The sequence below is a fragment of the Perca fluviatilis genome, chromosome 19 (genome assembly GCF_010015445.1).
Source record: "Perca fluviatilis chromosome 19, GENO_Pfluv_1.0, whole genome shotgun sequence".
Classification (NCBI taxonomy): Eukaryota; Metazoa; Chordata; class Actinopteri; order Perciformes; family Percidae; genus Perca; species Perca fluviatilis.
In genome coordinates this window covers 33,352,030-33,412,977 of record NC_053130.1, presented here as the reverse complement: position 1 = coordinate 33,412,977, position 60,948 = coordinate 33,352,030, and the positions used below count along the sequence as shown (strand labels likewise).

The 60,948-nt window shown below is 40.9% G+C and overlaps 3 protein-coding genes across 3 annotated transcripts in view; all 3 read right to left on the bottom strand.

Moving 5' to 3' along the window:
* Nucleotides 1-276: 276 nt before the first annotated feature.
* Nucleotides 277-17,546, bottom strand: LOC120547582 (hepatitis A virus cellular receptor 1 homolog). The gene is made up of 8 exons (XM_039783063.1): nucleotides 17,479-17,546; nucleotides 14,039-14,386; nucleotides 10,328-10,363; nucleotides 8,210-8,275; nucleotides 7,919-7,971; nucleotides 2,014-2,058; nucleotides 1,481-1,553; nucleotides 277-1,076 (listed from the first exon to the last, which is right to left on the bottom strand). Exons 1-8 carry the CDS (start codon nucleotides 17,510-17,512, stop codon nucleotides 802-804), a joined length of 930 nt encoding a protein of 309 aa, XP_039638997.1. The 5' UTR covers nucleotides 17,513-17,546; the 3' UTR covers nucleotides 277-801.
* A 3,164-nt stretch (nucleotides 17,547-20,710) lies between these two features.
* wbp1la (WW domain binding protein 1-like a) lies at nucleotides 20,711-31,316 on the bottom strand. The gene is made up of 4 exons (XM_039784394.1): nucleotides 31,121-31,316; nucleotides 27,948-28,050; nucleotides 24,282-24,443; nucleotides 20,711-22,448 (listed from the first exon to the last, which is right to left on the bottom strand). Exons 1-4 carry the CDS (start codon nucleotides 31,181-31,183, stop codon nucleotides 21,958-21,960), a joined length of 819 nt encoding a protein of 272 aa, XP_039640328.1. The 5' UTR covers nucleotides 31,184-31,316; the 3' UTR covers nucleotides 20,711-21,957.
* A 26,290-nt stretch (nucleotides 31,317-57,606) lies between these two features.
* Nucleotides 57,607-60,948, bottom strand: part of fbxw4 (F-box and WD repeat domain containing 4) — a 76,400-nt gene continuing 73,058 nt past the window's right edge. Inside the window, exons 8-9 of the mRNA XM_039784889.1 lie at nucleotides 57,986-58,127; nucleotides 57,607-57,820 (exon numbers count right to left, since the gene is read on the bottom strand). Of these exons, the coding sequence (XP_039640823.1) occupies nucleotides 57,686-57,820; nucleotides 57,986-58,127 (277 nt within the window). The 3' untranslated portion in view covers nucleotides 57,607-57,685. The remainder of the gene's footprint in view (nucleotides 57,821-57,985; nucleotides 58,128-60,948) is intronic.

The following is a 60,948-nucleotide window of genomic DNA, read 5'->3' as shown; positions in this document are numbered from 1 at the left end:
TGGAAAGGACAGACTTCATCTAGTCCTGGAGGAGGTGCGGGCAGGTCTCGAGGAGGTGAGGACCAGCAGGATGGTAAGCATGAGGCAGCAGGGGGCATGGACTAGGTGGGAAGGAGCGCTGGAGAGGAAGCTGACCTAGAATGAAATCTGACAGGCAGAACCACAGAGCATCCAGTTCATGGTCCATGCTGTCTACCACATGCTACCATTGGCTGATTGGCTGTTCAGCTTGAAAACGAGAGTGAGGAAAGCAAAGGAACGACTTTGAGAGGCACACACAAGGCTCCTTTTATTTTGTATCTCATCTGATCAATCCAATACACAAAAGAGCTGTCAAAACTGGTCAAAAATGGCTGAAATGGATTCTTTGCTGATTTTACTTTGCTGTGTCATAGTATCATTACTGTGTGTGCAGACTTCCTTCAGATATCAGTTCATTAGACCAGAAATATTCAACAGGGGGTCCGTAACCCCTAGGAGGTCCTCAGAGTTAGTTCAGGGGGGGCTGCCAAATTATGTCTATAAATTAATTTTTCATTCAATATAAATTTTCAACATCCTTTTTTTAAATACATTTTTGCCATACAGTTTCACCCATGCGGCCCAGTTTATTGCAACTTCATTTTATACAGTATGTGTAGTATGTCTCTCTTTTAGCTAAGGGGTCCTTGGCCTAAAAATGTTGAAGACCCCTGCGTTAGATTAACTCTTTTTTTCAGAAAGAGTAAAAGTTATTGTGCAAAAAAAGAGTTAGACATCATGGCCATTGTATACGGTTACTATACCATGGTTATGAACCAATCACACTGCTTGATTTGAGCTACACATCTTATAATAACATACAGTCCAGTATAGAGGAACAGGGTCTGTCTGTGGACTGCGGGAAGTGACTTGGTGCAGTGGGCGTAACTTGAAGTTGTTCCAATCAGAGTCCGAATAACGGGAGATGTCAAAACGAGATGTCAGCAAAGCTGGACCAGTCAGGATACAAGCATACAGAACCTCGACTCTGGAGGTGCAGAGTGGACGATGTCCAGCTGAACTGGACCAAACTGTTGACCTGCTGCTGCTGATGGCTGAAAGACAGAACAAATACATTTTTACTCATTGTTTTCAATCATTAGTTTTTTTTAGTATCACCATTTTCCTTTGATTTCATAATGGTCTTATTCTAAAATTTCATAATGATATAATAGGATGATTCCTGGAAAGAACTATATAACGTGGTACTTATTGTAGCCTGGGAACATTAGGACAATGTAAACATATAGTGAGTACAAACTTATAAGCCCACATGATTCAATTCAATTCAATTTGATTTATAGTATCAATTCATAACAAGAGTTATCTCGAGACACTTTACAGATAGAGTAGGTCTAGACCACATTCTATAATTTATAAAGACCCAACAATTCCAGTAATTCTTGAGCTCTTCCATTGTTATGTTGAGAATGAACATGAGAATGACTGTTGTACTTACCGATGACGAGTGATGACAAAGCTACCAACCCAAACAGAACACACAGCAGAACCTTGTACACACTGCTGCTCTCCTGTAGAAACACACAAACATTTTAACTCAACAACAATCTTAAAGTGAAATGTAAAGTCTAACAACAGTAAAAGAGGATACAACTGTTGTGGAAACAGCGTCTACAGTGATCAGTTGATAGCTGGGATCACTACAAAAAAGGGCGATATCTGGAATCTCTCTGTTTATCTTACAAACGTTGATACAAGGCGTTTTCCCCTTTACTTTAGCTATCAACCATTAGTGATTCAAGCTGCCTGCCCCTTTATCATATTCAATAATTGGAAGGAACCGTCGAGCTGTTAAGAAAGTAAAAGCTGTTAATTAGCACTCAAAGTTTTTTTTCTCATTTATTTATTTTTCTTTAAATTGTATCATTGATATTACTGAACATAAACTTGAGACTCTCCTGGATAATGTCATAATGTTTATATCATGACCACAAGTTTGCATTATTTACAATTTTTTTTTCTGAGAAATACCGTTTTGTCCATCAGTTTGGTGGGTCGGATGGGTCGTAATGCCTGCTGTTGCCATGGAGAAGAGTCAAGTCGAGTCAAGTCATACACAGTAGAACAAATCACCGTGACGTTGCGCCAACAACAACAATCACTTCTATGTGAACAACTGGCAGTTGATTTGAATTGCGGAGATATGTGAAAGCGGCAAACTTGTTTACTTCCAACCCGTTCTCACTTGTAAAAAAAAGTTGAACTCATAAAATACGGACGTTCGGGCATTGGCTGTCAGCATCAGATACAACGTAAAAAGTGCCCTTCAGCGTGTGTAGAACCCCCCGGGGAGAGCAGCAGCTACAGCGGGTTTGAAGATGACGTAGCACTAAGAGCGACTACGGTAGCAAGTAGTATGAAAGCCCGAAAATACGCATAGGGAGGTTGTTTATGGTGGTGGATGGGTCAAACAACACAGGATGTTTACCCAGGAGAACGGGGATCGTGCCACGTTTCCTAAACCCAACCGCCCCATTCTTCTTTTCCTAAACCCAGCCATCCCATTCTTCTTTTCCTAAACCCAACCATCCTGTTCTTCTTTTCCTAAACCCAACCTGTCACGAATCCACTAGTGGGGAAGTGACAAGCTGGGCTTCCCTGGAGCCTTCTCTCTCTCTCTCTCTCTCTCCCTCTCCTCTCTCACAGTGCAGTGTGTGTGACTGGCCACTCCCTGGATTACTCGCAGCTGCAGGCAATCTCCAATCACCCACCTGTTTTCCGTGGCTCATCAGCGCAGCTTCTTAAGCTGTGGCTGCTCTCTGTTCAGCGCTGGATAGTTAAGTCTAGTCATGTAGGGGAACCTCCAGTTTGATTCTGTCGCGGTACTTTTGTAACCTGCTGTTTTGTGCCTGCAAACCTGAATGCTGTTTTTGTGTTTGAAGGAGAACCACTCTGCTCTGCTCAGCCTGCCTGTTGACGCCACTCTCCACCTGCCTTCACCAGTTCTGCATGCTTCGTCTCCCTGCCTGTGTCCACAACCTGCTCTGTCGCCTGAGAGGATTTCCCACCTGTCCGTTCTGCTACCTGGTCTGCTTCAGCAATAAACTGTGTTAAACTTTGAACTGTCTCAGTCTGCTTCTGGGTTCACGTCACAAATCCTGACACAACCATCCCGTTGTTCTTTTCCTAAACCCAACCGTCCCGTTCTTGTCCCACGTTTCATGGAAATGTAAGCCCACCCACGACCTTGTCCTTAACCTAACCGCCTCAAAAGTGATGCCAATAGTCCCGACCAAACGCGTTTAGATCTGACGCTAAAGGAGACTTTTAGCGTCAATAACAACGCCAAAGGCACCTGACCAAGGGTCCATATTTTACGCGATGGGAGTGAGAATGTTGTTATTTCTGTTGTCATTTTTAGCTCTAAGTGTAACGTCTAAGGATATAAAAGGTAAACACGGAGGTCAGACCTATCGAAGTTTCTGCTGTGCTTACTTTATGTACTGTGTGGCTTTGCTCGCATCAAAACTAGCAGTCACCAGTCCTTTTCTTTAGTCTGTGGTCCAAAAGGTAAATTAGGTCTCCAAACTAACATGAGCATTGATATGAGCAGTTATTAATAAAATATGAAAGCATCAATCATGCATTTAGATAATTGAAATAACAATTGGAACATTAAATTGTACATGACGCAGTGATTTTCTACCCAGAAGTTATTGTAAATGACTTTTTGACTGGTTCTATAGAATCAAATGGTAACAGAAGTTATCTCAAGACATTTTTTTTATACAGAGCAGGTCTTGACCATACTCTTTAAAGAGGTGTGAATCAGAGTGGAAGCAAAAATCTAAACGATTCTTAAATAAAACGCCAGGGTTACTGAATTGGTCCAAAATTGACCAGGCTGTTGAAAGTAACTTGATTTCAGCTGCAGACTGTGTTCACAGTTTTCACCAGAGATGGGAAGTAACGAAGTACAAATACTTCGTTACTGTACTCAAGTAGATTTTTCAGATATTTTTACTTTACTATTTATTTTTGTGGCAACTTTTTACTTTTACTCCTTACATTTTAACACGAATATCGGTACTTTCTACTCCTTACATTTTAGAAAATTGGCTCGTTACTTTAGTTTTGTACAAAAGGTCGTCTATCAGGAGTGTTTGTGAGTGCACGTCGGAAAATAGCGCGGACACGCGCCTCACATCGCGAGCCACACGGAGAAAAAAGGATAATCAGTTGAGATTGTGTGTGCGTCCTTGAGAACTGTAAGTCGTAATTTATGTGGTCAGTTAATTTAAGCCTGTTTTGGTCTATAGTTCTTGCAAATTTAAAGTAAGTTAGCTAGTGATTTTGTTTGTGTTAACCTGTTAGCTAGATTGCAAGTTGCTTGATCTTAATAAAGCATCAAAAGAGAGAGGTTGGACACACCTGGGGCGAAGTTGGAAACCAGAATCCGTTTTAAATACAGTCCTAATCTAGTCCTCATTAACAAGTTTCAAATAATTTCACTGGAGTTACCGTTATTATTTTTCGCATCATCAATACCGAATTCAATCTAATTGGATGGGAATATACTGTACGTTGCTCTTGACGCACCACTACAAGAAGACTCAACAGATTCGGCCGCATTCATTTGCAGCAAATCATTGTGGCTTGATGGTGGTAACGTTAGCACTACTTAGTATGATGGCGACATGATTGAAAATGAAGAAAACGGAGATCCCAGAGATTCAGCAGACAAGCAGCAAGACATTCCCAATCATCCCTGGCCTTATCTGAGAGAGATGTTTACGCATCAAGAGTGACTCCTGGCGAATGTGCTGCGTAACTCATAAAGTATGGGGAACTTCTTAATTAATGTCTGTTTAGTAATTCATATTTAATCCTTTATTTTCTTTCCAGAAGCCATATTTAAGCACACACACATACATGTAGATTCCTTTAAATGTTAAGGGGAAGATTAAAAAAGAGAAACTGGATCTGTGAATTCTCACAGAATCACAACTAAATACATATATTGCTACTCAGTTAGAATCTTATTTACCTGGAGTTCCAGTCTCTGTCACATTAATCATATATGTGATGTTTTAGGCCTACTGGCAGACATCTATGAAGGTAAATATGGTGCAAAACGTGAGAGCTTGTAGAATACGATGTGAGAACTTGCAGAACAAAAAATCTGAACTTGTATGTTAAAATTTGCACTTGTAAAACTAAAATTTGCACTTGTAAAACATATTCACACACGTGGTCTGAAAAAATTTGCACTTGTAAAACTAAAATTTGCAATTGTAAAATAATAATAGTAATATTCACACACGTGATCTGAATTTGAAGTCACAAAAAGAAAAAAAACAGGAGAGCTTGTAAAAAAAATCTGAACTTGTAAATTGAAATTTGCACTTGTAGAAAATATTCACACACCTGTATTCTGAATGTGAAGTCGCAGAAAAAATATTCACAAATGTGTCGATTGATATTTGCATGAACACAATGACAGCTGCAAACTTGTAATGCAACATTTACTTGTGTACTTTTTTTTTTTACTCAGGTTCATTTTCCATCAGAATCACAACTCAGTGATTACAACCTCTCGAATCTGTCTCTGTAACTTCACATATGTGCTCTCTCACATCACAAAGTGGCCAATCTGCGCCTCGACTTTTGCAACACTTCTTGCGATACATTTGGTGCAAAACTAATGTGTACCTGTGGACTACGGCTGTGGAGCTCTGAGCCAACAGAACGGGGAAAGCAGGATTTCTATCGCCAGATGAGGGACAGCTCTGTCCGGCTTATTTATGTAGCATGGAAGCCTGGTGGAATAGCAAGCTAGCGTTAGCTAACTAACCAACCAGCCCGCTTCTAAATAAATACCTTTTAATTATCTTAACACTTTTTAACAGTCAAACTGAAACACTGGCGGTGAGCTCCAGGTCCTGCAGCCGCAGACGGACCGTCACCAGTGGGTATCGGCCAGCGGAGCAACATCGCTATTATTGCCAGAAAGCTTCGCTGCCGACCTCGACCTGCAGTCGGAGCTCCAGCGGGACACGGAGATCCCCACACCCGGTAGCAGCGGCGCATCCCCCGGCCATGACCACAGCTTGCTTTGCTGATGTTGTGCCCACATTTTGCATCACTGCCAAACATTGCACCCACTTGGGCAGCAACAATAATTTCTGCAGAATGAGTGTTCCTTAACTAACATATCTGCTGAGAATTACATCCACCTCGTGGGCAGCAGCAATCATTTCTGCCGAATAATGCGTCATTTCTTAAACCTCGTTGCTGGCCGAGAATAGCACCCAGGTAGCAAGGAAATGATAGAGTCTGATAAAACAATAACATTGATGTCTCTAAACGTATTTAAATTATAATCATCATTGATGAACATGACAAAGAAATGTATATAGCATAGCTTTTAAACAGTAGCTACTTTGCCTTATAAAATCATTATTTCCCCTTGTGGATGCAAGTCTCGGCAGGGATGCAGAACTTGCCACGTGCTACCCGCTGATGACGGTCCATCTGCGGCTGCAGGACCTGGAGCTCACCGCCAGTGTTTCAGTTTGACTGTTAAAAAGTGTTAAGATAACTAAAATGTATTTATTTAGAAGCGGGCTGGTTGGTTAGTTAGCTAACGCTAGCTTGCTATTCCACCAGGCTTCCATGCTACATAAATAAGCCGGACAGAGCTGTCCCTCATCTGGCGATAGAAATCCTGCTTTCCCCGTTCTGTTGGCTCAAAGCTCCACAGCCGTAGTCCACAATTTAGAGTTTTACACCAAATGTATCGCAGAAGTGTTTGCAAAGTCGAGGCGCAGATTGGCCACTTTGTGATGTGAGAGAGCACATATGTAACAGAGACAGATTCGAGAGGTTGTAATCACTGAGTTGTGATTCTGATGGAAAATGAACCCGAGTAAAAAAAGTACACAAGTAAATGTTGCATTACAAGTTTGCAGCTATCATTGTGTTCATGCAAATATAAATCTACACATTTGTGAATATTTTTTTATTATATTTTTTTCTGCATTCAGAATACAGGTGTGTGAATAATTTCTACAAATTTATTAAATACAATTTTTTCGTTTTTTTTTTTGTGACTTCAAATCAGATCCCGTGATAATTTTAAAGAAATTTTTGTTTTACTACTTTACTTTATACTTTAAAGTAGAAGGTTGATGACCGGCCAAGTTACGGTGAATGGGGCGTTGGCGTGGAGGTTAAGCTGAATAGCTAAGGTTGGACGGTGTTCTTAACTCCCAACTAATGCGATGATACAAGCGCTCCGTACATGGTTATGCACTCATAAAAGCGATGGATTGTAAAGTTTGTAAGTACACCAGAAGTTTATGAACACTTGCCTGCTCTCTTCTGCTCTCTGCCTCTGCTGCTGCTGTTACTACCGGGCGTAAAGTGCTTAGGGACTCTATAAATTACTACACAAAAGGATGCAACAAAATATTTATAATTTAAATTAAATAGGTAATGTTCCAAACTTACCTCAATTGTACTTGTTCCTGCTGGTTATACTACGCCTTTACTTTAAAAATAAGTTAAAAAATGACCTGGGAAAGCTTACCACAGACAACACAAAGAGAGAAAAATGACAATATGTAGAATAATTTGATAAGAATAATCATTAAGTTCACTAATAATAATGAACAGGTAAAAGCTTTGGATAAAGATAGGTGAAATCTCGAACCATCACTTAAGTAAATTTCAAATTGTACTTTTACTTGAGTAAAGAAGTTAAATCAGTACTTCTGCTTTTACCAGAGTATTTTTTAACACAAGTATCTGTACTTCTACTTGAGTACGAGAAGTGAGTACTTTTGCCATCTCTGGTTTTCACCTTTAGCTGTCTGAATTTATTTCTAAAGGTAACCACAACAATATTTTCACACAGGAAGTCTGTCAATCTCACCTCGGCCGCGATGCTGCTGGGGGAGGAGGTAGGGAGGAGCAAGTTTGTCGGACCTGCAGGACAAGGCAATGAAAGCAGATGTTTTCAGTGCAGCTGTGTCAGCAACACGAGTCATGATGAAGGTATGAAAATAGATCTATCCATGTTTATGGAGTTCTGATCTAGAGTTTAAAGCTCAATATGAACAGATTGGTCTTCACTAACAACACTTTTAACTAACAGGCAGAGTTCAAACTGTGAATGAATCCTCCTGCTCGACCATCATCCACTCTCTCTGTGTTTGTGTTGTACCTGCTGTAAATGTTGATCTGGTCGTCTGTGGAGCTGAAACAGAAACTAGTGTAGCATTGACATGTGCTACACCAGTAAAGATCATCAGTCTTCATCAGAAACAAATGTTACGCTGACCCAAAATATGCTGCAGACAGCTGTTTGACTACAGAGAGAACTGGAGGAGAAGCTGATTGAATGCATCTTTGGATTTCCTGGTGCTCTCCTTTCCAGTCCTGTCCAACTGTGACTCTTTATATTCCGATGCATAATCCCAGTAATCTGAAATCTTCAATACTAACTTCTAACTCTTATGATACAATTTGCCTATTTTGTTATAAACTAGAGCAGTGCCTGTTGAAAACATGCCTGTTCTCTGTTGCTCTGCGAATGTCACATCAGTCTGCATTCATCTCAGTTTCTAAGTTTCTGAAGAAAACCTACTGCAGACTGGAGACCATCTAGCTTTAACAGATCAGACTTTTCAGTAATATTCAGGTTTTAATTTGTATTAAACCCTGGGGGGGTTAGGCTGAGGTCAGATTTAGGTCCTATTCATGAGTCAATTAAGAATAGGGCCCTGTACAGGATGTACTAACATAGGTCTAGGACAAGCAAAGCATTTTTTAACTTGTGTAATAACACAAGCGTTGGGGAGCTTATTCCCTGGAGTCCTTATGTTTTCCCGCCCCGCAGTTTTCCTTGGATTAGGGTGGCACCTTGGTCCTGCTCAATGCTCTGCTATGCCCTGCTACACCCTGCAGTGCCCTTCCATACCCTGCAGTGCACTGCTACTCCCTGCTACACCATGCTATACCCTGCTACACCCTGCAGTGACCTGCTACGCCATGAACTACTATTTCTAGTCATAGTTCCATTCTCTCCATTGTGACTATAATTGTCACTGTAAATAGTACCCCCAACCGGCACCGTCAGACACCGCCTACTAGAGTGTCTGAGGTTTCTCCCTAATGCCAGGTTCAGAATACTAATATTGTCTTTCACGACGGTCACTATGTCACATGAGACAGACACATTGCCAAAAAATCTGTGTGACACCAACTGGCCCCCAGAGCAAGTTCATAGGTTGATGCTTTTGGTGGAGCAGCAGCCTCTCAAAAACACACACAATTCTTTTAGAGATTCAGCAACTGCATGGCTTATTTCTGGCTTAAAATGTTTTCAGAGATACACTTCAGTGAACTATTTCCATAAAATAAGAGATTGTATTCCGAACAAGGCACTGTTTGGAGCCCTACATGTAGTGTTTGTCCAAACAGATGCAGCCATTGTGGTTGTAGGAGGGCGGGCCTGTTTTCTTTGTTTGTCAGTGGTCAAAGTGAAGAGAAACAGATAACTGCTAGTGACTAGCCCACTAGCGTGCAATGCTGGGAAGCGGGGCGATCCCTGCCGTGAAAACAACGCCTATACGGGCACTGTGTGTATCTTTCCCCCACCAGACAGCAGCTGTAGCGTCTCTCCTTTTTCCGTCATGTTTACATATGCGCGCCAGAGTCAAGGAACACGTTGTAGTATTCGTCACACTAGGCGGAAAAAGACATGCTAGACTTTCTGCGTTGTCGTCGTGAAGCGTCCCAGACGTTGGGTCAAAATCGGGCTGAATTCGTGTAGTCTGATCCTGGCATAAAAGGACGGTTTCCTCACCATCGAGGTTTCTCCCTAAAATGAAGTGTTTCCTTACCACTGTCGCACTAAATGCTTGCTCTTGGGGTGATTACTGGAATTGTTGGGTCTTTGTAAATTATAGAGTGTGGCCTAGACCTACTCTATCTGTAAAGTGTCTTGAGATAAAATATGATTTGATACTATAAATAAAATTGAATTAAATTGAATATTGGGCATTTTTATATCTGTGTTACCGAGTCAACAGTTAAGATACGACTTAACGTAAACAAAAGGAGAGGAAGTTACTGCGGGAACAGAACTTTCTCACAAGCGCTCGATCTCTCAATGTGAACAAAAGTTAAAAATAATTTGTGTATCTGCCCCTGTGATTCAAGTCTGCTCCAAAATGCAATGGGTTGTTGCTTGGCCCATGCTTCACCCTTCCACCAAGTGTCATGAATGTAGTTTTTCTGTAATCCTGCTCACAGACAAACAAACAAATTTGTGTTGTACCTGCTGTACATGTTGCTGACGTGGTCGTCTGTGGAGCTGAAACAGAAACCAGTGGAAGATTAACCTGTGCAACACCAGAAAAGATCACTGCACAACATCGTCGTCATCAGAAACAAATGTTACTCTGACCCAAAATATGCTGCAGACATCTGTTTGACTACAGAGAGAACTGGAGGAGAAGCTGATTGAATGCATCTTTGGATTTCCTGGAGCTCTCCTTTCCAGTCCTGTCCAGCTGTGACTCTTTATATTCTGATGGAGAATCCAAGTTATCTAAATCCTTCAATACTAACTTCTAACTTTTCTGATACAATTCCCCTTTTTGTTATTAAAGGTCCAATGTGTGGGAATTTCTGTGAGATCATATATCGCAATCAACTCTCTCGCGCCACGCAGTTCAAAGTACGTATTACAGCTACGGTAGCCTTCACGCTTCATAAAGAAGGTCTTTTGCTTTTTTCAATATTCTTTTTATTTTTCTGGGCGAAGATCCTGAAACTCGGATTTTGAATACATGCATGAGGCGGAGTGGCAATCGGGAGAGTCGGGAATTTTCCCGGTAGGCCGGTAGTGTTTCGAGGCTGCTCAGGCTGGTCTGATTGCCCGCTCCGGCCGCTGCCCGGTCGGGGCGGTCTGATCGCCCGCTCCGGCCACCACCATCAATTCCATGGTGGTGGTAAATATTCATGAAAAAGGACACGTTTGTGAATGGGCAACACAGATTTTGATAATGAACAACTAAACACATTACAAACTGGACCTTTAAAGAGACCCTATTATACTTTTTGGGGTTTTCCTGTCTTTAAGTGTAGTAGTTATTTTATTTTTATTACATGGCTTGGTTGAATTCTAAGGCATTCTGCGGTCTGTTATTTTCTTGATAACACACCATTGCCATGGGTAGCAGAGCGTTGCCATGGACGCAGTTCTGTTCACTCTGGAGGACAGCAGCTATCAATCCGCTGAAAGAAGTTCAGATCATTTGTCAGCTGTGGCAAAAAGTGGGTAAACGTGGATCAAGTTCTGTCCTCCAATTCAAGCAATGACAGCAGATCTGGTGAGTGCCATCGCTACATCTTTATATACGGTCTATGATCGCTATGCAGTAACAGCCGTAGGGACAACAACGCTAATTAGTTAGCTTACATTGCAACATGTTTACGTTACAGGTGTGTCAACTGCAGCGGCTCTGCAAAAAGGAAACGAGATGAATGAGGACACAAACGTCAACATAAATATTCCCAAAGAAGCCATTCACTGTGTCTCACTTCACCGTCAACGGAAATGTTCAGTGAATTAGCCCGCTAGCTCACTACAACGCTTCAGCTAATGTTGTGTCAATTCCTGCAGTGATTAAAACAGCAGCTGGGTAGTTTGTCCACCTATAGCTAGCGATAGCACGGCAGCACCCTATAACAGCCCGACTCATAAAATATACGGGTACTACCACAGCCCGTAAGGGGGTAAAATGCGTGCCCGGACCGGTGGCTTTTCCCAGAAATGTATTCAATGCAGGAGGGGGAAATACTGTGGGGTTGTGAGTAATAGACGGGTAGGGTACAGCTACAGAGTTTACGTTGCTATGGACGCAGGATTCCAACCATAGAGACGTAACTGACTATTTTCTTTAGCGGAAGCAATACAATTGTATTTAAATCAATAAACTCCTTTTTAAATTTATATTTTGTGTCAAATTATTGATTTATTTGGTAAGTAGCCATGTAATAAGTGGGATAATGTAGAGCGAGGCAGTTGTTATAGAGAATACAACCCCTTCAGGCTGATTCGGGGTTGTATTCGCTATAACAACTGCCTCGCTCTACATTATCTCTTACATAAAGAACAAGTCCAAATGGAGCTTTCTCTCCCACAGACAGCACTTTATCTCAACTGCCTGAAACGCCTCGCTCACATTCCTGTTAGAAATTCCTCCATTAGTGATGTCACTGATTGAGAAAGCCAGTGCTGCCCATAGGTGCTGCCTGATCCGCCCAGTAGCTTGTTTGAATTTGGTTCAATTCAGAGTGGGCCAGCTGACCAATCAGAGCAGACTGGGCTTTTCAGGAAGATGAGCTGCAGCGATGGGCAGTATAAGGCCGGTTACACACTGGCTGCGTTGTGTGAGCGTGTCAGCTGCGTGGCGTGTCTGTTTATATTTCAGCTCCCACGTTAACAGCAGAGGTGTCAAGTAACGAAGTACAAATACTTTGTTACCTTACTTAAGTAGAAATTTTGGGTATCTATACTTTACTGGAGTAATTATTTTACAGCAGACTTTTTACTTCTACTCCTTACATTTTCACGCAATTATCTGTACTTTCTACTCCTTACATTTTAAAAATAGCCTCGTTACTGCTATTTCAGTTCGGCTTGTTTTCATTCCGGCTTGTCATCGTTCAAAAAAAAAACACAGACTCAGCCTGAAATAAGTTATTGTTATAAGTTATTTTTATTACATTTTTAATAAATCACTTAAATTTGACTGTGGGGCCTTAGCAATACACAAGCTGTTCTTTAAGGTCGCCTTGTGCTCCTTTTTTTTTAGATAAACTTTTTATTGTTTAATATTTTTGAACATACAGAACAGACAAATACAGTTGAACAAGGTGCTCCTTTTTTGTGGAGGTGGGGTAGTGCACTATAGCCCCCTGTGTGGGCTAAGCTTTTGTCCTTAATGGCATTTTTTCCCCTTACATTACTTTTACTTTTATACTTTAAGTAGTTTTGAAACCAGTACTTTTAGACTTTTACTTGAGTAAAAAGCTTGAGTTGATACTTCAACTTCTACAGAAGTCTTTTCAAACCCTAGTATCTATACTTGTACTTGAGAAATGAATGTGAATAATTTTGACACCTCTGGTTAACAGGTTAGAGCTTACGCTCTGCCTGCGTGACACACACTCAAGCAGCACCGAAAACACGTGCATGCTAGAAATAGAATGGACGCCTATTTTTCACGCGACACGCAAGCGTGTTGGAAGCGTTTCCAGGCAAAATAGAATAGGAAAAGATGTTTATATGTCATTTAGACACAAATACATATTAATAAATAAATAAATTTAAAAATGTCTAGGTTTTGATATAAATGTAGATATATAAATGTAATTAAAAAAAAATAATTCTAATTGCACCTGTCAATCCAGAAGGAAATATTCTGGAGCCTATTTTGTCAATCCTACTGACGTTGTCTTTGCTGTAATCAGATCAGTATATATTTATTCATTTATTAATTTTATCAATGAGATAACATCCATGTGTCCAGACAAGGCTAGCAGCAGCAGCACCGCGTCAGACATGTTTCTGGTGTGTAAAGACATAGGAAATACCACACAGCCGCCACGCAACACGCAAAAGACACGCCATGCTCACGCCACGCAGCCAGTGTGTAACCGGCCTAAAAATCATAATATGTTTTTTTTTGTGTGTGTGAAATTTTAGGCCTTTATTTGTATAAGACAGCTGAAGACATGAAAGGGGAGAGAGACGGGGAATGACATGCATCAAAGGGCCGCAGGTCGGAGTCGAACCCACGGCCGCTGCGTTGAGGAGTAAAAAGTCTGGTGTAAAATAATTACTTCAGTAAAGTATAGATACCCAAAATTTCTACTTAAGTAAGGTAACAAAGTATTTGTACTTCATTACTTGACTCCTCTGCAAATATGATGCTAAAAAGGAGTATAATAGGGGCTCTTTAAAATAATAATTTCTCACCTCTCTCAACAATCAAAATGAATTGATGATTGTCATCATTGAACCATCCGGGGATTTCCACTCTGCACCCGTAAAATCCAGCATCCGTCTCTGAGATGTTCAGTATGGTCAGAGAAACATCTCCATCGCCCAGTCGTCCCAGTAACTCATACCTACTGGAAACTCTGGTTTCTTCAATCACTTTATGTCCGTCTGTAGAGATGAGCTGGTTGTTGCAGCCTTCAATTGGTATTTGTCCTCGACCCCAACAAACTGACAGTGCTTTGTAGCGTTTGATGTCATACTTACAGGACAGAGTGACATCTTCACCTGTTCGACCAACAACTGTGCTGCTGTCACATTCACTAACTGTGAAGACACAAATAAATAGTGGTGTCAACAATAATCGATTCGGCAATGCATTGCAATGCGGGGCATGCACGATTCAGCATCGATGCGGCAAAGTGCCATAATCGATTATGTCACTGTTTATTTTCTGGCCTTGAGTGGACAATAAAGTTGTGAAGTTTCTGTCACTGTGGCTCTGTCTGCTGCATCAGCACACGTCATACAGAGCGGCACGAAGCGTGTGAATGTTAACATTTCACATTTTCACCTCAGGTAATTTATAACCAATTAATTTGGATACAAGCGTTGCATTTTGGATTCTGAACAGCGATTCTCGCGCTGCGCGCACACACACAGCAGGGCTGAGGTGTGTGCGTTTCACGCAGCACATGTAGCTGGAAACGTTACCGGGGATTATTTACCGACGATGGCGCAGATGAACTAACGCTACACTCGTTAGCCTACTGTAAGTAGCCTACAATAAACCCTCAATGATTACAGAGTCAATACTTATCAATACCCACCTACCTGTTGTACAGGCAGAAAGCGATATTTTAGTCTGCTCTGTCTGGCTGTCCACTCTCGTCCACCGCGCTGTGCAAACACAGCTCTACTCTGCAAATAGCGACTTTACAAACAAGCTAAAATGAAAGATGTAGTTTGTAGTCTAAGTGTTTATCTTAATTCGCAACCAATCTTGAACTTTGGACAAACTCTTGTCCGTAGCTGCTGTCTAACCATCCTCTGCTGGAGCGGTAAACCTATGGAGTGTATTTAAAGACCAAAACAAATACATGTGGCTACTTAATTTGCACGTGAAACGCCGCGTTCTTTATTCTTGATGGATGAGCCGGTTGTTATTATTTAGCAACAACATTGTCTTATTTCAAGTGAGGCATACAGGAGGAATGCTAGCCTGCTTCTCAGTCCATTCATCATCACAGCTGCTGTTTTCCACAACTTTTCACTTCAGACTCTTGACAGTGAGATGTTTCCCTGACAACAGGCCTTTCTTTCTGTAAGTATTTTCCACCAATCAGGACACGGATTACGTTTCAGTAATCAAGTCTTTAACCATCACTCCTCAGTGAATTGCCCCCTAATCTGAGATCATTTTCTAGTTAAGTAGCCTTCGTAGTTATCATTAACTGGGGGCCAGTAGGGATTTTTTTTTTTATGTTGAGACCTGCTCATGACTGATGAAAAATTTGCCTTGTGTGCAGTAGAATGTTGATGCATTGCAATGCATCGCAATGCATCGTAGAATCGAATTGAATCGAATCGTTACCTGGTGAATCGTAATCGAATCGAATTGTGAGGGCAGTGCCAATGCACACCCCTACAAATAAACATTGTAAATATTGTTGGGAATGTCCAAAATAAGTTCCTGAGGCCGGTCAAATCTGACTCCTATTAATTCCTGCGTCTTCTTTTATGGACTTATGTTCACTCTACAATCAGAGACGATGAGTTCAGTCAGCCAAGTCCAGCATAAGAGTTACAACACAGCTGTGGGTTCACAAAACAGAGACTATAGGTCATTTTATAGGTGTGTGTAAAATCGACCCCTCTGCGTCTACGCCGGACCCTACGCCGTAGCCTGACGTGCACCTTTAACTACACATCGCAGCGACGCACATCGCAGCGACGCACGCCCCTCGGCCGGTTGCATTTCCCCCGGCTCATTTCCTGGTTCTCCTTCTCCATAAACAACATGAGATCAAGGAGAGGGTTAACTTCTCCTGCTCCAGATCTCCCACCGTGGGCAGAAAGAACAGGGGAGACACTTTGGTTCTCTCACTAGGACTCTAGAGTCGCTACTCACTCTGAAGATAATCGCCGTCACTCTCTCACTTCTCCCTCGCTCCCCACACACACACATGCCAGCTCGATGCACACACCAGCGCACAAGTATAAACATCAGGCCACTTACGTAGGCTACGGCGAGAGTTCTGCGTGGAGCCTCCGCACAACTGTAAAACGGCCTTAAGTTTCCCTAGCAACAGACATAAAGTCAGGACTCGGTCCACCAAGATCTCGTCCCAAGTGAGCCCCGTCCTATCCTTACCCTAGTCTTTTAGTTTCTTCTTGCAGGGTGGTGTCTTCTTGTCTCTAGGCAGACTGTCATCTTTCACAACACATGCCAGGGTTCAGGCCATCTGTAGCTTCCTTTTTCTTATACACATTTTTTTTACCCAACTGTCTGGTTCATATGCTTTTGTACCATATAAGGCTTACTCTATTTTAAAGATTTAAGCTTAACCTTCTGTGCATCAGAGATCTTCTTTGTGCGGGGAATGCAAATGTGCCTCACCCGGAGTAATTTTAACCACTTCCTCAATGACTGCACACAATGAGCACAGTGTAACTTTAATCGTTAATATTCTGCAATATAAAGTCCCACTTTGTGTTAAAGCTAAAATCTAACTTCTGCTATTCTTACATGTTCTAATCTGCTTTCATTTGTTTTTACTGTTTTTTTGTTATAAACTCTAGTTACATCTTTGTCATCTGTTTTTCTGAGCTGAAAGTCACAATTTCCCACACGAGTCAATAACGACTGAACTGATCTGACAGAAATAGAAGTAAAAACCACAGCATGTTGGTTTTGTGCCCTTCATCAGACAGCTGGTATCTGGGTTTTTTTGAGCTGCAGCTCTTCAGATGTTACTTTTGTTTGTTTATTGAAACAGAAACCACTCTTATTGACTGACAAATAACTTTCCAAAATACATTAGTAATTATAAGTGATATTAAAAATGAGTCTCTTTCAAAAGTAAAAGTACAAAAACAAAGAAAGAAATGGGTTGGAGGACAACTCTGTTACAAATAAACAAGGAAGGAACTATTGGAGAAAATAGATAGACAAAAAAGAGTGAAGATAATTATGTAACTACTACTAATAATACTACTGCTAATAATAACTACTAATAATAATAAATGCACACGGTCACAAAATGCACATACAAAACACACCTACAGGCTGAAGTTTAGGTTAAGTTTAAAGTTGAGTTCAAACCTCGTCAAACGTAGTTTTTGCTCTTCTATTAATCAGTTTGATCACTTTGACCTGAAGTCACTGATAATGTGATTAATGAGTGAATGGAAGTTACCTGTGAGGAGAGCCAGGAGCAGAACGAGCTTCATCGTGAACACACTTACTGAAACACTGAGTCACCACAGCTGCAAGGTCTTACTGCGCACTGGAAAGATCTTCCAGTTTCGCTTCATATAGAAGAAAACACTATTTGGTTTGAGAAATGATCCAAACAAAACCAAATTAAGATGAAAGAAAGAAAGAAAGAAAGAAAGAAAGAAAGAAAGAAAGAAAGAAATACATTTATTAAACCTTGTGTTGTCTTCGGGTCAAATTTGACCCGTTATCTAAATGTCTATATCAGAAATATGGGTTTCTTTGTTACTACCTAATTGTAATTACCCACAAATTACATGGACGGATGATTCCATACAACGCGCATCGCAAGTACAGCAAAAATCTTTACTTTCATTGAATTTTGTTTTGTAAAATTTTTTAGCATTTGAAAAAAAATAAAAGAATTACTGACTGAACGTTGACATATATCCTTCTGTGATTATCCTTCCTTTATTAGTCTAAAAAAATCATAATTTCTGCTTTTTAACTCAAGAATTAGGTATAATTTCCTATAAATGAGGTTTATTGACCATGAATTCCAAAAATAAGTGTAAATCTAGTAATGAGTTGGTGTTAGTGGTGTTTATACATGGTAGTGAAAAGAAGCGTTAAACGTCAAAGTGCCAAAAACATTGAAAAAGAGAGACAAAAGAGAAAAGGTGATTTTCAGTTTTGACCCGGGAGGACGATGCATGGTCGAATGGAAGGGTTAAAAACACAAGGGTTAAAACGTTAAGACATTTCCAACCTACATAATAGATATGTAAATCAAGCTAATTTGTTTTTGAGTGTTGTCACTTTGTAGGACCCCCCCCCCCTTCCCCAGAAGAAACCTTAACTACCTTAGCAACCATCTGGCAACAGTTTAGCGAAGGCCTGTGACAATCACTTAGCAAACAGCAAAAGGACTTCTATGTAGTCAGCTAGCAAACAGTATTATTCTTCAGAAACTTGAAGCTTTTTTTATTTTATTAATATTTTATTCATTATAATAAGTCCAAACTATTAGAATATGAACAATTTTTTAGCCTGTTAAAAATCTAAGGGGCTGCGAGCCGAGCTGCCACTAACATGGGCTTGTTTCTCTTTGACTTAAGAACCAGATATCCAATGACTAAAATCCTTCATCCAGTAATAATATACAGTCCAAAACCCCAAAGATTTAAGTGGATTGCTTAATAAAAAGTAAATTTATGACACAAAGATGATGCCTTATAGGCAACCAAATGTAATGGAGCATTAGTGAAGTAAAGATACTTTTTTCTAATTTTGGCACTTCCTTTCCTTTCTTCATCACCGATTGGTTTCGTGATCAAATAATTATTGGTCTCTCCCCGTTCACTACTGTACATCTTTTCTGAAGTGAGGTCCCATGGGGTCAACCACGGAGGTGCGATGGCGGGTCTGGCGAAGGTCTGGCTAGTCCACACAGCATTCGGGGATAGGAGTAAAACGTGCTCTGGTTTATTGCCATTTTTTTATACCAATCACAATCGTCTTGGGCGGGGCTAAGCTCCGCATGGAGCCACGGTACCTCCGCTAAATATTCTCAGGAAGGAACTTGTTTTGGTGGAACATGTGGACGTTCAAAAGTAGTTTTAGTCGTGCGACAGAAAACTCAGATAGGACAGATAGTCTAGCTAGCTGTCTGGATTTACCCTGCAGAGATCTGAGGAGCAGTTAACCATAGTCCTCACAAATCCACCGGAAGTTAGAACGCCAACACAGAGACAGAGGAAGGGGACGCACATCCGGCCGAAATGAGTGAATCCGGCGGAATTTCTGTCGGCAAAGCAGCAATCCCAGAAGTAGAACGTCGAGGAGACAGACTAGAAGCCGTGTGATCTCCATAACTTTTAATAACCATATTTCATACGAAATGTGACAGAAAAATATAATTTCATTCAGCAGATATTAAAGAGCATAAATACAGAGTGTTGCACCACTGTCTAAGGCTGCATATGTGGAAAGGTGCTCAACTGACTCAGTTAGAGAGAAGTTCCCTCAGTGCACTGGAAGGTCTGTGTCACTGACACATTTCTACATGGAGTGTATCCTCTAGCTGCACCATAATCAGTCTGTCCCTTTGAATACACACACATACACACTTATGGATTACAAGCAACTCTCAAACACAAACTTGTGTGCGCTTTCAGAAAAACACACAGATGGCAATATGTTCAGAAATTCTTCTTTACATAGCAATAGTTTGGTGATTGTTGCGGTATTGACCCAGATCTCATATGTGCATAACACAAATCCTGCATGATATAACATGAATTAAAAGACAATGAATCTGTCATTGAGTACAAGTCAAGGAGACTTCAGAGCTACAGTATGAGTAAGATCACCTAAATATTCTCTACTCAAAAGTTATATAAGGCTACAAGTTATGGCACTATGGCATCTCATACAACACCAGTGTGACAGCTGACTGAGACTTATACAGGGCCTAATGATTATCAGAGGAACCCGGATCATTTACTACAGAACCTAACATGCTGGAGTTCAGCATATCTTCAAATCAATCACTTTTATAAAGAACATTTATAAAGGCACGAGATATTCAGAAAGTTACAGATGTCACCATGAATTTGCAACAGTGTTAAGTCAAACTGTAATCTGCTTTATTGCACAGACTGGATCATGGCTTTGGGTTTGGTGTGCACACCGTCTTGACTGAAGGCAGGTCATGATACTATATAGATTGTCATTCACAGAGACAGAGGTTATTGATTAGTTCACATACTGGGGGAGGCCCGTAAACAGCTGAAGAAACCAGAGTCCAATATGCAAAGTTGTTGACAGGTGAGTTGATCACTTCATCCATCCATCTTCGTCCACTTATCCGGGGTCGGGTCGCGGGGGGAGCAGCTCCAGCAGGGGACCCCAAACTTCCCTTTCCCGAGCCACATTAACCAGCTCTGACTGGGGGATCCCGAGGCGTTCCCAGGCCAGGTTGGAGATATAATCCCTCCACCTAGTCCTGGGTCTTCCCCGAGGCCTCCTCCCAGCTGGATGTGCCTGGGACACCTCCCTAGGGAGGCGCCCAGGGGGCATCCTGAACCACGCGAACCACCTCAACTGGCTCCTTTCGACACAAAGGAGCAGCGGCTCTACTCCGAGCTCCTCACGACGACTGAGCTTCTCACCCGTTCTCTAAGGGAGACGCCAGCCACCCTCCTGAGGAAACCCATTTCGGCCGCTTGTACCCTGGATCTCGTTCTTTTGGTCATGACCCAGCCTTCATGACCATAGGTGAGGGTAGGAACGAAAACTGACCGATAGATCGAGAGCTTTGCCTTCTGGGTCAGAAGGCAATCTACAGCGTAACTACACAATGTTGGTGTGTGGCGTTCCTGTGTGGCTGCAGTTTTGACCCTGTTCAGCCGAACCTGTGCTAGTTTGGACAAGGCAACCACGGCAAACGTGGCACGGAGTTGAAATTACCACTTCAACTGAACTCGTTCTGAACCACGGCTATTAGGAGTGGACCGAATGGATAAAAACCCGCCTGTGCAATACATTAGTCATTTTAGATCATGATAATGATATGTATCATAAGACAATAATGTTTGGTGAAAATCTATCCAGAAACTGATACAATAACCGGCCACGATTGGCTGTTTATGGCTAAATACCTGACAACTTGAAGTACTTTATTGCATGGATGCTAAAAAGTCCTGCTCATCAATGACCTCCTACAACCTGAGAGTTTAAGAGATAGCTACCACTAGACGGCAGGCGGACTACAGCTCGTCACAGATATATCTTGGTGGTGGCTATGGTCTCCAGTCGGGGGGGCTACAGTCTACAGTCAGGGACGGAGCAGCAGCCCCTTTAGTTACATGGGGCTCTGTGACTCCGAGAACCTTTCAACAAAGCTGAAACAACATGTATGAAAAAAACCACAAGTATCAGTGCTGCCTCCTCGCAGGAAACATTTAAAGGTAGACAGCTCATCAACATGAGCAACTGGCCAAACTTGTAAAACTTGAAATTGAGAAGGGGCGGAGCTTGGTTGAAAAAAAAAAAAACACACTTTAAAAAGGGCCCTATCTTGCACCCGGCCCAGCGCAAAGCCCGACGCAGTTGTCAGTGTCCCGTCCAGCGCCCGCGTCATTTAAACAGCAAATGCACCCGCGCCCATCTGAGTGCCCTGGTCTTACAGGGAGGTGTGTTGTTTTTTCCTGCCGTCAAACGCACCTGCGCCAGGCGCTTCACGCTGTGTGCTTAGATCGTTAAAATAGGACCCTAAGTTGCATAATGGCTTTACATTTTCTTGGGAAATTGTAAAAATATTTAGTCAAACTTGTAATTTGTCTCCAGGCCTGCCACACACGCTGGTGTTAGTCAGACGTACACCTGTACAAAGAGCCCAAACCCCTGAGCGCCAACGCTATGATGTTGCAGAGTTTTGTTAAAGACATATTTTGGATTAGCGATGAGACTGTGGCTCTGTGTCCACAGCGGTGTGTCCATCTGGGTCTTCGTGAATGACTGCACCGCTAACATGGCTGTGTTCAAAGGTCTCGGGACCACGGCCATCACATGGCTCCTCCGTTTGCCCCGCGCCCTCTTCGTCTGACTCATCTCCTCTTTCTAAAAAGCTGTGCCGGTCCCACAGTTCCTGGCCGTCACACACTTCGATCCCAGAATCCCCCGTGAAGCGCCGGTACCTGCCCGGTGTCGAGTCCTTGTTGGGGTTGTGAGCGCCGTGAGTGTGGGTCTGCTGCGTGAGCTCTGGAGTAGCAGGGAGTGCTGCATCAGCATCGCTGGGGGCGGAGATCGCCGAGTGGGGGCCAGGAGATTCTTCAGGTGGCTCTGTGGGTGGAGGCGCTGACTGAAGAGGGGTGTAAGGAGGAGGAGGCGTGACCGGACGGCCAACCACCTCTTCATAGGCTGGCAGCAGGTATGTGGGCAAGAATCCTGGGGAGTAACACAATACAGACCAGTATGAGAGCTGACACAGCGTTTCCCTTACATGCATACAGCGGCGCTGGAATGATTAGCGCTGCTGCGATATCAAAATCTCCCCAAAACGCTCTACTTTAGGCCAGCGTTTCTCAAATGGGGGTACGTGTACCCCTAGGGGTACTCTGGAGGACTGCAGGGGGTACGTGAGATTTTTAGCAAAATGTTTTTCAGTTCTAGTTACTTCTACTGTCTTTTTTTTCTCCAGGTTTTTGAAGTTTGTCACCTTCTTTTGAAAGATTTGTCGTTTGTTTTGACCTATTCTTGCCTTTTTAGTCTCTTTTTTTAAAGTTTTTTTCTGCTTTTTTCAAAGTTTTTGTAAAGTTTTTTGAAGTTTGTCGCTTATTTGAATTTTTTGTCACTTTTGTCGCCCTAGTGTTGCCTTCCTTCTTTCTACTGTGTTTTTTTCCGAAGAAGTTGTTACTATTGTCGACCTATTCTTGCCTTACTTCCTTCTTTCTACCGTCTTTTTCTATTTTTTTTCGCCTTTTTTCATCAGCATCTAAATGTTTTCCAGACACAAGGCTGTTGTTTAGTAAATCTATTGCTGACATCGCTGTTTTGTTCCTCTTTATAGAGACTTTTTTTTTTCTACCAAAAATGACTTGCACTGGTACATGGCTTTAAAAAACTGTTCAAAGGGGCTACATTATTGAAAAAGGTTTAAGAACCAGTGATATAGGGAACCAGGACTATAGATTGAACACCCCCCAGGCATTGCCGTCTGTTATTGGTCGTTTGAAAGTAGGGCTTGGGCAGCTTATTATGCAGGGCGACGATTGAAAAATTATCTAATTGCGATTTCTTTTAACCAATATTGCGATGGCAATTGAAAATGTGATTATTTTTTAAGCTCTTTATCAGACAATAACAATAAATCTTGTATAGTTTGACCAATACACTATTAGATAGATTAAACATAAGTCGTTGCTGTGGGCCAGGCCTGTATGTTATGATGAAATTAGGTGATGCACACATTTATATAAATGACATATTCATTTATTTATCACAGTGACCGATATGTTGAATGTCCAGCCTTGTAAACATGTGATAATTACCATGACGACATAAAGCACTGACGAATGAGCCTGGTGTAAACATGAATATGAAAGTCTGTTATAAATCACAGTCTGTGAACTGTATTGGACATGTCTTTAAATGTGTATATGTGCACAATGAGTAGGGATGGGTCTCTAGACCTGGTTCTATTAGGACCCGGTTCCAAATGTCTCAAAACACGAAAATCAATAAGGTCTGAGCTTATCGATACTGCTATCGAGACTAGTGGATCATATAACGTTATGTCTAAAAATAGATACGTGGCCGAACCGCAAATCATTCAAAACATAGTGGGACTGGCTACCGAGAGCACCGCTCAGGGTGTGCACCAAGGACGAGAGAGAGAGAGAGAGAGAGAGAGAGAGAGAGAGAGAGAGAGAGAGACGAGGAAAACAAACAAGAATGGAAATTATCGCGGCCGGAAAAATTATCGACCTCATTTTTATTTATCATGCGATTAATTGATTTATCGACTATCGCGACAGGTCTACCTATGTACAGTCTTGTGTGTCGTACACAGAGTTTGTGACTGAAAGTTCAGTGGTTCGGGAAGTTCAGAAAGCTGCTCAGCGGACGGTAGTTGAGTTTGACAACTTGCTCAGCAAGCTAGAATCTTTTATTTCCCACGCAATGTACAAACATGTTTAATGTGTGTCTGAGAGGTAGAAACTAACTATGTGTGGCATGTGTAGAGGCAGTGGAATGGCAGCATACCAGACAGCTACTTACTGAGATAGAGGGGTAGCTGAGAGTTGTTGTGAGCCTCTCTGTATGCAATCAGGTTGATCTCATTCTGCCGGCGCTGCTGCTGGAAGCGCTGCTTGGAGCGCCAGTGATGAAAAACGCAGCAGCATGTCAGGATAATGATCACAGTCCACACCAACCAGAACCCTGCAGGGATGTACCAAAACACACTTGATACATAGCTTGACAAACGGTACAAAGTTTGTCTTTTTTATGTCTTAGCTTGAGTACTGGTATACTAGTATAATATACATTTTTCACTAAATTGTTTTCATTGACAAAATAAGCCAAACCTCTCAACTGCATCACTCTTTCATGTTGTGACACATAAGAAATTACAAATAATTAAGTATAATAATTATTATATACATACATAGTTCACACTACATGACTTACCCTTATTAGATATTATTATATTATTACCCTGATTTTCCACTCCTCAACAGTTTTTTACGAGCTAGTCTGGTTGTATTTCCAAGCTTTAAAAAGAATACGTTTACAGTATTTACTATCTAACAGGGACGTGATAGGAGGTTTGCCGACTGGTTGTGGAAAAAGTTTTATTTTCCAAACATGACCTATCGTCTGCAGTGAGCGAGCGACGTCAAACAGAGAGACATGGCGTGAAAAAGTCACTGATTTGGTTGCGTCCCCTTTTGGATTGCGATAATATTGATTGCGATAAGGGCCAGCCGAAAAACCAGACCTTCAGTCAGTTTGGGAAACGCTAATGACGTTACATCCACGTTGCAGGCTTTACAGCATACATCCATACATCCCTTGGATGTATCATAAGATAATACAATGTATTTATAAAAAACATGGTGAATTCCAACCATTAGCTATATCCATTATTACAGCCACAGGACCTCTCGGGAGAACAGTCACGTGAGCATGCCAAGCGCAGGGCGACATGGCGGGTCTGCTTGTTCATTATGTGTGTTCATCATACCTAGTTTAATAACTCTGGATTTGGCTACTAGTAAATGTTAAAAATGTTAAAAACGTGACGTTTTAAAGAAGGACCCTTTAAGTGTTCGGGCTGGTAAGTTGATGTACACCCCAAAAAATGATCAGCTGAAATATAGAAGTTTCTGTCGCCATGGGGTGCAGTTCCACCCTTATCCGCTAAGCTCATGGTGGCTTTAAGACATGGCGCTCTTCCTGGGGGCTTGCGTGGAGCCTGCTCGAGGTAGTCCATTTCCTGATTCATTCTACCACCACTCCAGTGGAGGCGCTAATGAGCTAGATTGCTACACACACAGTAGCAGAAGAAGACCAGCTACACACATCGGAGCACACACCGATCGCACTACGATTGAGCGAAACGCAGCCGGCACAAAGGAGGTAAAAAACCAAACCAGTAGTGAGTCGGTTCATTCTCCCGGTTCAGTGACACAACTCAGGTTAATTAACCGGCTCTTCAGTCAGTTCGTCAACACACGTGTTGAAGTACTGCCAGTCAACCTCCTCTAATTTAGCAACAGCCAGTCAAAAGTTAGCATGGCAACTGCAGATGCAGGAGACCCATCGACAGAACTTGAACCCCCTCCTCTTTCACTGAAGGGGTGGAAGTATTTTGGATTTCCAGTGAGTTATGTTGACAACGTTTGCGTTGTCGACAAAAAAGCCACAGTTTGCAAGCTCAGCTATGTGCGTGTACCATATTCTTCTACTGGCAGCACGACTAACATGGCAGTTATCCTTGTGGTATATGTTCAACTGTTCGGAAATAGTTTGTTAAAGGTCCTATGACATGCTGCTTTTTGGATGCTTTTATATAGGCCTTAGTTGTCCCCTAATACTGTATCTGAAGTCTCTTTTATATAGGCCTTAGTGGTCCCCTAATACTGTATCTGAAGTCTCTTTTATATAGACCTTAGTCGTCCCCTAATACTGTATCTGAAGTCTCTTTTATATAGACCTTAGTGGTCCCCTAATACTGTAGCTGAAGTGTCTTTATATAGACCTTAGTGGTCCCCTAATACTGTATCTGAAGTCTCTTTTATATAGACCTTAGTCATCCCCTAATACTGTATCTGAAGTCTCTTTTATATAGGCCTTAGTGGTCCCCTAATACTGTATCTGAAGTCTCTTTTATATAGACCTTAGTGGTCCCCTAATACTGTATCTGAAGTCTCTTTAATATAGACCTTAGTGGTCCCCTAATACTGTAGCTGAAGTCTCTTTTACATAGGCCTTAGTGGTCCCCTAATACTGTATCTGAAGTCTCTTTTATATAGGCCTTAGTGGTCCCCTAATACTGTATCTGAAGTCTCTTTTATATAGACCTTAGGTGCCCCCCTAATACTGTATCTGAAGTCTCTTTTATATAGGCCTTAGTGGTCCCCTAATACTGTATCTGAAGTCTCTTTTATATAGACCTTAGTGGTCCCCTAATACTGTATCTGAAGTCTCTTTTATATAGACCTTAGTGGTCCCCTAATACTGTATCTGAAGTCTCTTTTATATAGACCTTAGTCGTCCCCTAATACTGTATCTGAAGTCTCTTTAATATAGACCTTAGTGGTCCCCTAATACTGTAGCTGAAGTCTCTTTTACATAGGCCTTAGTGGTCCCCTAATACTGTATCTGAAGTCTCTTTTATATAGACCTTAGTGGTCCCCTAATACTGTATCTGAAGTCTCTTTTATATAGGCCTCAGTTATCCCCTAATACTGTATCTGAAGTCTCTTTCCCTCTTTCTTTTGGTGGAGAATTACAGGAGAGAGGGGGGAACAAGGTGGAGGGTGGGGGTGTGGCCTTGACCAACTGCCATGCTTCGCTCGTTTGAAAGCCATGATGTCTCTCTCTCTCTCTCATGGGTGGACCAAATTCTCTGGGTGGGCAAAGCAGAGAAAGGGGAGGTAACCTTGCTCCTTATGACCTCATAAGGAGAAGATTCCTGATTGGTCCATCTGAGCTTTCATTTTCTCAAAGGCAGAGCAGGATACCCAGGGCTCGGTTTACACCTATCACCATTTCTAGCCACTGGGGGACCGCAGGCTGGGGGAACGCATACTAATGTTAAAAAACCTCGCCAAATGAAATGTTCATGCCATGGGACCTTTAAGACACTTAATTGTTCAGAGAAGACTATGGACATGGCTGTTTTATTGCTTTTTGTTTGTTTTGTTGTGAACTTGAATGTCATCTTCTGTGAAGAAGACTGCAGTTACAAAAGAGAAACTAGATGGCAGGTTATTTTGCTTAAGTTTCCACTAAATTTGACATTGTAGTGTGGTGCATTGTGAACAAAGGTCATATATTATATTGCATAAAAGTCTAGTCTAAAAATGGCATAGCAACCTGTGCTTTAAAATAAATAATTGTAAAAATTGAGAATCGAATCGAACCGTGACCCTTACAATCGAAAATGTAATCCAATCGAGGATTTGGAGAATCGTGACAGCCCTACTCCTGACCTTTATCAAACATCAGATCCTCATTCTGCGTCCCCTTCTGTTGCATTTCAGATTTCCTTTACTTTCAGGGTTACATTTGTTTGATGAAGTACAAATATAGCAAACACACATTGTATAAACTGTATGGATTATTTATGGACACATTTGTGTGCTTGTAGTTCTGTGTGCCAGTAAGAGAAACCATTCAAACACTTCAGAATTAATAAAGAAGAGGAGGGTAACTCACACCACAGTTCATAGTAGTAGCTGCAGCACTGTGTCTCTCCACAGCAGTGACCCGACTCACAGATGTAGCTCTGGTTGTTTAACCCCAGGCACACCAACTTGGTCTGTAAACACACAAACACACCACTCGGTCACAAACACTGGGTTGAGGAAGCTACTGAAACTTTTTTTTTGTCTCATTGCTTAATGCTGCTCTGCATGTTTCAGTAAAATGGCTATAATCAGTGTCGCTTGGCTGTGTTGATTGCATGGCTACATGTACTAAATGTGGATACAGTTAATGTTAGAGATGCCCCGATCACGTTTTTAGCCTCCGATACCGATTTATGATCATCAATGAGCATTATCTGCCGACAGAGGGCCGATGCCAATAATTTTAGTGTCGTTTTGTTTAGTTATAGCCACTGATATGGCTGTGTAAAGTATTGGCCAGTTTGCCTATTTGTAGTGTGTTGGGATCTCCACCAGACGGCAGTGTAACCAGCTATATAATGGCGTGTCATTCTTTAGTAAACCTATGAATTAGAATCACAAGTCAGTCTTGTTTCTTATACCATTTTCCATATATTTGAGTTTTTGAACTGGAAAATCTGCTAATGAAAGACTCCTTTCCCTTTGCAAGTAGACAAATATGCGTTTGATGCAAGAAACAAAGTGGGATTCATAATAACGCGTCTGTTCCCAGATTTCAAAGCACACCATAATATACATTTTATGCGAGAAATGGGCTGTGCAGTTGCGGAATCTGTCCTTATTTCAAACCGACAACGGTTAGTTTGAAAGACTTTTTATGGGGTTTGAGAAGTCCCTGCGACGCTACCACAATACATTGCATGGCTGCTCCTATAGAAATGACAGTGGACACACCGGGACACACTCCCCAGAAGGGGGGTGGTCTCTACGGCGTTTAGCCGAGAAAAAGTGAGCATCATGCGGCGATGACAGTTAGGAAAAGGCACCAAAACGACTAGTCATCGTTGCTTGTGTTACAATATGGCGTTTGGGTGCGGCCTTTTCAGCCCTATTTTTCCTCGCCAATGCGCCGCTGGGTTACGACTCCAACTAATGTTTTGTATGTAGTACCGTGCGCGCGCCTGAGCGACCACGTGCGGCTTCTGGCCAAATGTCTTGCTGCTTCCTGTTTCTCTTGGGCACGCTCAATCTCAAAACGGTGTGCGCCGTGTTGCTGCTGTTTTATGGTCGAACGACACGTTTCCTCGGAACGGTGTGAAACTGCTTTGAGTTATGTTTTCTCACGTTTGGTGGGTGTGCTTGGCTCGTTTACTGGCTATGTCACAGGTGATACCCAATCAGCAGAGACGTGTCTGTGAACTCGTGGTTATAACCAGGCAAAGCGCTTGCACACACGACAGGTTGTATAACGCACACCTATTTCAGTTTTAAAAGAGTGCTGTTACGTGGACTACAGTTGTAAATTAGCCGGTTGGCTAACACCGGCACAATTACAGAAATGTTGATTAATGTGCGTTGTCCTTATAAATAAATAAATGAAATGAACATGCAGCATTCTAGAGCTAGGCCATATGGAGAAAATCAAATATCAGGATATTTTTGACCAAATACATCAATGTCAATATTGCGGTGATAGTGTAGGGTTGACTATTGGAGCTTTCACAAAATATTTACACAATGAGAGTTTTGATAAATAATCACCAATAATGTGGATACAGTGACTAAGTGGGTAAAGGCAAATAATAGAACAGTTAGTAGATCTGGTTAGTTCAGAAAATGACATCACTTTACTATAGTGCAGCCTTTAAAACCAAGAAAAGACAACATATGTCATATCACGATGGATTTCTAGCCTCATATCAATGTCGTTATAATATACAAATATATTGCCAAGCTCTACAGCATTCTGACAAAGTACCAAAAACTGGGTAATTTATGAAAAAAAATATAAAACTACTTACCATAAAACTTTCTTGCATCGCAAGCACATTATAAATATCTTTTGTAAACCTCCTCAATGTCATCACATTGAGGAGACAGTGGTCAAACTATTCCCCACCCAATTTAAGCATAACACCCTTATTACTTGTTATAATAAATATTACCAAACACACCCAAAGTGCTTTGATGCATACATAATAAAACAAGTTATGCATATGCATAAAGTAACATTTTACGTAAGGTGTTCAATTTGCAAAAAGAAAAATACACTAAATAGATATATATCATATAGTCCTGCCCTCTCCAACTTCATCGTCAAAATAGTTTCAGCTCTAACCCTAAAGTCTTTGTTTTACAGCTGACTATATAACCAGCTGGTATAATTAGATTCCAATGTGTCACTTTCGGTTTCCAAATGTGTAGGCAGTGCTTACAGACCAACTTCATATTCCACCATATTCTGTGACTTGATTATGAATGCCAACTATATTGCCGGTGCATAAATATCCACCATGACCAAATGCTGTATTTTGATATCTGTATTACCACACATACTGTATTTAGCTATTGTCACTTGGGTTATAATATTACATATTATATAACTTGGAAGTAGCCTACTTCGTTCACGCATTCTTTTTCCAGAGTCACAACAACAGTAGCTATCACTAAAGTAAAAAGTATGTCTCAATAGATTTATTTATTTAAAAGGATGTAAATAATGCGGTGTTAAATGTGTCATGTCACTAGCTACGTTAAATCTACGACTTAATATTTCAGCATTCATTTTTTAATCTTATTTATAGGCTTAATATGGGACCGTCATATACAGGGTTATAGTATGACAGTCCTTGATGGTTCAAGAGTTATATATCGGCTGATCATCCGTATTACTTTGTGTAAAACCAATTTAAAACGTGTGTTATTACCCATCCCTGCTAACGTTACCCAAGTTAGCTAGCCTAATCTAACTTGCTATTTTAACATACTGCTAACTTTAGTAACGTTAACATTACCCATGTTTCTGACTGCTGGGGCGAAAACGAACAGTGGCCTACAAGGAAGGTAACGTTAGTTTAAAGTTTAAAAATCCCCCAATCTTCTAGTCAGCAACCAAAATAATGAAAAAAAAGTTAAAGGTTAAGTTACTTGATCAGTCAACATCGGACTCATTCGTTTTAGCCAATAGGCTAGCTAACGTTAACTAAGTTAATGTAGCTAACGTCAACTTAAAAAAAACATCGGCTAAGTTATAGTTGTTACCTCTGCAACTGCGGCCGCCGTCGCTGAATTTTCTTGGCCAGCGTTGAACTTCACTGATCCCATTGCCAAAAATATTAAATACTAATGTTTATTAACCACTAAATTGTTATTTAACCGTCGCATTGTTAACAAAAAGTCGGTCTCAGTGTCTAACCAAAACAAGTCCAACTTCAACTTCCTCATCAGATCGCTGTTCCTCTCAGCCATTGGTCCATTCATGAACGTTGTCGTTTTCTTGGACAGCGATTGGCTCTTTCCGTCGTCACTCTGAAATGGTGCTGGACGTGTGCATCTTTTATCACAACAGTAAATCTTTTCAAATGAATTCAGTGGGGCGATTGAATAGGAAACATAATGTAATTATCAATAGGCTAACAGTGTTTGGCAAGTTAACGTACTTCCAAAATGTAATTCATTATAGATTACTAGTTACTGCCAATTGAGAGTAATTACTTATATTACAATATGTCTCTGGATTGTTATGTGTTATAGGGCTGCAGATACGAATAAAATAGACCTATCTAATTGCGATTATTTTTGACTGATATTGCGATTGCGATAAGATTCACGATATTGGAGGTAATGATCGTTTTTGTATCATTATTCTCACTTTCATTGAAAATATATTAACATTGAAAAAAATTAAATTGATTATAGTGTGATTTTTGCGAGGATCTGTACCAAACAAAGATTTTTTTCTTTAGTCTGTAGGATAGGATTTGTAGGCCGGGACATCTCAGCACCACAATACTTCATTCAGAATGGTTTGACACATATTTTGCCATTAAAAAATATTGCGTTTTCGTGCGTGTTTGTGTAACACACTCGTCCAAGGAGAGTCTACTGCGAATTATAAAGTCTACTTGTGCTACATTGGGGGTTAAATAACACAACAGGACGTCACACAATTGGGCCGTTTCAGTGACACTCCCGCCGACGCACAACCCTGTGGCGATTGCTTTTTTTGTGCTCATATTATGCTCATTTTCAGGTTCATAATTGTATTTAGAGGTTATATCATAATAGGTTTACATGGTTTAATTTTCAGAAAACACCATATTTTTGTTGTACTGCACATTGCTGCAGCTCCTCTTTTCACCCTATGTGTGGAGCTCTCTGTTTTAGCTACAGAGTGAGACATCTCACTTCTGTTCATCTTTGTTGGGAGTCGCACATGTGCAGTACCTAGGTAAGGACTACTAGCCAGTCAGAAGCAGAGTATGAGGGCAAGCCCTGACAGTAGCTAGATAAGGACTACTAGCCAGTCAGAAGCAGAGTATGAGGGCGTGCCCTGACAGTAGCTAGGTAAGGACTATTAGCCAGTCAGAAGCAGAGTATGAGGGCGTGCCCTGACAGTACCTAGGTAAGGACTACTAGCCAGTCAGAAGCAGAGTATGTGGGCGTGCCCTGACAGTACCTAGGTAAGGACTACTAGCCAGTCAGAAGCAGAGTATGAGGGCGCGTGCCCTGACAGTAGCTAGGTAAGGACTACTAGCCAGTCAGAAGCAGAGTATGAGGGCGTGCCACGCTAGCAGCTAGGCGAGCATTATAACGTGTGTTACAAAGTGACCCACGTTTGTCTCTGAAGTAAAGGCTGGACTACAATAGAGCTGTTTGGAGCAGTTTGTGAACAGTGGTTTCTGTTGGAGATGGTAAGTCCTTTTGGGGGGGACTTTGGGCTTTTTCACTTTGTAAACCTTAACGTGCACAAAAAAGATATATAACACAATAAAGGAAAGGGGAAAAGCCAAAAAGCATAATATGAGCACTTTAAATCTGAACGCAGCTTCACACTGAAGTACGGAGCTCATATAAGACGATGCTCTGACGTCCCGTTTCCTTGGAGGCAGCACGGCGCTGCGCCAAACGAAGAAGACAGAAGCACAGAAGGAGAGTTATGATAAACTGTCTCGTCCAATTGCAGTGGCATAAACTGGCAGATTTTAATGTTGCAGACCACTGTTTTTTGCAAGTAGTTTAAAGTGTAAACATGTATTGTTATTGTGAATCTTTGGTTTAAACCCGTCTTAAAACAAACGCCCCCCAAGGGCACCTCAATGCCGCCCTTTCCAAAAATATTGCTTAAAGTAACTAGTAATGTGTAATCTATTTATTTTATTTTTTTAGTAACTACCCCAACACTGTGGGACACCGATGTTGTCTCTGGTTCTGGCTCTGACCTTGGGAACAGAGACGGGACAGCACCTCGCTTCAACAGAGCGTAATAACTCCTGAAAATAACTGTTATTATTATAGGAGTATTGCTGCGTTCCAGGCAACTCGTAACTCGTGTTTTCACAACCTTCTACATGTGAAACTGCCCTGGAACGGCAGTCAAACCGGTAACTAACTCCCCGTGAACTGGTACCAGATGGTTGGACTCCCAGTTACAGTTACCGGCAACGTAAAGTAATTCCACACATTGTAATCAAAACAATACACATACGATTGTGTACGATTGTGTACACTACTAGCGCAAGCTAACGTCAACATTAGGTAGCCGCTAAAGCTAGCTAGAAGGGTTTGTTTTGACTTTGCCTGGATCCCTACCAAGTCGTGAGTCGTGAGTCGTAACCTAACCCTAAAAATTGTGTCTGGAATGTAGCATTAGTACATCTCACAAATGTAGAATCAGTCTCACTCTCTCAGTCAACAGGAAATAACGTTACTCTTTTACTAACAGATTTTTCTTTGGATTAAAATGCTAAAATAATAACTAAAATAATAAGCGTTACTCAGATTGTAGTCTTGCTTTGCCAGACCAACCCTAAATTTGGTGAAGATTGGCCAATAGGGGACGTTACCAATATGAACAGTTTATATCTCAGGGAAATTTGGAGGGTCTGATCTATGGGCCATTACTGAGGCCATGCCTACAGTCCTGTACCAATTGGATAAAGTGGGCGTGGCCTATTACACCCAAAACAAATGCATTGAGGCTTTTTAGAATGGATGTATAAAATGAATGTAAATGGGTAGTTTGCATTTTCAGATCTCTCCCACTTTGCAATATTTCCTTCGTTTGCCTTGCCGCTGTGTCTTATATTGTCAAAAAGTGAAATGTGAGCACTAGCGCTGCACAATATATCGGATATTTTATTGTCACCGCAATATCGACTGCCACAATATATGCAAGGTGAAAGGCTGCAACATTACGATAGATCCTCATAGGTTTTTTGTGTTAGTTAAAAGAAAATATCAGTAGAAAACTGCGCATTAAAATGTAACATTCTTTTTTTAGTGGGGCTTTTAATATTCAATTCAATGTTGAATTTGTTCAATAAAAGAATGTTAGAAATGATTTCCTTTTATTTGTTTTAAATTCAACAAGTAATTTTTTTGTATTTTAGAAGAATACTGAAAGTAGCAGAAATGCAGAACTAAGTACATTTTAATATCTGTTTATGCATCACAAGTAATATCGTTATCGCATATCGCACATTTTACTTATATCATGCAGCCCTAGTGAGCACATACAACAAAATTCAATAATGCCTCTTTCCAGAAACAATTAATGCAGTAACATTCTCCTAAATTTCTCTTATATTTTCCTCTTAATTTCCTGTTAAGAGAAAAAAAAATAAGAGGTTAACTCCAGATGCACCAAATGTTCTTAACCCTCCAAATCTGCTCTTACCCAGGTGTGCTCAAAGATGAATCCACTTTCATAATTGTTTATATGCATGGGTAACACCTGCTAAACACTTTATGAGGGCATGTGTTGTGCCGTGTGCAAATACTCTGGGACAGGAATTGGAGAGATGCCACCAAATAAAGGCTGTAAAATGAAGACGAACTTCAGCAGCAGTGTAATCAACATAGATGAAAAGAAAACGTCGGTAAATTCAGGAAATCAATGGTTGGTGAATCCGGAAATCAATGGGTACTTACAAAATAAAAGCAAATCGTGGATACAGACAAACAATAAGAGGTCATTTGTTTGTATATCGCTTCCTGCATGAGGCCCAATGTCCCAACTACTTGGGGTGATCCACAGAAAACATTATGAACAGTTTCTGGATTATGGAGTATTTCTTCTGTAGACTATAGTATCCTGAGTAACTGACAGGGCAAATACAATCTCTCTTGATAGATATCACTTCAGGTACTGTAAGTGAGAATCTTCCAATAACTCTTTTTACATCTCTCTTCAAAAATATCTTTGTTTGTAAAGGGGACCACAAATGAAAACTTCAGTTTCTTTTCTTTGTCATTTTAGGCCTTCATTCAAGGACAGTTGAAGAAATGAAAGGAGAGAGAGAGGGGCAATGACATGCAACAAAGGGCCGTAGGGCGGAGTCGAACATGTGACTGCTGTGCCGAGGAGTTAACCTCTATATACAGTACAGGCCAAAAGTTTGGACACACCTTCTCATTCAATGCATTTTCTTTATTTTCATGACTGTTTACATTGTAGATTCTCACTGAAGGCATCAAAACTATGAATGAACACATATGGAATTATGTACTTAACAAAAAAGTGTGAAATAACTGAAAACATGTCTTATATTTTAGATTCCTCAAAGTAGCCACCCTTTGCTTTTTTGATAACTCTGCAAACCCTTGGTGTTCTCTCAATGAGCTTCATGAGGTAGTCACCTGAAATGGTTTTCACTTCACAGGTGTGCCTTGTCAGGGTTAATTAGTGGAATTGTTTCCCTTATTAATGGGGTTGGGACCATCAGTTGTGTTGTGCAGAAGTCAGGTTGATACACAGCCGACAGCCCTATTCGACAGCTGTTAGAATTCATATTATGGCAAGAACCAATCAGCTAAGTAAAGAGAAACGAGTGGCCATCATTACTTTAACAAATGAAGGTCAGTCAGTCCGGAAAATTGCGAAAACTTCTGAATGTGAAGTGCTGTTGCAAAAACCATCAAGCGCTACAATGAAACTGGCTCACATGAGGACCGCCCCAGGAAAGGAAGACCAAGAGTCACCTCTGCTGCTGAGGATAAGTTCATCCGAGTCACCAGCCTCAGAAATCGCAAGTTAACAGCAGCTCAGATTAGAGACCAGATGAATGCCACACAGAGTTCTAGCAGCAGACACATCTCTAGAACAACTGTTAAGAGGAGACTGCGCGAATCAGGCCTTCATAGTCAAGTAGCTGCTAGGAAACCACTGCTAAGGAGAGGCAACAAGCAGAAGAGATTTGTTTGGGCCGAGAAACACAAGGAATGGACATTAGACCAGTGGAAATCTGGGCTTTGGTCTGATGAGTCCAAATTTGAGATCTTTGGTTCCAACCGCCGTGTCTTTGTGCGACGCAGAAAAGGTGAACGGATGGATTCTACATGCCTGGTTCCCACCGTGAAGCCTACATTTACGGTAGCTAGCTAACGGTAGACTACAGAGAAAGTGTGACATTTTTTACGTCCGTTTCGGAGCGACAGAGGGAAAATATTTCAGTCGACACACAGCGCTGACTACTGATTGACGCCTCTCTGACGATCGTCAGGCAGTTGCAACGGAGGTATCGACGCCACTCGGAGGATCTCGGCCTGTGTACACTGATTTGTGAATACAGGCGGATGTTTTAAAAAGAATACTTAACAACTTGGCACGTGTACTGAAGCCTGCTCATGGACTGTCATTTGGCCTCATGTGCCTTTTTTTGGGTTAGGGTGAGCATCATGAAATGTTGCTCTCCAAAGTCAGACTGGGCCTTTTTTTCCCCCAGATTGCCTTCATTCAAGCACTTCACCTAAATCTTTGTTATTGAAAAGCACTGTGACGAAGAAAATGTGTTTTATCATCTGTCACAGACTCTAACCTGCCAAGGGCAGGGCTGGATTAACCCCCAGGGAGCCCTGGGGCCAAAATGACCTGTGGGCCCCTCTAAACCTACATATCCCTCTCACTCTCTGTACATTGTGTACGTATTAGTAAGTCATTTGTGATTAGTTTGTGGTCACTTCATCACAGCACTACAGAAAAATACTTCGCACATCTACAACGTGAGACGGGTGCGTTGGAGGGGGACAAGCAGGTCAAATGTTGGGAAGTAAAACTCCCGCACACCGTCCAACTTGCAAAAATAAATCAAGTTTAATAGTAGGCAACGTTTTTCGAAGATGGTCAAGTACCGAAACGTTGTCTACTATTAAACTTTATATATTTTTGCAAGTTAGACGGTGTGCGGGAGTTTTTCTTTATTAAGCATAACATTGTTTAGGCAAATGCACCATGCAAGCGCGTTATGACCTGAAATAATATAGGCTTTAAAACTAGAGTATAACTCGGGACCTTTATACTAAAAGTGTTGCTGGGGTTTTGTAGTCTCTTTAATAGTCCCAAACATCGGAGTAGTCCTGGCTGAAGCAGTGGTTGATTTTCATAAATGTCTTTGTAGTGATATGAAATCGGTCAAGTTAAGTTCCCTCCACTCTCTTCCTCTTCCCCATCTCTCTTGGATGGCGTTCTCCTCTCCTCAGAGCTGTTCCTTTGAACTTTTCAGCCCAGTTCAAGGGAACAAAAGCAAACAAATCACATTGTCCTTTCGGGAATTTTGGCTTGTTCGCTGCCTTTCATGACCTCTTCTTTAGGCATCTCTCTGCCTCTCCGCATTCAGGGTCCCCCAAGAAAGTCAATGGTTCCTTACATCCCAGTTTGACAAGTCAGGAGGATACACGCTAATCCCCTTAATCTGGCCTTTCTCCCGCGCGCAGTCACAGGGAGAGAGGGACCACAGAGAGTAATCCTGTCGGAGAGACAATAGGATTAAGGGCCCAACCCCGTGAGTGACAATCAGGTATCCACTGACTGATCTGCAAAGCAGGAGCCCCGGCCACTCTGTCTTCAATGTGACTTTATTTTTGTGTGGCGGGCCTAAGAGGAATGGGGGGTGAGGTAGGGGAGGGAGGGGTGGGTTGTGACGGGAGGGAGGATATTTCTTTGAGGGGCTGCTGGAGGTCTGACAGGCCTGTGGTCCTCTGAGCACCAGGGACCCAGGAATGACTGACAGGTGAGGGGTGAGAGCGTGAAGGGTTTGGTATGGGAGGATGGGGAATTTGTATCTGGGGGTGTGAGCTGGGGGGTGGCACAGATACAGTTGATTTCTCTTCATAGTTCTCTAGAGTGTGTGTATTGTTATTGTGCGTGGCTACTATATACTGTAGATAGTAGTTTGTTCATATTTCACTATGGAAGTTGTTGCATAGATAAAGATATTTTCCCTGTAAAGGAATGGATGTGACATAGATGGCAATCGGACAGGCAGAGCAACCCTGTTACCTTTCACATATCATTTGATCCTCTGTGTCACTGTAGTTTTTAGCAACTCAAACAGGATGAAATAGCGCATTTGTTGGCGACTATTTTCAGCAGTGGATTAACGCTCATTGAGTGCTCTTTCACATCATGAATCCTGAAGATGCATGTAAGAATGCAATACATCATATGTGATCACATCAATTTCACATTCGAACATGTGCTTTCAAAATACATAGTGAAATAAAGTGAAAAATGACATATTCAAACATGTATTTTCGGACATGTCACGCAAAAGAGAAATATGATACAAGCACATTTTCAGTTATTTCACGTGTTTCAACATTTTATTGGTGCTCCCTTGTAAGGGTTTTCTCACATCAACAGTATTAGATGAAGATTCAATTGACTCAATTATCATAATGGTAACAATGGGTAAAATAACCCATAACGGTCAGTGTGACGCTTATCAGTTCAATTTTCTAAGCACGAACAGACATTTGGAAAAACAAAAAGTGTGTTCAAATATCAAACTTTTCATTTTTTTCCACCTTGACAAATTAAAACATTGGATCTTTAACCTGTTTTTCCAATTTGTCAAGGCGGGAAACAATGAAAAATTTGATATTTGAACCCATTTTTCTGTTTTTCCAAATGTCCGTTTGTGCTTAGAAAATTGAACTGATAAGCGTTACACTGACCCATAACACAATTTGTGATTAACATGTGAACTTCACCGTATGTACACCAGATGGCCCCATTGGTACAAATATGTCTTCAGCAGGACTCTCGCAGTTTTGGGGACCCTCAGTAGCTCCTGAGGGTCACAGAAAAGGCCGACTGCTTATTGAACCAACACTTTAAACCCAAATATCTGTCCAGGAACCGCACAAACCTCAAACAGCGAGGTGCTTCTGATATCCGATCCTGTGTCGCTGCAGCCAGGAGCCAGCCCAGGCCCCAGAGCCGAAGGAAACAAGCCTGGCATCCAGTGAAAAGAGAAGCCGTCCGCTCCATTCAGGTCCAGTGAACTTGGCCAAAGAAAACAGCAGTCGATTCTTCACATCTCCTCATGTTACGGTGATGGTCTTGTTAAGTGCTGAGGGTAAATTACAGGTTAGCCATTGTGTGAAAGGGAATGAGTCACAGGATGGTGGATTTCCATGTGTGACAGGTGCCTGCAGTGGTTACTCTGTGTTTGTTTAGGCTAGCTGATACTGTGGAAATTCCCACTGAAGGCTCACCCTCAGAGGTGACCAAAGTAAGGGTTGAGAGGGACTCAGGGGTCCTTGACAGTGACCCTCCTGAATGCATTTAACATAGAAAGAATGTCTTCCACTCATTACTTAAAAATCTGGTTAAAGGAATAGCTCAAAAGTTTTGGAAATATGATTATTTGCCTTTTTTTCAAGAACTAGATAAAAAGAAATATCAATCAAGTCAGGATTGGGTTAGCTAAATTTCCGTGTCATCTAATCGAATCTGTTCACAAACAGAAATGTAAAAACCACAGTTTGTGGTGTTGAAAGTAGTTACATGATGGAACAATTTTTTGGGCATTTTCAGCCTTTATTTTCAACAGGACAGATGAAACATGAAAGGTGAGAGAGAGGGGGAATGACATGCAGCAAAGGTCCACGGGTCGGAGTCGAACCTGCAGCCACTGCATCGAGGACTAAGCCTCTTTATTTGGGGCGCGCTCTACCAGGTGAGCGACCCAGGCACCTTGATGGAACTATTTCTCCACTTCTGTGCAGCATCTCCAGCAAAAGTGAGGGTTGAATGCAAAAGACTTGAATGAGGAATGAGCAACCCCTATATATATATTTTTTTATTATAATTTGCAAGATTATCCCTACACACACACATATATATATATATATTGACCCTGTGTTAACTTTCTTTACAGACAAAAATGAAAAGAGCCTTTCAATCAAAGCACAGCTTAGAGGAGGTAAGAGATGGAGAAGGGGAAGATGAGGAGACTGAGAGAAAACTAAAGAGAAGGTGATGGAGATGAGAGAGGAAGAGCGGGTACTGCCTTCTGTGCCCGGGGCAGGATTAAGGTTATGTCCCTGTGCTGTTCAACACAAAAACTGACCAGATCCATATCAAACTGCCATTAACACAGAAATATATAGGTTATCTGGTAATAACAGTGGAATCTTTTTTTTTAAGATTATTTTTGGGGGCTTTTCCCTTAATTTGATAGTGACAGTGGATAGGCAGGAAAGGGGGGAGAGAAAGAGAGGGGATGACACGCAGCAAAGGGCCGCAGGTCGGACTCAAACCCGGGCCACTGCAAAGGCCTCAGCCTACATGGGGCGCACGCTGTACTGGGTGGGCCAGAGGCCGCCCCAATTACAGTGGAATTTAACAACAACAACACAAACACCTAGCAGAATTATAGTGTAATAATATAGTATCATTGTCTAAATATATTATTGTACAACCCATTTTGCTCACTTATATGTACTGTTTGAGACACATTTTATAATTCAAATCCCAAATGATGCGAGCACTAAGATGATGATGGGATGCGTGGGATTTCCCCCTTTCTGGTCTACATGTCCCTGCCTCTGCTGAATTATTTTTATCCCTGGTGGGGACAAAATGTAGCCCCCCCCTCAAAGTGATCAATGCTACTTCACTAATAGACCATATATTATATACCCAAAATAGAGTAAAGCGCTGTAACGTGAGCAGTCTATAGTGCCATAGAACCATAAAATCTGAGCAGTAGTTGCTGGTTGGATTTAGCCGCTACAGAGCTCCAGGACGCCGGCTACCAGCAGCAGTTGTTCAGCCTCTAACAGGTGACTGTGAGCCGGGTACAGGCACCGCAAGATGATGCTCCTTTCAGGGGCCGTGGTGGTGGAGTTTAGCCAGAAAAAGTGAGCGTCATGCAGCGATGACAGTTAAGTTTAGGCACCACATGGACTCGTTAAATTTAGGAAAAAGATGGTGGTTTTACTAAAAGTCCTTAATATTACTAAAGGGGTGGAAATTGTTCACTACTAACACTTCTAACACCGTGTGTAGTAGCATTAGTCAAGCTATTGCAGGGTCTCATGCCAGCTAGCATGACAAGCACGGACAATAAAAAATGGATTGATTTATCATTAGACAAAGTCGCAAACCAGATAGACAGAAACAAAGTGGTGTGACAAGTGAGGAAAACGGCAACCCAAAATCAAAATGAATACGCCGGAGAGGGGACCAGGGCAGACAGCAGGTGGTCAGAGTGAGAAAAGCAAAAATACGAGCCATACAAGATGAGGATAGGAAATATCAAGAAAAATAAACAGACACATTTTTATTTGTCCCCCACGGATCCAACCCTTTGTGTTTAATAATCAACCAGAGAGAAAAGAGCAGGTTAAGTGTGCATTTATAAAAATAGCGAATATTATTATTTCCTCAGGAAATGCCTAAATCATCTTGCCAGCATATTAAGAAGTGCCCACAAAATAGCTAAGCCTACAACATTAAGTGAGGAAATCTACAATTTCCAACCCAGGCAACAATCTGCCATGTGGCTCAACTTATTTCCTCCCAAGGCAAAGTTGAGCCAAGAGACAACTTTTTTTTTGGAAAGTAATTTTTTTTAGCCCTTGTGTTGTCTTCCCGTCGAACATCAAGCAACTTTTTGTTTTTCTGGGTCAAAATTGAAAATGAAATATTTTTTTGACACTTTTGTCACTCCGCCCCCTTTTTTTTTTTTTGTCATTTAGGCCTTTAGTGACAGGACATCTTAGAAATGAAAGGGGAGAGAGAAGGGGAATGACATGCAAGAAAGTTCCATAGGTCAGAATTGAACCCACAACTTCTGCATCAAGGACTGAGCCACTTTATATGGGCACTTGCTCTACCACTAGGCCACCCAGGCACCCAGTTTTTGTCACTTTTTTCAGCGCCTTTTTACATTTCTTAGCTTTTTCTGACATTTTTGTCACTTTTTTCAACCTCCTTTTATCAATTTATTTCTCTCTAAATGCTCTTAAATTGAATAAAACAACCAAATTCAATGAAAGTAGGGAACTAATAATTTATTTTACTTGTGAAGAGTGTTGTAGAGAACCATGCACCTTACTTTTCTTTGAAAATCTGGTTGAAAGAAACCCAAATTTCTGATATAAAAAATGGGTCAAATTTGACCCGAGGACAACAGGAGGGTTAAAAATATGTCATATGTTGATATTTTAATTGGAGACATTACTGTCATGCCCTCACTTTAAAAACTCACCGCACTCTCTCCTAACCGAACCACACTGTTGTCATACATACATATGTTGTTCATATACAGTACAGGCCAAAAGTTTGGACACACCTTCTCATTCAATGTGTTTCTTATGACTTAAATTTTCATGACTATTTACATTGTAGATTCTCACTGAAGGCATCAAAACTTTGAATGAACACATATGGAATTATGTACTTAACAAAAAAGTGTGAAATAACTGAAAACATGTCTTATATTTTAGATTCTTCAAAGTAGCCACCCTTTGCTTTTTTTGATAGCTCTGCAAACCCTTGGTGTTCTCTCAATGAGCTTCATGAGGTAGTCACCTGAAATGGTTTTACCTTCACAGGTGTGCTTTGTCAGGGTTAATTAGTGGAAGTTTTTCCCTTATTAATAAAAAAGCAAAGAGTGGCTACTTTGAAGAATCTAAAATATAAGACATGTTTTCAGTTATTTTACACTTTTTTGTTAAGTACATAATTCCATATGTGTTCATTCATAGTTTTGATGCCTTCAGTGAGAATCTACAATGTAAATAGTCATGAAAATAAAAAGGAAACTCATTGAATGAGAAGGTGTGTCCAAACTTTTGGCCTGTACTGTACCTGATGACCAAAATGACAGACGAAAAGACCTGTAGTCACTTTGATTTATTTGTGCTTGTAAAAGTTGTTTGAATTTGAAGTAGCGTGCTCGACAATATTCCAGTGACCACAAAAAGAATCAACTTGGTGCTCGGAAAAGAGAGTAATGAAAAGAGAGGCAGAGCAGATGCAGCTGCTTTTAAAACAAAGACTTGTTTGAAGTGTCTGGATGAAGAGTGTGGCGTGTTTGACAGGGCCGATGCTCGACAGCAGCTTTGTGCTTAATGATGCAGCAGCACCTTCTGGAATGGATGATGTCACCCAAGACACAGGAATCAGGGATGAGAGGGCCTTTTTTTTCTCATGGTCTAAGCTCCCAAACCCTGAGTGACACTACAGAGGAAAGACATGTACAAACAAGAAAAGCCATCGCTCACTACCAGGCCCATGTTTCCGCTGAGAGAGCATATTTATTTTAAAAGTTGGGATTATTAAGTCAAACGGTGATTCTTTTTCAGCGTACAAAAAACTAACAGCTCCCATCAAATCTAGCGCCATGGGAACTTTCGTCATCGTCGCTTAGTTCCTTCCGTGTCTACGACCCGACACATTTTCTAACCTTTTAGCTGTAATCTTCGCTGTCCAAACACTTTTACAGTGTTCGCGCCTCTCCGTCCTGCTGTTATTACAGACATGTCTGAGCTGGCTGCAAACCCTTGACTCCTTCATGGACTCGCCTCTTCTGGCATGATGTTTATTTAGCCCGGGAACATCTAGAACTTCAAGGGCAATAATGACTTGTTTTAAGTTGTATTTGAAATGGTTTTCATCAATATTTGAGGAGACCATTAATAAGCCTTTTATGAAATAAAAAAAAGGTATTTATTAAAGGCAGCTAAGACGAAGAGATTCAATACATAACAATGTTGGAATGCTTTTTATTTATAAACAAGGCAAGCTGTGTTATTTATTTGCGCTATTAAAAATATTAAAGTACTCATATTGTGCTCATTTTCAAGTTCATAATTGTTTTTAGAGATTGTGCCAGAATAGGTTTATGTGGTTTAATTTCCAAAAACACCATATTTTTGTTGTACTGCACATTGCTGCAGCTCCTCTTTTCACCCTGTGTGTTGAGCTCTCTGTTTTAGCTACAGAGTGAGACATCTCACTTCTGTTCATCTTTGTTGGGAGTCGCACATGCTCAGTACTTAGGTAAGGACTACTAGCCAGTCAGAAGCAGAGTATGAGGGCGTGCCCTGACAGTACCTAGGTAAGGACTACTAGCCAGTCAGAAGCAGAGTATGAGGGCGTGCCATGCATGTTACAAAGTGACCATGTTTGTCTCTGTAGTAAAGGCTGGACTACAATAGAGCTGTTTGGAGCAGTCTGTGAACAGTGTTTGAACAGTGTGTTCAAGTCCCTTTTGGGTGAACTTTTTCATTTTGTAAACCTATAACATGCACAAAAAAAGATATACAGCATAACACAATAAAGGAAAGTTAAAAAAAAATTAAAAAAAATTATTTTTAAAAAAAAAAATTTTTTATTTAAAAATATTTTTAATAAAAAAAAAAATTAAAAAAAATTTTTTTTTTTTTTTTTTTTTTTTTTTTTTTTTTTTTTTTTAAAAAAAAAAAAAAAAAAAAAAAATAAAAAAATTAAATTTTATTAAATTTAAAAAAAAAAAAAAAAAAAAAAAAAAAAAAAAAAAAAAAAAAAAAAAAAAAAAAAAAAAAAAATATTTTATTTAAAAAAAAAAAAAAAAAAAAAAAAAAAATAATAAAAAAAAAAAAAAAAAAAAAAAAAAAAAAAAAAAAAAAAAAAAAAAAAAAAAATTAAAATTTTTTTAAAATTTTTTTTTAAAAAATTTAAAATTTTGAAAAAGCCAAAAAGCAGAATATGAGCACTTTAAAGGGATTTTGAATGAGGGTTTCTTACTTCCTGAACAGTTCTGGTTACACTTCAGCTCTATATTGCTTAAACTAGAAAATATTCACATTTAAAAGGTCCTGAACACCCAAACCCAAACACAGGTGTTTTCAGTGAATCTGGCTGATTGGACCTCTTCCCAGGACTGTCTGGGTGTGTATCGACTGAGTGAGTCTGCTGTTAGCTTTCTTGCACCTGTTAGGGGCAAATGACAGCTTTATCATTCTCATAGGTAGAAACTATTTGTGACCTATAAATTCCCATCTAAGATCTGGGCCACTTTCAACCTGAGGGCCAGAGGTCTAATCAACCAGAATAACTGAAATCACCTGTGTGTGTGTTCAGTGGCTGGAATCAGACATTTTTTACCTTTTCTTTTTTTTTTATAAATAACTCAAACTGATCAATTGATTATCAAAATAGTTGGCAATTCATTTAATAGTTGACAACTAATTGATTCATCTTTGCAGCTCTAAACTAATGTTTGTTTTCAAAAATCCTCCACCCACATAATCTGGTGTGTAGCTTGTTGTTGTCGAGACTGCCCCCACCCCCGCCTGCTATGATTAATTCAAGTATCAGGAGTCTCTGGGGGTCACATCTCCTGCATGGGTGTGCAATGTCTGTACGCACCCTGGCCACTCCTCTTATGTGGCCCTGGCATAGTAGCTAATGGACGACATATGATCTAATATATGCCATTAATCGCCAGCAGGGACGGTCACTGCCCAGACTTACAGTGGGCACCCCGCGACGTGTGTGGCTGTTAGAGCAACATACAAGCACAACCTCACAGTCTCATGAGAGTTTTACTGTGTGTCTCTAACACTCACACTTCTTCAGTGTGAATGCCTTAATTGCACAGCAACTTAATTGCACAGAAAATTCTTGTTTATTACAACTTCAATCTAATTTTCATAGTTTTGTCCATCATGTTTATCAGTTATGATACCATTTTACTTTCTGAGATCTGGTAACATATGTTAGTCTAGTCTGCCTGACTCATTGACTGAGGTTAGATATTACATGGATCATAACCTAGTGGCTTTATTAAGGAAAACAAAGGTTCCGAAAGCCGGACACCAAATCACTATTAAGAGAGCATACAAACACTTCAGTGAGGACCATTTTATAGAAGATAGAAATATTTGCTGGGATAGAGTGTTGGTGAAGGATGATCCAGATGACGCTGTTGAGGCTTTCAATAAGCGGTATGTAGAAATAATTGATAAGCACGCACCTGTGAAAAAGAGAACAGTTAGAAATGTGAGATGCTCTTGGATTGAAGGATTATATGGTACAGAGAGACCAAGCAAAGAAAAAGGCAAAAAACTCCAATTATGAATCTGCCTGGCAAGTTTACCGCATCTAAGAAATGATGTAATCAAGTTAAACAAAAGAAAAAAGATGTATTATGAAAATGTGATTAGTAATGCAAAGCCTGACAGTAAGAAAATGTGGAATATTCTTAATGAGATGATGGGCAGGAAATCCGAATCTACTCCATCATTTCTTGAATCAGGACATTTCATTACCAAGCCTGTGGGTATTGTTAATCACCTCAACAGTTATTTTAATAACAAAGTGGAAAAACTTAAGGAGGAAATGTGCCAAACAAACAACATATACCTTGATTAGAAATCAAGGTATGAATTATGAATATGAATCATAATGAATTATGATAGGAAAAAAGTGTGCTTTTGAATTTATTAAAGTTGATGTGAGCTACAGTGCCTTGCGAAAGTATTCGGCCCCCTTGAACTTTTCGACCTTTTGCCACATTTCAGGCCTCAAACATAAAGATATAAAACTGTAATTTTTTGTGAAGAATCAACAACAAGTGGGACACAATCATGAAGTGGAATGAAATTTATTGGATATTTCAAACCTTTTAAACAAATAAAAAACTGAAATATTGGGCGGAAAATTATTCAGCCCCCTTAAGTTAATACTTTGTAGCGCCACCTTTTGCTGCGATTACAGCTGTAAGTCACTTGGGGTATGTCTCTATCAGTTTTGCACATCGAGACTGACATTTTTGCCCATTCCTCCTTGCAAAACAGCTCGAGCTCAGTGAGGTTGGATGGAGAGCGTTTGTGAACAGCAGTTTTCAGTTCTTTCCACAGATTCTCGATTGATTCAGGTCTGGACTTTGACTTGGCCATTCTAACACCTGGATATGTTTATTTGTGAACCATTCCATTGTAGATTTTGCTTTATGTTTTGGATCATTGTCTTGTTGGAAGACAAATCTCCGTCCCAGTCTCAGGTCTTTTGCAGACTCCATCAGGTTTTCTTCCAGAATGGTCCTGTATTTGGCTCCATCCATCTTCCCATCAATTTTAACCATCTTCCCTGTCCCTGCTGAAGAAAAGCAGGCCCAAACCATGATGCTGCCACCACCATGTTTGACAGTGGGGATGGTGTGTTCAGGGTGATGAGCTGTGTTGCTTTTACGCCAAACATAACGTTTTGCATTGTTGCCAAAAGTTCGATTTGGTTTCATCTGACCACAGCACCTTCTTCCACATGTTTGGTGTGTCTCCCAGGTGGCTTTTGGCAAACTTTAAACGACACTTTTATGGATATCTTTAAGAAATGGCTTTCTTCTTGCCACTCTTCCATAAAGGCCAGATTTGTGCAGTATACAACTGATTGTTGTCCTATGGACAGAGTCTCCCACCTCAGCTGTAGATCTCTGCAGTTCATCCAGAGTGATCATGGGCCTCTTGGCTGCATCTCTGATCAGTCTTCTCATTGTATGAGCTGAAAGTTTAGAGGACGGCCGGGTCTTCGGAGATTTGTAGTGGTCTGATAATCCTTCCATTTCAATATTATCGCTTGCACAGTGCTCCTTGGGATGTTTAAAGCTTGGGAAATCTTTTTGTATCCAACCGGCTTTAAACTTCCACAACAGTATCTCGGACCTGCCTGGTGTGTTCCTTGTTCTTCATGATGCTCTCTGCGCTTTACACGGACCTCTGAGACTATCACAGAGCAGGTGCATTTATACGGAGACTTGATTACACACAGCTGGATTCTATTTATCATCATTAGTCATTTAGGTCAACATTGGATCATTCAGAGATCCTCACTGAACTTCTGGAGAGAGTTTGCTGCACTGAAAGTAAAGGGGCTGAATAATTTTGCACGCCCACTTTTTCAGTTTTTTATTTGTTAAAAAAAGTTTGAAATAGCCAATGAATTTCGTTCCACTTCATAATTGGGACCCACTTGTTGTTGATTCTTCACAAAAAATTACAGTTTTATATCTTTATGTTTGAGGCCTGAAATGTGGCAAAAGGTCGAAACGTTCAAGGGGGCCGAATACTTTCGCAAGGCACTGTATGTGGAAAAGTTGCTACTCAGTTGTAAGGACAAACCATCAGGTGTGGATAACATGCATACGAAACCATTGAAATTGGTGGCAAACGTGATTGCCATTCCAGTCATGTGTTGAACCCATTGACTGTAAATATGAATGGACAACGCATCCGGTTCTGCGAAGTGCTGCAAATGCGGAAGTGCCTTAAACCTGCATCCTATCTGAATTCCAGTAGGCGGCGACACGCGCGGTTGCAAAAGGAGGTCGGTTTCTGTAGAAGTCTATGAGAAAGTGACCCACTTCTCACTTGATTTATTACCTCAGTAAACATTTTCATAATGAGTTTATGGTCTCAATCGCTAGTTTTAACCCCAGATTTCCACTGGATGCGTAACGGCGGCGGAGTCATTAGGTTTCCATTAAAGTCAGTGTGTATATCTCCACTGGCTGCAGAACGGCTGCGTTCCGACTCAGTCCCAGCTCCGGCGGCCCGCAGCCCTCCGGAGCTGATACGCAGAGCTTCTATTGTTGCCGGACGGCGGAGAGCTCCGCAGCAATTCAGCACACGTCAGATAGTGCGGGACAGGAAGTCGAGCACAGAAGCAAAATAAAACATCCGGTTAATTTTCAAAATAAAATACACCGTGCTCACAGCGGATCATATTTCCCTGAACTACACCTTGATAACACAGCACAGAGCTGTTTCCCCTCTACTCCTCTGGATGGAAACTAACTGGTGGTGGTTTTGTGGTTCTATTCTACGTGAATTTGCGAGAACTCGTGGGTCCTCGTGACTACAGCTGTCAGTCAGTCGCAGCTGTGAATCGCCTGAAAATAAAAAATGGATTACAAATCCAGTGGAAACTGAAGGCTTTGCAACACAGAATATCATTTTTGAATTATTCAGATTTTAAAATAAAAGCAGGGGGTATTTTGAGGTGTGATATGAATGCAGTGAAATATACAACGTAGAGGTAAGCAGTCCTCCTACCTCTCTCACTAAAATCACATCCAACCAGGTGTATGGCTCGTGAACGCAAACTCCGGACACGGATAGCAGATCTCCACACAAACCAATGGTGTAAAAAATATATATATGAGTAAATAATATTTGTAGTATAGAGGGAGTGAGTATATAGTAATAATAATATAGTATATATATATATATATATATATATATATATATATATATATGTATATAGTATATATATATAGTATATAATATATATAGAAGGTGTTGTAAAAATAAGAAATATAGTATATAAGTATATATATAGTATATAATAGTATATATATGTATATAGTATATATGTATATATGTATATATATATGATATATATATATGTATATATGTATATATATATATATGTATAAGTATATATATGTATATATATATAATATATGTATATATATAGAAAGATATATACTATATATACATATAAAAAAATATATGAAAATATATATATGTATATATATATATATATATATACATATATAATATGTATATATACATATATACATATGTATATATACATATATACATATGTATATATACATATATATATATATGTATATATATATATATATATATATATATATACAGTCTATGGTTGACCCTTAGTTTTGAAAAATTTGTTTATCCAAAAGCATGGAAAACTGCAAAAATCATTCCTTTACCTAAGAATGCAACTGTAGGCCTACCATTGAGTGGCCCTAATAGTCGACCAATTAGCCTGTTGCCGGCTTTGAGTAAGATCATGGAGAAAATTGCTTTTGAACAAATACAATGTTATTTTTCAGTTAATGATTTATATACATTTTATCAACATGCCAACAGAGTTGGACATTCGTCAGGCACAGCCCTGACTCAAACGTCAGATGGCACAGAAATAGAAAATAGGATATTAGTAGGGGCTGTGCGGTTGGATTTCACTGGAGCTTTTGATATAATTGATCACAATTTATTACAAAAACTAAATATTGTTTCAATTCAACTCCAATACTTTGGCTAGAAAGCTATTTAGCAAATAGGATAAAGTGTACTTTAATGGAAGGTTCTCTGATGTAAAATCATTAAAGTGATGGAGTAATTCTAGGGTCCTTTGCACCATGACCTCGAGCCAAACACCCCCCCAGAAGCTTTTTTCACCTGGGTCTAACATTGGGAGTAGTTAAGAGTAGGTGTCAGTTGAATAGTGGGCATGGACCTAGTGATGTATCTCAATGACCCTAATTCACGCGAAATGATACCAAACTTCTACACTAGTACAAATAGTTTATTTACTCATAAAACGATGGATTGGAAAGTTTGTAAGTACACCAGAACTTTATGAACACTTGCCTGCTCTCTTCTGCTAGCTGCTGCTGCTGCTACCTGCAGTAAGCCGAGTGCTTAGGGCCGTCTACAAATTACTACACCAAAAAGAGATGCAACAAAAATATTTTTTTTTAAGTAAGTGCTGTAGTATAACTAGCAGGAGACAAGTTATAATTGAGGTACGTTTGGAGACATTAGAGGTACGTTTGGAGACATTACCTTATTTAATCATTAAATTAATAAATATTTTTGTTGCATCTCTTTTCGGTGTTGTAATTTGTAGACGTCCCTAAGCACTCGTCTAACTGCAGGCAGCAGCAGCAGCAACATAGAGCAGAAGAGAGCAGGCAAGTGTTCATAAACTTCTGGTGTACTTACAAACTTTCCAATCCATCCTTTTATGAGTACATAACCTATTTGTACTAGTGTAGAAGTCTGGTATCATTTCGGGCATTATTAGTGGGGTCATTTACGAGATACATCACTGGATCCATTAGCCCCTGCGCTAAGCTATTCAGCTGATAACGCTACGCTAACTCTCCCAATGTTAGACCCAGGTGAAAAAAGCTTCTGGGGGGATGTTTGGCTCGAGGTCATGGTGCAAAGACCCTAGGGTGAAATTACTCTGAACCATCACTTTAAGCTGTGGAATTCCACAAGGAAGCTGTCTGGGGCCATTGTAATATTCCATATTTACCAATGAACTACCTTTAACTTAAAAAATGCAAAAATGGCCACTGATGTGTTGCCCTTTTGATGTATACCCTCCTGTTTTTACCTCTTATGAGTTTCTCCTAATGTCAGCAATTGATTTATACAATATACATGGCTGCGTCCACAGCTGAGAGGCTTACTAGTGTATTGAATGAGAAATTGCTGTAGCATTGGAATGGGTAACCAAAAAACCAACAGGTTCTTAATGTTTCTAAAACTAAAAGCATTGTATTTGGAACAAAAAATCTGTTGTTTAATGAACCGACATTGAATTTGTATGTTGGAGGTATGGCAGTTGAACAGGTACAAAGAACCAAGCTTCTTGGCGTTATAGTAGACAGGAAATTATCCTGGTCTCAACATATTGATGGGGTGGTGAATAAAATGGGCAGAGGTCTCTCAGTTATAAGAAGATGTTCAATCTTTTTACCTAAAAATGAAATGTCATTAAAATGATTGTTTTATCTCATCTGGACTACTGTTCAGAGGTTTGGTCAGGTGCTGCCATATCAAATATAAAGAAATGCAAATTGCTCAGAATAAGGCTGCCACGGTGCTCATACAGATCTAGCGTTGATGCAATGCATGGCTGCCAATCCTGGTTAGTGTAAGGAATAGATTAACTGCCTCATTGCTCAACTTTACTAGAAATAGTTCAGTGACTAAATTGCCAAGGGTGTTGTATTAGCATTTTTGTTTCAGTTCTGATGAACATTTACACTACCTAAGGTAAGAAAAACAAAGGGGAAAATACTGTAGTATACAGAGCCATAATAGAAAAAATCAATTCCAAATATTACTTAAAGAACATCTCCTAGCTGTGCATTCTCTGCATTTGCTAATATTTGATGAATGCTGCCAGTCTTATTACGAGTTTTATGTATGCTTTCTTTTGGTCTGACCATCGGTGATCTCATGTCATGTTATTGTGTTGTCATGTTCTTTCCTCTACATTCCGGGAAAAATGTAAACTCCATGAAGAATAGCTGTGGCCTCAGCTAATGGAGAAGTCATATACCAGTCCATAGTGTCAATAACCCTGTGACACCAAACATCCACTGTTAGCTTTAAAGATTATAACTATACAGTTTTTAATGCATCAATTATGTACATATCATCTGTCACTGTCAATATAAATTGTACCCATTGTATATAGGCTACTGTATATAAACACAGAACACCAGTGTCAAATTCCTTGTATGCGCACACATAGTTGGCTAATAAAGCGGATTCTGATTAACAACACTACTGCTATCACAGGATTCAGTCCTGAGCAGTTTGATTATTCATGCCTTTCCAGTGACTCCTTCAACTGACCACACACACACACACACACACACACACACACACACACACACACACACACACACACACACACACACACACACACACACACACACACACACACACACACACCATGAACTCCAGCTGTCCTGTTCCTGTGTGTGAAATACCAGGTGCACTGTATGTGTGGTTTGATAATCCAGATGTGGGATGATGTAGTTTCGATGATCTCTGTCCATCAAATGGATCCTCACATTGTATGGAGTGGATTTGGGGGTGGGGGGTCAAACACTCCAATCCCCTCCGGTGTGATCTCAGGTGCAGGGGTCAAATGTATGTAAACCCAAACAGTGCGTTTCCACAGTGATGCGATGGGTTTGTCAAGAGGCTAATGTGCCTTAATCCCTTCAAAAGCTCTGGGTTGATCCACGCAGCCACTCCAACGTGTTGGGGAGGAAAGGCTGAGCTGGGTTTTCCTCACTGGGACTTATTCACTGGCTCGACAGACAGTGTGTGCACATGATTTTTATGTGTTGAACATTTGTGCTCACAGTGCCTCGAGCTAACGGATTAGCCCTTTCCCGGCAGGCACCAGCATGCTTCACAACAAATGAGTCCAGCTCACTTTCAGGGTTTTGGTTTATCTTCACAGGGTGGTAGTTTTTCTCTGGCCACAGTCATCATCATGCCAGATACTACACAGAATTACATTGATGTTTGTATGATGCAAATGGAGGTTTCTGAATGCTGACAAATTAATTGTGTTGTTTAAAAGGTCCAGTGTGTAACGTGTTTAGTTGTTCATTATCAAAATCTGTGTTGCCCGTTCACTAACTTGTCCTTTTTCACCACCATCAATTCCAAGTATTCCTATTGGCTTGAAATGTTACATTTGCATGAACTGGGGTAGACGCTCCATATTCATGCTCCATCTTGAAATACGTTAGCCGGTAAGGGACATACAGGACATACTGCTCCACCTTTCGCGTTTTCTCTGTCACATGATGAACTCACAGATGCTGCTAATGCTGCTAACGGGTATCGTAGCTTCCCGGCCCCGGCAAGTTTGAAGAAGGAAACATGGAGGACCGCACGTAGAGACCGGCTTTTTGAAGCGTGAAGGCTACCGTAGCTGTAATACCTACTTTGAACTGCATGGCGCGAGAGAGTTGATATATGATCTCAATGCTAGATGGGAGAAATTCCCACACACTGGACCTTTCAATTTGGTAAGACCACAGAAGGGTCTAATTCTAATACAGGGTCTGTGGATATGCATTCACCTTGAATATGGGTAGTTAACTCAAGAACGTGTTTGACTTTTTCAAGGAAATTGATGAATTGAACCATTAATGAGAGACTGAAGTCACACACTGTGTTTTCATCGGTGATGCTTGGTGCTCAAACGCAGTCAAAGTTAATGGACAATGTTTCCCTAATGTCGAATTTTTTATGTTAACTATGGGATGGGAGACGTTGGACAACACATTATGTAAAATAACATCCAAAGACCTGAATGCTGACCCGGAGCAATCTGGAGTGATTGTTTCAACCCGCACCATAAGCTGCACATTAAACCAAAAATGGCTTTATGGGTTAAGGCAAAGGAGAACCCCACTGCTGAAAGAAAGACATAACAAGGCATGACTGATATTTGCTAAAACATAGGCTACCAAGACAATCCAAAATCCTTCTGGTCAAACCTTAAAGGTGCTGTAGGTAGGATTGTGAAGATACAGGACTTAGCCAAAGAATTTGAACATGGACAACTTCTCAGTCCCTCCCCCACTTTCTGCTAAAGCCCAAATGGTCTCCTAAGCCCCTCCCCCCACAAGGGAGAATCAATGCGTGCGCATGAGCAGTAATTGACACGCAGTCTCCTGGCCCTGATTGGTGCATCTGAACAGGGCGCTGTGGATTTTTGCAAATCGCACTACAGGCTGTAGGTGGTGCCAGAGGTGCTGGATTTTATTTTAAATGACCTGCTTCATGTAGTTCTACTGGAACATAGGGTCAGTTTCAGCAAATATGACAGAAAGTTGGTTTTATAAGTCTTACCTACTGCATCTTTAAATTTGCGGCAGACAAAGCTAACTTCCGTTTTGTATGTGTGTTATTTGTGTAGAAGTTGGAGCGGGCCGTTTTCATTAAAAAGGATGTCCTGTTTGATTCATGTTTTTCCACCAGGTATTTTTTAGCAATATATTATATTGCTTTATATTGTTTTCGTCAATTGTTAATGTTAATTCTTTTTGGTAATCCCGTTTGGGAGGGAAGCTGGAGCGGGCCGTTTTCATTAATAAGGATGTCCTGTTTGATTCATGTTTATCACCAGAATAAACAGACATCATCAGTCAGAGATCCTGGTGTCACGGTGTGGTGAATAAAATAAACGCAGAAATCTACCTTCATCGCGTTTCTCTGTTCCCCAGTCTACCTAAAGGAAAACTGCATCTGGACTGCTCACATGTTCCACCTGGTGGTTGCTGGTGCGCACTGCAGCGGCACCACTGCGGTATCACGTCACAGTGGTGATCACTTGAAATGGAACCAGTAGGATCTGTGCAATGCCGTTCATTGACTTCAGCTCAGCATTTACCGCCATCGTCCCCCAGAAGCTGGGAGGGAAACTTTCCCAGCTGGGCCTCGACACCTCCTATGTAATTGGGTTCTGGACTTCCTGACACCGAAAAGAAAGGCTGACAGTACGCATCTGCAGCAGAACATCATGCACCACCGTCACTGCTGTTTACACTGCTCACCCACGACTGTTCGGCCAAGTCCTAATCTAATCACATCATCAAGTTCGCAGATGTCACGTAGGGTTGCACGATATTGTCAAAATGTGAGATTGGGATTATGAATACTGCGATACCGATATTAATTTTGATATAAAAAAATAGGTTTGTTGTATTGCCTCTTGCACGGTTACCCACCATTCGACACATTTTGCATAGTGCATTAGCCTGTGAAATATCTCATGAAGTGGTGTATGTATGACACGCCAATTCGTATGCCATTATTGGCGTGTTATCAAGACGCATACTCGCTTTTTAGCGTGTTCATCAACGCCGTTTGGCCTCCATTGACTTACATTACCTTGCGATTGCGTGTCAATTGATGCCGTAGCGAGTAATATGAAAGGGCGAAAATCTGCGTAGGGAGGTTGGTCGGGGGGGGAGGATGGGTCCAACAACACAGGACTTTCATCCAGGAGACTGAGGATCGCGTCCGGCGTGTCACGTTTCCTTCGTTCCCGCGTGTCATGTTTCCTAAACTCAATTGTCGCTTTCTTCTTTTACTAAAGCCGACCCGTCCGCTGTATACGGCGCTCAAAATGATACAGATAACACACCACTTGGCTTTAGAAAGTGGCGTGTATGTTTACGCGATAACACGCCACTCGTAGAAAGTGGCGTGTATGTTTACGTCCGCTGTATACAGCGTAGACATACATGTGGATAGCTCAAAATGCGTACAGATAACACGCGTGGGAATGTAAGTTTATGCGAAGTCATGATGTCACGTTGTAAAGCCAAAGTATTTCCAAGCTACCGAGGAGGCATTACTTTTGGCCACTAAAGTTTCCTCTTCAATCTCTGTTATTTCGTCTTTTCCCTGAGCAACACTCATTTTCTTACTTTTGTGTTCTTTCTTTTGCTCCCCTGACTCCCTTCGCTCTCTCTTTAGGGCCTTTCTTTTCTTTCGCTTCTCCGATTCGAAATATGCACATACGTGGTACGCTCCATAGGGTTCGTCACGCTGACGTGCACTAACATGCAAGTGGCACGGTAACTGGCCAATGAAACATGATCATTATAGCGTTTCTAGCTCTAAATCAAACACAGCTAAGCCACACAGCCAACGGACGGGACGCAGCGCTCCACAAAATAAACAAAATATATTGCATATTTATCGCGACACTTTCGATATAATATTGCGCAACGTGATATCGCGTTAACGATACTGAGTCGACAAATATATCATGAACCCCTAATGCCACGACAGAGCTGGGCCTCTCAGCACTAATGAGGAACCATCATACAGAGAGGAAGTAGAGTAGTAGTAGAGTAGTGCAACGACAACAACCTATCTCTCAACGTAGAAAAGACAAAAGAGATGGTTGGCACTGTAGAGGGCGTCCTGACCAGCTGCATCACTACGTGGTATGAAAACAAAGCATAAAGAATGCAAGATCCTGCAACGCTTAGTGAGGACAGGGGGCCCTCTCCCCTCCAGCAGCTAGGCGAGCTAGGTGAGCATTATAAGGTGTGTTCCAAAGTGACCACGTTTGTCTCTGAAGTAAAGGCTGGACTACAATAGAGCTGTTTGGAGCATTTTGTGAACAGTGTTTTCTGTTGGAGATGGTAAGTCCCTTTGGGGGGGACTTTGGGATTTTAATAATATGAGCACTTTAAACAATTAGCCTGTGTCTTGGGCATACTCAAGGGATGAGCAGGAATGTCTCTGTTTGCATGCTGTTTGGTACTTCTGCTGACATAATTATTCGTTTGTTTGCCATTTTTCTCCTCTTCTCCATCTACTGCGTTTTACTTTTCCTGCTCAAAATGGTCGGCCGTGACCATTGCTGCGGAGTTATTCACAACAACTGTTACAATGCTCATTGTGCTGCTACATTGGGAGATAATCTAACTGTTTTACTCCTTATTTGCCTATGTGTGTGTCCATGTTGCATTTTGCATATCTGTATATATTTGTGTTAGCACCACTATGTGCTGTGGGAAACACTGTACGTGGAAATGACAACTAAAAAACTTTAACTGATTATTTATAATTTTTTTTTTTTTTTTTTTTTCAAACTTTTAAATCAGTTGCTGGATCAGAATAACAGTTCCTTTCAAAACTTATTTTTTTGTGTGAAAATAGACAGCTTTATTTAGACTTATTTGAAAGTGTGCGTGTGTGTTTGAGAGAGTGTGTGTGTGCTGTGTGTCATCTGATGCAGACGTGGTTCTGTCTGAAGTCCAGTGAGTGCAGCGAGGTGGCCAGGGCGGCGTACAGGTGAGAGCTGTTGAACCTCAGGCAGTACACCGGGCTGCTCACTGGGTGTGAGCTCAACTGGAAGAACTGCAAAAAAAATTAAAACATGACATCCCATTACAACGGCATTAACTTTATTAACATCTGACATTCACCCCATGACATGGTGTTTTAAACCGGCCTTTAAAGCATGTCAGGTAATATACTTAATTCACACCGTTTTATTTCATCCTCAGGATATAATGTACACACCTGCAGGCATTCAGTCTGCCGTTTGTCCCAGAGTCGCACGACACCGTAGTACGAGGAGCCGCTAGCTATCATGTGGTTTCCGTCCGTCTGGATGCAGTACAGAGCGCTGTCATGAGGCTCCTCCCACGCCATCACACACTTCCTGTTGGGAAGGATGGGAGACTTCACACACGTGTTGAGATAAAGCGCCACATGTCAAAAAGGCAACTGTAGTTCTTAAAGTCGTACCGGAGAGATGGTTCATTGAGGCTTTTTCGCAGACTGAAGGTGTGTTGTCTGTCGTGTACATGTATCAGGTCTTTTCAGAAGCATAGGAATATATTTCTACACTTTGTCATTTGTGTACAGTACAGACAGTCGTTATTAAAACTCCTGCACGTTGGATTTCAAATGAAGCACTTTGATGTTAAAGTGTTGAATGTCAGTTTCATTTTGAAGTTGTTTGCATCCACATCAGATAAATAGTGAAAGAATTGTAGTACTTATATAACCTAAAATAATTTTTTTGTCTTTTTGCCTATTTTATTTATAGTAACAGAAGATACAGACAGGGAGAGAGAGAGGGAAGGGGATGACATGCAACTATGGTACCCAGCTGGAATAAAACTAGGAAGGTTGTGATTCATCCATTCATTCAACATAACAGAACATTTTGACTACTATGTACACATATAAATATATATAATGCGGGATGGGCGGATTGGAAGTTGTCAGTGTTGGAGCATAGATTGTAAAAAATAATGGACGAAGCTTCCAGGTCTTAAAGCTATTATCTCAAACCTTCATTCTGATTGGCCTGCCTGCATGTGCCGTCCGGCCCCTGCAGCTCAATCAGAATGCAGCAGCTCGACTCGTCTTCAACCCCCCCAAGTTCTCTCACACTACACCGCTCCTCCGCTCTCTTCACTGGTTACCAGTTGCTGCCAAACCGGGCCACGAACGGATCAGCCCCAGCTTACATCCAGGACATGGTCAAACCCTACACGCCAACCCGCCCACTCTGCTCTGCATCAGCCAACCTGCTTGCTGCCCCCTCACAGCGAGGGACAACTAATCACTCAACGAAATCCCAAATGGTGGAATGAGCTCCCTATTGATATCAGGATCGCCGAAAGCCTACGCATCTTCCGCCAAAGGTTAAAAACACATCTCTTCCGACTACACCTCGGATAATCATGAAGATTATATAAATATATATATATTTTTTTTTTCTTGAATCTGCACATTCATATGGCTCTTTGTAGTTTTGCTTATTTAAAGCTAATGTACTTGCACTTACTACTTGTTGTTTGGAGTTTGAATTGGAAGTCGCTTTGGATGAAAGCGTCAGCTAAATGACATGTAATGTAACGTAATGTAATCTAATTTCCAGCAGGGGGCGACGCCATGGTTGCAAAAAGAAGTCAGTTTCTAGTGTATGGGAAAATGACCCTACTTTTCATTTGATTTATTACCTCAATAAACATGTTCATGAGTTTATGGTCTCAATCGCTAGTTTCAAGTCTTCAATAGAGCATGATGTTCATTTAATCAATTATTATGCATGCATTGCATGCATTGGGTGTGGCTTCATGCCGACCTGTCATCCATGTCAGAGACTAAGCAATGCTAACCATGGCACGGTGTACATTCAAATAGCTGTGAACTTGTTTTGGGGTGTTGTCCGTGTTTTTGTCTTAAACCTCTTGACCCTCTCACTGTGTGTTTTCAGTTCATAAAAAGTCGGTAAAAATGTCTTGTTTAGTGTTCGGTAGTACTTTGTCAACCAAAGCTAGCTAGCGCTAGCGTTAGCTGCTAACTTAGGGGAAAGTCTGCCCATTTTCTGTCCTGCTGTACATGCCAACGAACGCCGCCAATATCAGGAGGTCCGAAAAAACTGGATCATGGATCAACTATGGTCTGTCACACCACTACTGTATATTCAACACCACTAACAATTTATTGATCAATAGAAAAATGTATTCAAAAATAAAACATTACACTTAATAAGGTATTTTATTTATAACACGAGGTATGGGCTGCATCTGGATAGACTTGCCATTCAGTCTGGATGCCGACCTTGGTCCGGACTTTGAAAAAACCCTGCAATACCTTATGAGGGAAGCGTTTTCAGTTTCTAAATAAACTTTTTTATTTATTGGTACCGGTACCGAATTCTAGGTACCAGTATTGGTCCAAAAATTGACCAGGAAAACTGAGTTTTCAACTTGTTATCGCCAATTGTTCTGGACCTCTGGTCTTAAATCAAAATCAGATGCAGACTTTTAAGTAATAAGTTTGAGAACCCCTGAGACATTGCATTCATAACACAAGGTATGGACTGGGTCCGGATAGACTTGTCGTTCGGTCTGGACTTCTGGACTTTGAGAAGTCCTGCCTTAATGCCTAAATATGTGAAGATTTATTCCAGTTAATAAGGTAGTCCCTACTAGTCAGAGATATTGGACTATGAATCAATAAGTTGAATTGTTTCTTGCAGTGATGAGTGGGGGGTATGTAGAAACAGCGATATATCATCTGCAGACTGCTAAAGACTGATTTTATGATGTGTGTTGTGGTGTTTGGAATCCTTTTATGTAGTTGTTCTGGTAAATGGCTGCTGCTATGTCCATTGGTGATAATAGTGCCTAAAGGAGAGGTGTACAGAATCTTGACCCAGTTAAAGGTCCAGTGTGTGGGAATTTCTCCCATCTAGAGTTGAGATCATATATCGCAATCAACTCTCGCGCCACGCAGTTCAAAGTAGGTATTACAGCTATGGTAGCCTTCACGCTTCAAAAAGCCGGTCTCTTTCTCTTTTCAATCTCCTTTTTCTTTTTCTGGGCGAAGAAGAAGAAGAAGACTCCTGTTCCTGAAATTTGGATTTTGAATACGTGTTGTCCTCCATGTTTCTTTCTTCCAACTTGCCGGGGGGCCGGGAAGCTACGATACCCGTTAGCAGCATTAGCAGCACCTGTGAGTTT

Excerpts from the sequence above, each read along its gene's own strand:
- LOC120547582 (XM_039783063.1), bottom strand. The coding sequence starts at position 17,512 with ATGAAGCTCGTTCTGCTCCTGGCTCTCCTCACAG. Across the intron at positions 10,364-14,038 it reads CATTTTGATTGTTGAGAGAG|CTCCACAGACGACCACGTCA; the intron begins GTGAGAAATTAT and ends TTTCTGTTTCAG. Across the intron at positions 2,059-7,918 it reads CCAGCAGCATCGCGGCCGAG|CAGGCATTACGACCCATCCG; the intron begins GTGAGATTGACA and ends CCATGGCAACAG.
- wbp1la (XM_039784394.1), bottom strand. The coding sequence starts at position 31,183 with ATGGGATCAGTGAAGTTCAACGCTGGCCAAGAAAATTCAGCGACGGCG. Across the intron at positions 28,051-31,120 it reads CGGCGGCCGCAGTTGCAGAG|ACCAAGTTGGTGTGCCTGGG; the intron begins GTAACAACTATA and ends GTGTGTTTACAG. Across the intron at positions 24,444-27,947 it reads CTACTACTATGAACTGTGGT|GGTTCTGGTTGGTGTGGACT; the intron begins GTGAGTTACCCT and ends ACATCCCTGCAG.